We start from the raw sequence: 70,052 nt of genomic DNA on the forward strand, positions 1-70,052 counted from the left end.
TGCTAGGCTCTATCGATTGTATGCAATGGGAATGGCGCAACTGTCCTACTGCATGGCGCGGACAGTTTTGTGGGCGAAATTCGAGGCCAACAATGATACTAGAGGCAGTCGCTGGGTACGATTTGTGGATTTGGCATGCCTTCTTTGGAATGCCTGGTACCAACAATGATCTCAACGTGCTTCATCGGTCACCTGTGTTTGATCCGTTACGTAATGGGACGATGCCACCAGTGCACTTCACTATTAATGGGACAACTTACAATTTCGGATACTACTTAGCAGATGGCATATATCCAAATTGGCCTACCTTTGTAAAAGCTATTCGCCACGCATTTGAGGAGAAAAAGGTTCACTTTACAACCAAGCAAGAGAGTTGTCGAAAAGACATTGAGCGAGCATTTGGAGTTTTGCAGGCTAGGTGGGCTGTTCTACGTGGACCTGCTTATGGTTGGGATCGTAATCACCTCGCAGAGATGATGACTGCTTGCATTATTATGCACAACATGATTGTCGAGGACGAAGGAGATGGTGCAGCTAATGTCGACTTCATTGGCCCCTCTGGGCCGCCTGAACCGTGCAACAATACTGCTGAGGGCCGCAACGAGTGGCTGAACAATCATATCCGCTCGGAGTTACCCAACGATCCGGACCAGGACATCACCTGTCAGGCAACATACTTGTCTTTACAGCACAACCTCATAGAACACATGTGGGCTCGTCGAGGCTCCATGGGTTGATGCATTTTATCCAAATGATGTGCTACACCAATGTTGTTTACTTTCAATTATGATGTGTACCAGGATTAGTAGTCGTATGTGGTTTGTATGTCCGTAGTTCAGAAGTCATGGTTCCTTGTAAGTGTAATGCCTCTAGTACAAATAAGTTTGCATATGTTTCCCAACTTCAAGTAATGTATCATAATCCTTATTATCAATATCAATAATGTGAAAATAAACAATGTTCAAAAACCAAGCTGATGAACTCAAACAACTAAGGAATTGTTCAACCACTCTAAAATAGACATGTCCAAACACAGAGGAGCACGGTTCGCCGATACAAAGGTGACAAACACCTTATCAAATACAGTAGTACTCGTCACACAGGATTGTTGATGAAATACTCCATTAAACCTTTTCTCATCGCCATGTATACAGCTCTCATCTCTTCTGGTAAAGCATCCATATCCATGGCAAAAAGTTTGTTGAGCTCTTCAACCTTTTGCTTCCTATCTTCCATCATCAATTTTTTTCCTGCACTTCTATTTCCTTGGACTGAACCTCCAACTTCTTCAGTTCAACTTCCTTCATGAACTCAATGTTCTGTTGTTTCAGCTCTGATTTTTCTTCACTTTGCTTCAATCTTGCTATCTGAATGTCATGGATTCTTGACAGGTAGTCAGTAGATTGGGATGCACTGGACATTGACTTCTTCCTTGATGCTTTCGTTGAGTCACGTCCTAATGGTCTCTTGCCTTTTGAACCACCTTCATCAGTGTGTACTTCATTAACAGAACCTGTAGGTGTAAGACTACGTACTGGCTCGGTCCCCGCATTGCCTCTCCAGGGGCTGCCATGAACCATGGCATCCCATTTGGGTTCGTTTTTCAGGCGAGTCCAGCAGTGCATGAAATGGAATGGCTTTTTCTGTGATGTTGCATACAAAGTTGCAGCTTTCGAAGTCTACACAAGATGTATTACCACTTGTCAGTGCACAAATAACATTACGTTCACATCTACCATGACCATACATTTAGTTTTACAACTGAATATAAGTGTACCTTGTCGTTATCTGTAAGGCCACTTTGGTTTTCCCTGAGGACTCTTGCGTAGAATCCGGCAAATTTCCCTGTTTTAGCTCTTATTTTGTCCCACCTGCTGCTGAGAGCCCTATTAAGTCTCAATGGAAACTCACCTCTAAGTTCATTGTACCTTTTCTCTATTCTAGCCCACAAACCCTCCTTCCTCTGCCCTGTGCTAATCACTGGGTCACTACTAATCTCTAACCATGTTTTGCAAAGCAACAGGTCTTCATCAGGTTTGAAGTTCTGTTCCTTCGTCCTCCTAAATGTCCCTGGTGTATCTAAGACTGGGCATATTACCCGCTACCCGTTACCCGAACCCAAAAAACCCAGACCCAGACCCGAAATACCCGAACCCGCAGTACCCGAAGTCTAATCTGGATAGTAAATGCTATTACCCAAAATTAGTTTGGGTATTTCGGGTAGTAGCACCCGGTACCCGAAGTACCCATATTAGTTTGCACAGTGTACCCATATTAGTTTGCTCATGGACCGTGGTGGTCTGGACGTCTGTTGGAGTGGAGAAGTGGGCCTTGGACATCACGTGTAACACAAATGCCAATATGCCATGGCCCATGAGCGTGATTGCGTGAAGCGTCCAAGTCCAATGGTCCAAGCCAATTAGCCAAGGCGTGAGCGTGACTGCGTGAGTGCGTGACGCTGCAACCTGCAAGACCTAGAAGAAGCCAGCGGCCAGCCGCCACCCGCCACCGCCAGGCACCTTTCTCCAATCTCCAGTATTCCAGTCCCTCGTCCTCGGTGGCGCGTGGTGGTGCCTGAGCCAGACGTCGGCCGCTTCTTCACCAATCATCAGGCCCCTGGCCGGTACCTCCATCATCAGGTCACCTACTCACCTGTCACCAGCTGCCGGCGACTAGGAGATTGAAGGACGACAGTACTGTGTAGGTTGCTGCCAGTATTTGCATGTCGCATGTAATGTGTTCACGGTCCTGTTAAGTACTCAAGTTATTAGCACCTGTCAAGTACTCCCTCCGTTTCTTTTTATTTGTCGCTGGATAGTGTAAAATTGCACTATCCAGCGACAAATAAAAAGAAACGGAGGGAGTACTCAACTAAAGTATCTTCATTCACGTACATGTAATGTGCTTTGACGCCTTGGCGGTTTGGCCTTTGGACGTCTGGAGTCTGGACTATAAATTCTAGTAGAAAAATTCAGACAACAAGAGACACGTTGTGCTTTTATATATTTCGGGTAAATTGGGTATACCCGAACCCGAACCCGAACTTGCGGGTACCCAAACTTGCGGGTAGCGTTTTTTCTTGGCTGCTATCGGGTAACAATTTCCATTACCCGAATTTAACAAAACCCGAACTACCCGACCCGAATTAAACGGGTAACCCGAACGCCCAGTCTTAGGTGTATCTGACGGCTTGCTAGGGCTGTTAACTTCCTGGACGCTGTGTTCGGCTTCGGATTCAAATGGTATAGGGTCAGTCTGGTTGGGAACATGGGTGGGCACCAGTGGACATGGAATGGGTGGTACCAATTGAGGTTGACCGAAACATGTTTGTGTAGGAGGACCCCCAGGAGTTGTCATACCAAAATATGGGTTCCATGGTGTACGAAAGGTATATCCAGATGGGTCATTAGGTCCCTGGGACCAGGTAGGATTTGTCATATGGGAATTTGAAGGATTAGTAAATGTTGAAGCCTGTGTTGGGTCGAACCCTTGGGGCTGCCACATCTGAGGATCCCACAAGGGTGGGGGGAAAATTTGGTTACCTGTATTGGGGCTGGCAGCAGGTGGTCGATAAGGATTGTTTGAGTTGTTGTCAGCCATTCTGGAATGAAATACATAAATACATTAAGTTGGACAACACATAACAAACTTGAACTGTAAACGTCACACTTGAAAGCATTGCAAATCAGCTTCAGACAATACGAACAACAGGATGAAGCATTGGAAATAAGTTGACTACAAAAGGATAAAGCATCCCACAACAGGTTCGTAAATAAGTAAGATAAGCTGCAACCCTTCGTACATCGGTTACGCAAGCATCAAACACATACCACACAAGTTCGTACTTTATTTGGATGCATTAGTACTACTACGACCAGGTTGTACGTACAATTATTACAAGTTCCAAATGCTATACCTAGTGGACCTGTCGGAGTCGTAGGAGTCATTGTCACTGGCGTCATACAATTCTGGTGAGGATGGGGGGTGAAAGTTATTTGTCTAGGCACGGGCTTGGCATCCTGAGCAAGGTTAATTTGTTCCTCCATCCTATCCTTCTCTGGGTCAGACCTTGCTTTGCTCTCAATTGCATCTTGCTCCATCAGGTCTACCTCTTTTCGAATAGCAAGTAGAGCATTCAGAAGGTAATGCTCGTCACCCAAATGACGGAAAGCCTCTTCTAAAAAGGTCCTAATATTGACTGCACGACTTTCCACCGAGGAAGCAAGATTGAGGACCAAGTTTTGCACCACTTTGGCATCATGGCTGCTCATCTTGATTTCAATCGTCAAGCACTTCCTCCTTGGCTAGACAAGGTGCATAGATGAAAAAATTAGGGGCACTTCGGTTACTATTTGGGTAAATTCAAGTGTTAATGTCAGTTACGAAACAAAAGTTGGTATCAATGCAATAAACAAATGTGGCAAAGTTATAAACTAAAATGTTGTTGCAATTTACCAACAATTGTTGGTTGCAATGTCTATGCCCTGTAAATTAATTGATCACAGTATGCATGCCTGGGTGAATTTGTTCGTGGCTTCTAATAAAATGAACTTGCACAACAAACATGGGAGCACAGACATCAGACATGGACAGTACACTTAAGAAGTTGATTATAAACAAATAACTAAAGCGAAAAAGGATTTAGAACCTCAGTTAGTTGAAGTGGACGTCAAATAATGAAATAAATATTTCAAGCTGCATAATAAGTGAAGGTTTCGTTAGTTGCATGCAATGTTTAGTGATGTATCAAACAAAGGGGTTGTATGTTAACTAAGTGGAGTTCATAAACAGAGTAACTTATTACAATGCAAAAAAGGGATATGCATCAAACAAAGGGGTTGTCATGAGGAAATGAACGGTAATTCGTGCTTAGTTGTTGGCATTCCAATATGAACAATGAATTGTGTACCAGCATGACTGACCAATGAACATACAACTGACATGAGCACATATTATTTGAGCTGTTCGACTTAGGTGCTTAAACAAACAATAAGCACGCCACGATGACGACTATCAAAATCACACCCGACTCTTCGTGTTCTATCGTATGCTCCAAAAACTATTAGCCTTGGACATGGTCTACAAGATAACGACGGATCAGTTAAGCGTAAAAGCCTAACAATAGGCGATGGGGACAACCCGTAAACCCTAACTGGGCAAATCGCCATGAACAAATGAATCCATCTACTAAATCAAGTACAAGGACATGTAAACGCTACGGTTAAACCAACGGAGATGTTTTTGGGTCACGGATTGAATCCGACATGAAAAACTGGGAGGAGAGAAAGGGGCGTACCTTCGACGTCGTAGCTCGAAAGAAGCAGATCTGGTGAGCGTCGATCTGTCGCTGATTGGAATATTTCGCCTTGACGTGAGTCCCGCAGACGATGAACTGGCGTGCGAAGACGACCGACGGCGGCGTCTTCGCCCGGATCGACCGGGTCGCCGCTCCGCGAAGCTGCCCAGTGGATCCGCGTGGACGACGGCGTCTGCTGCTCGCCGCCCGGAGCAAGGCAAATGAATCGCGGCGGAGGGCGGATCCACGGCAAAGATCTCCGGCGGTGGTGCGGTCTCCGTGGACTCGCCTGGAGCTCGCTCCTCGGAGTTTTCCGAGCGCGCGGGCTTCTCTGGGAAGCTAGCAACCGGAGGGGACGCGAGCGCCGTAGCGTGCTCATCCATTTAGCGGGAGAGAGAAGGAATCGGGAGGGGAGAGGAGGAGGAGGAGGAAGGCGGTGAAGAGAATAGGGGCGCACTGTAGCCCCTAAAACGGCTACAGTGGTAGAGGAGGGGGAGCCAAGGGCGCACCGTTGAACATAGTCTAAAACAAGCTTTGTTTCAAACAAAACAATAATTATCGAGCTGTTGCACGAGAACCCACAACCAGAGAATATGGCAGTGGGTTGATCTTACGTCTAAAGTTTATCGATTAAAATTAAAGATTAAAGTTCAGACCACCGTACCGTATACTCATTTAAATGCTCTAGTAAACTAATGCTGTTCTTAAGACTAGTTTAAATTTGGATCACTTTAACCACCCGCTTGATTGAAGCGGATTTTTTTTTTTTGAAGTGCTCTAAAATTTATAGCTAAACTTCAGAGCATCCACAGATCCAGGAGATGCATGGTAAGCTCCACTGCTCCAGCAGGTCTGTTGCATTTTCAGGTTGTTTTCAGGAAAATAGCTAGTATCTCTGCACATGTTTTTTTCTCTCAAACAAGTGTATCGTTGAATACTTCCAGCTACGATTAAAAACAGGTGGTTTTCCAACATGTTTACGTATGAAGAATCGTTACCAGCCTGACTGACTACCTGTATATGCAGTCTGCTTTGCACTAATAAATGAAGCATCGCTTGTATTTCTGGACTGATTTGCCGGAAAAACTTTCGGAATGTTGTCTTCTTCACAATCAGAATGTGCCCACCGAAAAGACTTGCCATGCTTGTCACCTTGTCGTCAGATTGATCTTCAGGCAGAATAGAATATATGGTACAGTGTTGGGACTTGGAAGTATGTTCTGTAGCGTGCATTTAGAGGGATTTTGTGAAAGCGTGCCTGTGAATGGGCGGCCGAGCATGTGCCGCAGCCTGCAGGCCTGGCGCGTCCGGGCCGCGGAAGCTAGCTGATGGATCGGGAATGAAACGGACAGGCCTGGCGCCGTACTCCTGGGCCGGGCTCAAATCTGCGTCATCGGGTGGGTGCGGGTGCCCGTCTGGCCGTGCCGTGCTTCTGTTGCTGCGGCGCGGCCGCCGCCTCGACTGGACAGGCTGATCCGAATCCGACCCATCTAGCCTTTTTCTTTCTTTCTTTCCTTTTTAGCGATCACGGTGCATGACACGTATAATCTACCTTCGCGCGCGCTCAGCTCGTCGATCGGGCAGCCACAAGCTGTAAACCGCCCATTGCATCTTCAGAAATCAAAAGAGCACGCGCATATGGTTTAATTGAACGGCGTCTATATATCAAATGTTTACGTCGTATTATCGTCCAGGTCAAGAAAATCAAGTGGCAATAATATATATGCACCATCTAATTGACGTGTGCTAGCTATTCGTATTTGTTTTAACCTTAGGCCGTACAATTATTAACTGCATGGCACACGCTGCCTGGTTGTATATATTAAACTACCATGCATGCATGCGAGATTCAAATGCTAGAACGTTTCAAACTGAGTATAGGATGACACTGATTTCCTAGCTAGCTAGGTGCCTAGGGCAGGGGTGAGGAATCCGTCGGCTAGCAAACTCTGCCTTCTGACATCACAAGACTGTTAATTAAACATATCGCGGAGAAAACTTTGTCAAATCAAGCGTTTTCAGAGGGCCAGAAAATGGATATCCGTTTGCTTACACGTGAATGCATAAGACTATACGTGGAAAACTAGAACTGCTTAATTAGAAAAAAAATTGAAATGCTAACCTTAGTTTGGTCTACTAGACAAAAAAAAAATGGAATAGCGACATTTTTTTGCATTACTTTTTCAACGCATGGTTGTTTGCTCTTAACCCAACGTGATGGCGGCCTCCTGTCATATATTTATCTATACGTGGAATAACCTCTGTCATACTGTAGCGATACATATATTTATCTACAGCAATCTAATATAAACGGCCTTCATCAAGCACGCCAAACTTTCCCTAAACGTAGGGTACGAATATATGTCACAAAGGCCCTCGTGCATACACGCCTGTTTATATATCATCAAATATCAAAGATATTTAGCAGTCTGGCTGCTGGTGCGCACACGCCTCAGCTGTCACCCTGGATGGATTGATCAAATTCGGTTGCGGTTGCAGATATTGCCGGATACGGAAAGACGTCTCCCCCCGAGGTGTTGACAAACGGAAGCAACGAACCCAACGGCAACAGGGCCCTCTCAACACCTCCACGGCCGGCGTGTCCCGTGACACTGCCGCGATGCTGCAGACGGCAGACCTGCAGTGCACGCGCACCACACCAGGCGAAAACCCAATCGATCGAGTGCGTCGACCAAGACAGCAACGACAACTAGCGCGCGCGCGCGCGGCTGCTTTCTTTGCCTCTGCGTTGCGCCCTCGGCAGGCTCGGCTCTCGCTCGCGCTCTCGGCCTCTATATATACGTACGGCCAATCGAGCGCCGGCCACACCCAGAAATCCAGAACCCCAGTTCGGTTCCCCCATATCTAGCGGTCGACGCTCCGCCATCCTTCTCCAGGACTGCCAAGCCAACCAGCAAGTCGATCTTCTTCTTCGGCTCTTCCTCTGCTGACATCGCTCGCTCGGTTTCTTGTTGGATCGTCGAGCCCGGCCGGAGAGCAGAGGCAGCTAACTGACAGCAGCGCGCGCGCAGAGGAGAAGCGAAATGGCGGCGGCGACGATGGGCGTGGTGCGGGTGCTGTGCGGCGCGGAGAAGGAGCGGGTGGTGGGCGCGCACAAGGCGCCCGGGGCGTGCCCGCGCTGCGGCGGGGCCGTGGTGGCCGTCGACGTGGAGAGCGAGCGGCGCGTCCTCGGCCTGCCGCTGTGCCTCAAGAGCAAGCGCAAGTACTCCTGCACCCGCTGCCTCCGCCGACTCGTCACCCTCTGCGGCTGAAGGATCGGACGAGGCACACACCCTCTTGTTGCCAGCGCCAGGCCGCCAGCCGGCCGGTTGTCGCCGATGAAGCAGCTCCGATGGCTCGAGAGCTCGTCATTTGACAAGTTAATGATCCGCTTCAGTTTCTTGACTAAGGGTGCCCGTCAATGTCCTGCGCGGTATGGCCAGCGTGTTCCTCCTAATCAGTGGCGGACCTAAGTCCAGACAATCCTGGGCTCTTGCCCAGGCTCCTATTCCTGCTGCTTCAACGATGTCTCTCTGCTTCAACAAGCTAGCTAATCGGTGCTTCTAGCTAGTTCCCTGTAATAATGTAAATGATAGTACGTACTCCCTCCGTTTTTTTTTATTAGTCGCTGGATAGTGTAATTTTGTACTATCCAGCGACTAATAAAAAGAAACGGAGAGAGTAATTATCAGGGCTCGTAGTCGTATGGCGACCGGCACCGGCGGTCAGCAGAGGCGGCGAGCCGGCAACCATGCGAAAAAGAGGCCGCTCGCTGCGGCCGTCACCATCTTTGCTTGGAAATAGTGTAGTAAAACTATTCATAGTACTGTAGTAAAGAGAGTGTAACTTTCTGTTGGTGCTCTGCCGATTTGTGTGGTCACTCATCGTCGACCAGAGCCTCGTACACCTGACAACACATATGTTTCCTATTAATAGATCACATTCTTGGATTTCTGGTGGAGACAATTTTTTTTAAAAAAAATTCGTAGGGGTTAGCCTTCGGCATTATTGAAATGGTCATTCATGCAATTTTCGACAGCCTTGAATTTCTAGGGGAGACCATTTCTTGGTCAAAAATCTGTAGGTGTTAGCCTTCAGTATTATTGAAAATGTTCGTTCATGCTATTGTCGACAAAAATGGGGGTTGTGTGGCCATTGATCATCGACTAGGGGCTCGTACACCTCACCCCACATATGTTTGCTTGCCATAGATTGCGTCCTTGGATTTTTTATGGAGACCATTTCTTCATCAAAAATCCGTAGGTGTTATCCATCGGTATTATTGAAAATGGTAGTTCATGCAATTTTCGACAAAAATGTCTGTTGTGTGGCCACTAGTCATCGACACAACCCACATTTTTCTCGAAAATTGCATGGACGACCATTTTAATAATACCGAAGGATAACACCTACGGATTTTTGACCAAGAAATGGTTTCCACCAAAAATCCTAGAATGCAATATATGGCAAGCAAACATATGTGGGGTGACACAACCCCCATTTTTTTCAAAAATAGCATGTACGACCATTTTCAATAATACCGAAGGCTAACACCTACAGATTTTTGACCAAGAAATGGTCTCCCCTAGAAATCCAAGGATGTCGAAAATAGCATGAACGACCATTTTCAATAATACCGAAGGCTAACACCTACAAATTTTTGACCAAAAAATGGTCTCCAACAGATATCCAAAATTGTGATCTATGGTAAGGAAGCACATGTGGGGTCAGGTGTATGAGCCTATGGTCGATGATCAATGGCTACACAACCCCCATTTTTGTCGAAAATAGCATGAACGACCATTTTTAATAATACCGAAGTCTGTCACCTACGGATTGTTGACCAAGAAATGGTCTCCACCAGAAATCCAAGAATGTGATCTATGTCAAGGAAACATATGTGGGGTGAGGTGTACGAGCCTCTGGTAGATAACTAATGGCCACACAACCCCCATTTTTGTTGAAAATAGCATGAACGATCATTTTCAATAATACCGAAGGCTAACACATATAGATTTTTGACCAAAAATGGTCACCACCAAAAATCCAAGAATATGATCTTTGGTCCCCAAGTATCTATTGCATTTGTGGGCTTAGCCCAACAGACAAATTCAATTAAATCGTAAAAAAAAAATCAGAGACCCTTGTATGGCAAGAAGATGATGGAACCAATAGCCATATTTTTGTAGTTTCGGTAGAGTGACACTAGTTTATATGCCGAGGCACAAAGAGCACGTGCGTGACGTGAGTACTTATCGGGTCACTGTGCATGCACAAAAGGAAGCTGCGTCCGTCCCCGCAAGACGAGGGATAAAATTTTAGCGGACCATTTGATCTAATTGTGTGTTTCGATTTATCTGTTGTTATGCATGTGGTTATGCGTACTGGTTACTAGCCTGTAACAGCATGCTAGTTTCTCTACTATTACTCACGGTTTGTATTCGAAACTTAATATCGAAAATGTCTAATTACTGAACGAGTGGTCTTTGAGGAGGAGAGGATTCTTTTATGCCATATATTTCCAATTAATGGTCCGGGGACCTTGCGAGGGTCCGAAGGCTAAGGCCTGCTGGAAGGAACAATAGCAAGGCTTGACATTCAGTCGTTGCTGAATAAAATTCGATCGTTATTAAAAAAAATAAAGAAAACCTTCAGTTGATTCAGAAAAAAAAAAGAGAGAGGAGGACATGATCGTGCACGGCAGCTGCTTTGGGTGTCGTCTCGTCTACTATGCACGTGGGTTGACCTCAGAAGTTTCCATGCGCGCACCGTGCCCTGCCCGCACTATGTGACGGAGCGTAGAAAAAGTGCAAGATAGAAAACCTGGCCTCGAATTGACAGCCATGACAGGTGCAGTGAACCCGTGCGTGCGTGTGCGTGGCTGCGGCTGCAGGCAAGTCTCCACCGATGCTGGTGATAAGAGCAGTGGAGAGATGGTGATATCGGCGGGTAGACACAGCTTATCCTGCTGCCGGCGGCCGGAGCGATTGGACCTGGATGAGGACGATGTTAAGAGCAGTTGTCGCAAGCAATTGCGGCTGCTATCTATGTTTGTCCCCATCCCTGTAACTCCCTCACTCACTCCACTACAGTAAACGGAGACACGTCCGACGGCCTTCTTATCTCCGACGGCCCTGTACGAGGCCGTCGGAGATAAGCTTATGTCCGACGGCCGCAACCGGCTCTCGAAAATAGCGTTTATCTCCGACGGCCTCGTACAGGGTCGTCGGAGATAAGGTTATCTCCGACGGCCTTCCACCGAGCCGTCGGACATAAGCCTTTTTAACGCTTGGATCGGACCCGCGCGGCTTTCATTTCCGCGCGTCGGTTTCTTCAGCCGCCGCCGCCGTCCCGCTCGCCGCCACCATCGCCGCCGCTCGCTCTGTCGCCGCCACGCCCGCCGTCGCCGGAGATAAGGCGCCCGTGCTCCCGCCGCCGCCGCCCCGTGGTCCGGCCACCGCCCCGAGCTCCGCCCCGTGCTCCGGCCGCCGCCGTCGCCGCCCCGTTCGCCGGTCGCCGCCGCCCCGTGCTCCGGCCAACGGCCACGTGCGCCCGTCGCCGGCCGGCTCCCCACGCCCGCTAAGTGAGTATCCTTAATTAGCAATTTTGTTTATTAAAATTGTATGTTTGTATTAATTTATTTGATTAAAATAGTATGCTTGTATTAATGTATTTGATTATAATTGTATGTGTGAATGTATTTAATTGTTTAGTTTGTTATGTCCGACGGCTAAAATTTGATTACATAATTAAAGTAGCTTGTTTTAGTTTATTTAGTGGTACTTTAGATAATTTAATTTTTTAATTTCCGAGGGTAATTATTATGCCCTCGGAAATAAGGTCATTTTATATGATTTGTCATCTATAACAATGTTATTTCGTATGTAATATTGTATTGTGGTTTATTAGTTTAATTATTTAATAATGCACGATGATTATAGTTAATCATAGTGTATCGTAGTGTGAACAAACGAAACCTAGGCGTCACCCGTTTCGGCCCAACACACCTTACAAGCGACGCATGTGAGGTATGTTGGGCCGGAATTGTCCCTTTATTGGACAGCCTCGGGGTGACCGACAGAGTCTGTGTTTATGACAAAAGCATGTGCTCCTGCTTAGTTTCGGCAGCATAACCTCTCTGTTCTCCAATTGCACCATTTTTAGGCGTGCGATTGGAGAACAACAGGGTTATGCTGCCGAAATTTCGCACGACCACATGTCTTGTCATAAACACGGCCTCGTCGGTCACTCCTGGGTGGGTTTAGGACCTATCCTTTCCTACAGATGTAGGGGCGTGATTTCTTCGTAAAAACGGATGGCCAGTGCATTACTTATCTAATTAAGTTAACGTCTCGTAGCTAGTATGGAGGAGAATCGTCGATGGATGTATGAAGGTTGGAAGAAAAGAGGTGCTCTATCAAGTGAGTGGGTGGCCAAGACTGATGCTTTTCTCGACCATGCTTTTGCTCGGTCAGAGACTGGAACCGATGTTAGGTGCCCTTGTAGCAAGTGTCGGAACATTAATTTACTTGACAGGAGGACTATGTCGATACATATTTGCAAGAACGGTTATATGCCAGGCTATGAGGTGTGGGTGCACCACGGTGAGGACCCACCTCCTCGTATTGTATCGGAAGTTCAGTCACATGAAGAGGAGGACTACGATAGGATGGAAGAGATGCTTGACGATGTACGCCATGAGTTTCTAACCGTCGATTCGGAGAACCCCGGTCAACCCACCGAGTTTGAGGATCCAGCTACACCTGAGGTTCAGAAGTTCTTCGAGCTCCTTAAAGCTGCCGAAGAGCCGTTGCATGAGCACACAAAAGTGACCGTCCTTGTATTTGTGACTCGACTTATGGCTATTAAGTCTAAGTTTGCATTCTCAAACAACTGTTACAAGGAACTTTTGAACTTGATCAGTGATGTACTTCCGGAGAATCACAAGATGCCAAAGGACATGTATCAGTCTAAAAAGCTGTTATCTGGCCTCGGTATGGACTACGAAAAAATCGATGTCTGTGAAAATAATTGTATGCTTTTCTGGAAGGAGACCGCAGGTGAGAAGAAGTGTACTGTATGTGGTGAGCTTAGATTCGTTGAGGTTGAAAACGACGATGGTTTGACCGTGACTACGAAGATTGCACGTAAGCAGCTTCGTTACATGCCTCTCATACCTCGGTTGAAACGTTTGTTCATCTCCAAGAATACAGCCAGACACATGAGGTGGCACAAAGAAGGGGTACGTGAGAATCCAAATGTCATGGTGCACCCAGCTGATACAGATGCATGGAAGGCACTAGATGCTTTTGATTCCAGCTTTGCTGATGAAGTGCGGAATGTCCGCTTCGGTTTGGCAACAGATGGTTTCTCACCATTCAATCTAACCGCAACGTCGTACTCATGTTGGCCCGTCTTTGCTGTTCCATACAACCTTCCACCAGCTCTTTGCATGAAATATGAATTTATTTTCTTGTGTCTTATAATACCTGGTCCGGATCATCCTGGAACAAAGATCGATGTGATGATGAGACCCCTGATTGAAGAATTGAAAATTTTGTGGGAAGGAGTCGAGGCGTACGATTGTTACAAGAAACAGAAGTTCAACCTGAGAGCCGCGTTTTTATGGTCTATTCATGATTTTATGGCTTATGGTATCTTTGCTGGATGGAGTTGTCATGGGATTTTGACATGTCCTATATGCGTTGAAGACACTTTATGCTTTCGACTAAAGTTTGGTGGAAAGATATGTTACTTCGATTGCCATAGATGTTTTTTGCCAGAGGATCACCCGTTCAGGTTCGATAGGAACGCTTTTAAAAAGGACACGATTGTGACGAGGGGACCACCCAAGCGTCTAAGTGGTCCAGAGATTCTCGCGAGACTTAATGATTTGAAACTAAACGAACATGGAAATCGTTTTGAAGGTTATGGAACGGAGCATAATTGGACTCACAAATGTGGTCTATGGGAACTCCCTTATATGAAAGCCTTGATTCTAACATAACATTGATGTCATGCACCAGGAACGAAATATGGGTGAAAGCATTATCAGCACTTGCATGAATATCACTGACAAAACAAAAGACAACCCTAAGGCAAGGAAAGACTTGGCCTTAATCTGTAGAAGACCAACTATGGAGATAGGAGAGAATCAGAAGAAGCCACGTGCTCCTTTCAGTATTAAACCTAAAAGGAAGAAACAATTGATGAAATGGTTGAAAAACTTAAAGTTCCCAGATGGTTACGCCGCGGGCTTTAGAAGGTCTGTGAATTTGAAGACGGGCAAGTTTTCTGGGTTGAAGAGTCATGACTACCACATAATAATGGAAAGACTCCTTCCTGTTATGTTTCGTGGTTTTGTAAAAAATGATGTCTGGAAAGCATTAGCGGAGCTAAGCTACTTTTATAGACATCTTTGTGCCAAAGAAATAAAGAAAGAGATGATGGAGAAGCTTGAGCAAGAAATACCGATTTTGGTATGCAAACTTGAAAAAATATTTCCACCAGGTTTCTTCAATCCGATGCAACATCTACTTGTTCACCTACCATACGAAGCTAAGGTAGGAGGTCCTATGCAATATAGATGGATGTATCACATCGAAAGGACACTAAAGAAGCTACGTGCAATGGTTGGTAATAAGAGACGAGTTGAAGGGTGCATCGCTGAAGAATTCAAATACAAAGAGATAGCATCGTTCACGGGCCTGTACTTTGCAGAGGAACACAATGTCAATGCCCATACGTTGCGGTATCATGTCGACGAGCCCCCTATTAGTGATATTGAAATTTTTCAATGGAGGGGCAAAACTGTAGGACCCAGCACAACATACTGTTTCACCAACGACGAATGGAAGACTGCTTTACTCTACATGTATAACAACATGGAAGAGATGAGCCAGTTTCTCTTGTAAGTGTAAACTTTATTTTAGTCATTGGCGCTAGAATTTTTGTTGTGATACTAAAAGGTTTGTTTCCTTGTACTAACAGGGAATTTGATTCTCAAAATTGCATCTCTGGCTGTGAACGTGACCAGATTCGTCGAGAGGGAAAAGATGGGGGACTTAATTTCTTGTGTTGGTTTCGAGATTATGTAGATAAAAATGACAATATACACCCGGACCTTCGACAATTATCCCTAGGAGCAGTAACTGGCAGACGTTATGGTCGGTATGATGTCAATGGTTTTAGATTCCGTTCCACAAGGTTCGAAGATGATCATCCTCTAGCAGCCACGACAAACTCCGGAGTTGTAACTAGAGCTGTCGATGATGAAGGGAAGGTGACTAATTATTATGGAGTCATTAATGATATAATCGAGTACAAGTTTTTTGGAGATAAACAACTCAAAGTGGTGTTCTTCGATTGTGATTGGTTTTCTCCAAATACAACGCGAGAAAATCAATATGGCATGGTGGAAGTCAAACACAACGATAGATTAAAAGGCCACGACACTATAATCCTTGCCCACCAATGCGAGCAGGTGTATTATATGACATATCCATCTAAGAAAAACGGTTTGGTTGATTGGAGGGTAGTGTACAAAGTTAATCCGCGTGAACGACTATATGCTCCTGGTGATGCTGGTTATGTTGAAAGTCAAATCGAGCAGGAAGTGGGGGCTGCTGAGATTTTCCAAGACAAAGAACATACAAGCACGTTTAATGTACAAACTGAAATGTTGGAAGAATCTTTATTAGGCGATCAAAATGATGTAGAGGTTCCTCCAAAAAGAAAACGAGTGACGAGAAAGAAGAAAGCTACTTGGCGTCCATTAAATCGACGAAAGCAACTAGATCCTGATTTTGATTACGATTACGATTGACGAGTATGGATCATGATTTTATTGCATATTTTATGATTTTATTGCATATTTTATTATTTTATTGTCGATTTATGTACTAACTTGTTTTTGTTAAAATAGGATGTCAAAGAAAATGAAGTCTTTAGCTCGTAGTTTGCTTGGGTCGAGGAGTAGCTCGAGGAGCAGCTCGAGGGGTGAGGATTCAGTTTTTCAGGGCACAGGTTCTACCATGAGCAGACGGAGAGCGCTGGCAGAACATTTGCCTCCACAAGATGTAAGTTAGTTGTTAAATTACATTATTTGAGTTACTTAATATTGTATGATGTAAGTTATTTGTTTCATAGGATGCTGAGATTGAGGAACCAGTGGTAGAGGATCATGCAAGAGATGATGTTGAAGATGATGGTGGAGATAATGTGGGAGATGATGCTGGAGACGACGCTGGTGGGGATTCTGGGGCTGGGGATTCTGGGGCTGGTGGAGATTCTGCAGCTGGGTCTGGAACTTCTCGAGTTAAGAGAACGAGGAAGCTGCATTTTGTTGGACCACCTCCAGAGCTTCCACCCGAATCTCGGGTTGTGATAAAGCCTAGTGGAAAGTGAGTGACATATCTTTGCTTAAATGTTATTGAAAGTTATGTTTTAATTTCTACATTGATTTCTGTTTGCAGGACTTGGATCGACGACTCGTTCACAGGCACAGGACACTACAGGCAGGTGAACATGGTTCTTGGTAATCTTGTTCGTCTGCACTGGCCTGGTCTTGTGACTTTGCCTACTGGCGAGTCTGTCCCCGCCACCACTTGGGAGCATTATCGTTATGGTGTCTGTAGAACGTTTGGCAACACACAGGCACTAGTTTGGGATGCATTCTGGGTATGACTTGTTTATACTATTTTAGTTATTCCATATATGTTTGCTTTTATGATAACACTATGGTTTTTGCAGAAACGGTACAAGTTGCCGGACGATGGATCATATGATATGAACGCTCGTTACGTGTTTGAGTTTAACGCGAACGATGTCGTTGCATATGCAATGTACTATGCACGAATTCAGGCTATAAAGGCATGGTACAGAGCAAATGCTGATGATCGACCGATGCCAAATACAAAGGCCGAGTGGTCATCAATTTACTTGACGGAGGAGCAATACCTAGAGGTAAACAGGTTGTTGCCTCTCATATCGCACAAAGCCATGTATTTGCTTGCTTTATTTAAAAAATTTCATGTAGGTGTCGGTGCCGTGGATGGCCACCCGACCAGACGGTTATCGGGCATTGTGCAGATGGTGGGCTTCCCCTGACTTTCGTGCCATTTCCGAAAGGAACAGGGGAAACCGTGGGACTGAGTCGTTCCACAACTACGGCGGTGATGGTCATGTGCGCTTGGCTAAGCGAATGGTAAGTCACAGTTTGTCGTAACTTTGAATCACATAGCAAATGTGTCATTATAACTTTTATGTACAGGAAGTCAAATCCGGCCGTACGCCCACGGATGTGGAGGTGTATATGCAAGGGCATAGGGGTTTTGATCCTCAGAATCCTGATGTGTTATGCACTCAGACGGCCACCGACCGTCTAGTGAGTTTTTGATACTCTATTATGTGTGTTGATATTGTTTGCAAGGGCATAGGGGTTATGCACTTATATTTGATATTGTTTGCCTCCAGGCTTCGTATGGGCAGGAGATGGTTCAACGCCATGGGGAGGAGTACGATTGGAGGAGCCAGCCAATCGACCCTCAGGCAGCATATGCTAGCGCAGGAGGACAAGCTCATGGACGGTGAGATTATTTGATTTGGTTTTCAAAATTGTCATCATATGCTTGCGATTCAACTGAGCCATGAGTTACTATACTAAGTGCATGGTTCACTCTTGTAGGTTGGGTATTTTTGATTCTACGATTGATTCCAGAGAGCTGAGACGCCGTGGACGACAATCCACATCGTCGTCTTCACAGTCGTCCCGTTCACGATCAGCAGCCCATGAGATAGAGCTTGCAGTGTTGCGTCAACAGGCAGAGTACCATCAATCAGTCTTGAGGGAACAATTGGAGTACCAGAGGCAACAATCTGAATACCAGAGACAACAAGCCGAGTACCAGAAGAAGAGGGACGAGTATTATGCAAGCCTCCAGGCCCAAAATCAAGCTCTTCTCTCGGTAAGTTGAAGTAACATTTTGTAGCTTATTTTGCAAAACACTTGATGTGTATCTTGTTTGTTCAACAATGACTTGTATATAATTTGTAGCAACTAGCCCAACAAGCGGGCGTCCCGATGCCGACATATGGGATGCCGCCTCCGGACTTTGCACTGCCAATGCCAATGTTGGCGCCTCCACCTCCGCCTCCGCCTACGTCACAATTCCCTATGGTATGTACACATATGCGTGTGTGACATGTTCATAGATGTCTTATGTGTTTAAATGAACAACTGAGTGATTACTATTTCATGTGCTTGTGTTATAGGGATTTCAGACACCACCCGCTTCAGTTGCCGCACCTGGAGATGGGTCTGGGCAAGACGACACAGCACATTCGTGGGTCAACAACCTATTCAACACGCAGAGTCCAGCCGGAGGAGGTGGCTACTCGAACCATCCAGACGATGGATATGATTGATGTGTCGTGATGTTTATTTATGAAACACTTTGCAACACTTGTTTGTGAGACACAATTTCAGTTTGCAACAACCGTCGAACCTATATGTTGATGTTAAATTTGTGAATGTTATTATTTATGTGAGAATATTTGTGATTGTGAATACTTATTAGAATGTGTATATTTGTGATTGTGAATGTGAATGTGTATATGTGCATGAATCTGTTTTTGTTTTGTAAATGTCAGATTTTTTAAAAAACAGAATTTTGTGTAAATTCTGTAATTTGTTATGTCCGACGGCCTAGTGGTAGCCGTCGGACATAACACATGGTTATGTCCGACGGCATTAACTACCGTCGGACATAAGGGATGCTTATGTCCGACGGCATTAACTACCGTCGGACATAAGGGATGCTTATGTCCGACGGCCTAGTGGTAGCCGTCGGACTTAATCTTGTGGGGCCCACATTCCGACCGGTAAAACGGTTGGGATTTGTCCGACGGGCACACGCAGCCGTCGGAGATAGCTTATGTCCGGCCGTCGGACATTGCACTATTTCCGACGAGTTATCTCCGACGGCTTAAAGCCGTCGGAGATAAGGCTTTTATTTCCGACGGTTTATTCCTTATGTCCGATGGTTTTGACCGTCGGACGTTTCTCCGTTTACTGTAGTGCTCGCTCTATCTCTCTTACGAGAAAGAGAGAAAGCAACCAAGAGATTATCACTACCACGCACGCAAGTACGCAACGCAAAGCATGGTGCAGTCACGCGCGAGGACGAGCCCACAGAATTTCTCCCACCGCACCAGGCCACCAACGGCATTGGCCCGTGTCCCGTATAACCCACGGCGCCGCCGAATACTTTCTGCCACCGGCCACCGCCGCCAGCCCGCCATGCACACGCGAAGCCAAGAAACGACAGGATCCATCCTTGCGCGTGTTTTTTTTTTCTCCAAAATGCCATCAGTTATCCGTTCCTCACACAGCCACACGTACGTACAGGAGGAGATGGTCAACAAGACCACGTAGTATTTTTAGTGTCATCACGGTGGGTGAATCTACCGTGCTGGAGTCTGTTACATTTGGTTGCTTGCTTGACGTTTGGCACGTGCCGCCACAGCCACGTACGCTACGCACATCAACAGCGGAAAAGTTCACTGGCGTCTCTCTCCGTCAGTACACGTCGGTATCATCAGTAGGCAAATACAGTCATACAGGCAACGGAAAAATAAGACCGGCGAAAACGGCGTGTGCCGCAGCCATAGGGATAAGTATAAAAAGTATATATTTTTTTTCCCTCGCGAGCAGTCGTTACCGAGTCACCGTCACCACTCCAAACTCTCCAAGCGCGCGGTGCACTTTTTTTTACATGGCCTGGCTGGCGCTGGTGTCGCCGGTCGGTCAGAGGCGTAGCAGGGCAGCCCGAGACGCCATGCCTGACCGCCGGCGGTACATGTACGATTCGCCGTGTCAGTGTCACGTACGTACGTACGTGCTGCTTCATTTGTACCGTGCCACATGGAACAGGAACCACACATACACACACCCACGCTAACCGTCTGGCGTAGTATTGGTACAGCCTTGAACGTACGATCGGCCGACGGTCCCCGGGTACGGTCGCCGTTATTACTCGCACAAGGACATCACAGCTGTGGAGGACGTCGTCACTGCATTGGTTCGTTCGTTCGTTCGGAGAAGATAGTCACCATAGGCATGCACGTGCCCATACTTTACTCGTCACATCTGATAAAGTCCAAAAAACGCTCGCAAAAAAAATGTTTTTTTTATTAGAAAGTCTCTCCACGGCAAGAGTGAGCACGCTGCTGATTGTTCAAGGATTTTGGTTGCTGGAGCGCCAATATAAAAATGGCGGCTGCTTCCACTCGCGCGCTTGATTTGCACATAGAATTATTAGGTTCGAAACATAGAATAGTAAGGCAGTTGAATATAAATAAAATATGGTCATATATATGGATAAAGTGGGCACATTTTTTTGATCGCCTCGTATCCGAGCGATGACCGGAAGTTATCGCAAGCTGCGAGGCAAAAAAACTATACATAAATAAACGATCTCATTTTTTTAAAAAAAAGAAAAATAAGTGAAGAGAAATGAAACGTGTCGGCGTTTCGGGACAGGGGGTCCCTAAGCCGACGAGTGAGTGTGCTGCGTGCCCCAGCCCAGATGGGTCGAGCGCGTGGGCGAGCGCGAAGGGGGGAGAGGCGAGGTGGCCGGAGTCGAGCGTGAGAGAGGTGTAAGTCCCGCGGCCTTCGTGTTCGTCCCGCGCCCAGGTCAGGTGCGCTTGCAGTAGGGGGGTTACAAGCGTCCACGCGGGTGAGGGAAGCGAGCGGCCCCAAGAGAGCGCCTGTCCCGTCCTCGGTCCCGCGCGGCCAACCTTTTCTGAGAAGGCTCTGGTCCTTCCTTTTATAGTCGTAAGGAGAGGATCCAGGTGTACAATGGGGATGTAGCAGAGTGCTACGTGTCTAGCGGAGGGAGAGCTAGCGCCCTAGGTACATGCCAATGTGGCAGCCGGAGAGATCTGGGCACCCTGCTGGCGTGATGTCGTGGCTGTCGGAGGTGCGGCGGAGCCTGATGGAGGGACAGCTGTTGGAGCGGTCGAGTCCCTGCTGACGTTGTCCTGCTTCCGTAAGAGAGCCGGGGGCCGCCGTCGTCACAGAGCTCGCGGAGCGCCATCATTGCCCCTCCGGCGGAGCTGGCCGGATGAGACGCCGGTCTTGTTCTCTGTGACCCGAGTCGATTCGGGGTAGGATGATGATGGCGCCTCCTGTTGACGTGGCGGTCTATGCCCTAGGCAGGGCGACGTGGGGGTTCCTCCGAAGCCGAGGTTGAGTTTGCCTTTTGTTGCCGTGGCCGAGCCCGAGCCAAGGGGTCGGGCGAGGCGGAAGTCGTTCGGCCGAGGCCAGGGCGGAGTCCGAGCCCTGGGGTCGGGCGAAGCGGAGTTTCGTCGTCTTCCGGGTGCTAGCCCGAGTCCGAGCCCTGGGGTCGGGCGGAGCGGAGTTCGCCGTCTTCCGGGTCTTAGCCCGAGTCCGAGCCCTGGGGTCGGGCGGAGCGGAGTTCGCCGTCTTCCGGGTCTTAGCCCGAGTCCGAGCCCTGGGGTCGGGCGGAGCGGAGTTCGCCGTCTTCCGGGTCTTAGCCCGAGTCCGAGCCCTGGGGTCGGGCGGAGCGGAGTTCGCCGTCTTCCGGGTCTTAGCCCGAGTCCGAGCCCTGGGGTCGGGCGGAGCGGAGTTCGCCGTCTTCCGGGTCTCAGCCCGAGTCCGAGCCCTGGGGTCGGGCGGAGCGGAGTTCGCCGTGGCGCCTTTGGCAAGGCCTGACTGCCTGTCAGACTCACTCTGTCGAGCGACACTGCAGTCGGAGTGGCGCAGGCGGCGCTGTCCTTCTGTCAGACTGGCCAGTGGAGCAGTGGAGTGACGGCGGTCACTTCGGCTCTGCCGGGGGCGCGTGTCAGGATAGAGGTGTCAGGCCACCTTTGCGTTAAATGCCCCTGCAATTTGGTCAGTCGGTGCGGCGATTTAGTCAAGGTTGCTTCTGAGCGAAGCCAAGGCCTCGGGCAAGCCGGTGATGTGTCCGCCATAAAAAGGGGGCCTCGGGCGAGACGGAAGTCTCTCGAGGTCGGCTGCCTTTGGCCGAGGCTAGGCTCGGGTGAAGCGTGATCGAGTCACTCGTGTGGACTGATCCCTGACTTAATCGTACCCATCAGGCCTTTGCAGCTTTATGCTGATGGGGGTTACCAGCTGAGAATTAGGCGTCTTGAGGGTACCCCTAATTATGGTCCCCGACAGTAGCCCCCGAGCCTCGAAGGGAGTGTTAGCACTCGCTTGGAGGCTTTTGTCGCACTTTTTTGCAAGGGGACCAGCCTTTCTCGGTTGCATTTCGTTCCGGTGGGTGCGCGCGAGCGCACCCGCCGGGTGTAGCCCCCGAGGCCTCGGAGGAGTGGTTACACTCCTTCGAGGTCTTAATACTTTGCTTAACGCTTCGGCTGGTCTGGTCGTTCCCTCATGCGAACTGGCCGTAGCCCGGGTGCACGGTCGGGGCCCAAACTCTCGGGCTGGTATGTTGACGCTGTCAACGATTCGGCCGGAGCCGGTTTTTGCGAGAGCAGCCCCCGAGCCTCTGCACAGGGCGAGAGGACGATCAGGGACAGACTCGACTTTTTACATACGCCCCTACGTCGCCTTTCCGCAAGGAGGGGGGGGAGTGCGCCATGTTACCCTCGATGGGCACCGAACATGGTGTCTCCGGTGAGCTGCAAGCGGGTAATCCGAGTGGACGTCCATGCCCCGTTCGTTGGGGGTCGGCTAGGGGCCCAGAGGCACGCCCAAAAGTACCTGCGGGTGATTTGCCGGACCCGGTCCCCTGGCGACGGGGTCCGAGGGCTCGATGCCTCCCTCCGATGGGATTCCGTTACAAGATCGTTCCCGCTGGTCTCAGAAATGTCCTAGGGTACCTCGGGAGCGCAGCCCGAGCCTTGGTTATGTATCGAACGTACCCCTGGTCATCCCTCGCTCGGTGTCTGAGGCGACTGTGAACCCTTCGGGGGCCAGCCTTCGAACCCCTAATCAGTAATGGGCGCGGAGCCCGAGTAGCCTGAGGCGGCCATGGAGCCCTTCGGGGGGCTGGCCTTTGAACCCCTGACCAGTAGTGGGTGTCGGGCCCACGCGATCTGAGGCGACTGTTGAACCCTTCGGAGGGCCAGCCTTTGAACCCCTGATCAGTAATGGGGGGCTCGGAGCCCGGTTCCTTCGCGGAGAAGGATCCCTTTCGGGGTATCCCCTTTTCCCGGTCCCTGTTGCAAGAGATAGAGAAAGAGGAAAACGGAAAAAGATACGAAATTGGACAACGTGGCGTACCTTTTCTGACGCGGTTATTACGGCGAAGGTGAAGCGTCGCGCGCTCCTCCTGCCAGAGGCGCCGCGTGTCCCGCCGCGGAGTTAATGCGACGGGGCGAGTGGTTGGCGAGGCGTCCGTTGCGCGCGTGCGATCCGTTCGAGGAACGGGTCACGGGTGCACCGTCTCCACGCCGTGAGAGGAGGCTCTCTTGCTGTCTCAGGATGGGACGTGAGCCTGGCTGACGACGTGACCGCTGCGCCCGCCCACCTGCCACCGCTATTACTGCCGGCCCACTTTCGGTCGCTTTGACCGACGCGCCAGGCTGGCGTTGTTGGGTCGCCTCGAGTCGCGGCATAGGCTCCGCAACCGAAGAGGCGTGATGGTGGCACAAGTGGCGGTGCGGTTGCTTGCATGCAGCAACTGACGCACCGGTTGCTCGACGCGTGGGCCTGGGTTCCCAAGCTGGCGTGTCAGAAGTCGGAGAAGCGCGTCCATCTGGCGCGTTTGCATGCCGCTTGCATGGCTGCCCGCCCCTTCTGCCCGTTGGTCTAGGCGAAAATGGGGGGTCGCCTGTAACCGCCGGACGGTCGTGCGCACCACGCGCGGTGGTTTGGCCTCTTCTACCCTGAGCCGGCTTGCATGACATGCGGGACCCAGCCCCCGAGTCGCAGGGGGAGGGCCTTGGAGCGTGTTGGAGAAGACTCAGCCCGCGGCGTCTGGGGGCGCACGTAGGGAGAGTTGCCTTTAAAAGGAGGGAGACTCCTTTCGTAAGGCAACCATGTCTTCTTTCTCCCTTAAGCGTCGTGTCTTCCCATCTTCCAAGCCCCCGGATGGGGGGTATCCGCCGCCTTTCCGCCTCCTCGTGGGAGGAACGCAATTCCATGGGAGTTGGTACCTCTCAGCCATCGTTCGGCTTCAAGGATTTTCATCAGGCAGCCTGGTTGCTCCCTTTCGCCGGTGGCCACCCAAGACGGTGACCTCCAGCTCCTGGATGGGGAGAGGCAAACCAGGCTGTGATCCCGCCCTCAGCATCGGGTGTGTTCGTCATCCTCGCTGGGGCGGGGGTCGAGGCGAGCCGGGGCTCTACCTCGCGTGTGGGTCGGCGAACCACCTCCTCTTCCAGCTTCTGGTGGTGGCAATCGTCCTCCCGCGCTACGACGGAGTCGTCCTCCAGTCATGCCGGGGAAGGCGAACTGTTGCTGTCCAGCTAGGATGCAACATTCCGTCTTCCCCCTCGCATTCGGGGCGAGGACGGCAGCGAGGATCTACCGGAGCGCTTGGGAGCGGCCCGCTCTTTGGCTTTGATGGCTTGTTCGCATCCCTTGAGTGGGACCACGAACAAGAGCCTTTCGGTGAATGCGTTCACCTGGGGCCATGGCTGCCGCTGCAGAGGTTGCTGGCGAGCCTCCCGGCGTTCGTCGCCCCGCAGACCCGAGGTCGCTCGTACCCTCGGGGAGGGAACCGGAGTCCCGTTTGTGATGGCACCTTGGGTGCCGGTGTGTTTGTTCATTGCGGCTGTCGGGGCCTGAACGTGTATGTAATTTTGGCACGGAGCCGTGTTTTTTCTTCATTTTCGAGCATTAAGTCTCGCCTGTTGATTATCTGAACCGCTTTACCAAGCATGAGTTGCCCCATGCCAAGGTGACGGGTGAGGTATCCGTATCCCGGAGGCGTAGGAATCCCTCGGCCCGTTCGGCCTTGTTGTCTGGGGCTCCTCTAGCTTAGTTGAAGAGACCCCTCGGCCGCCCTTCGGTGGACCGAGGCCAGGGGTAGCGATATCAGTATGAACAGAGGCGGAGTTGGCTCGAAAATGGGAACCTGGTCGGCCGGAGCCTAGCCGTGTTGTCCGTCGGCGGAGCCGATGCCGAAGTCGATCAGTCGAGGCCTCGGGTCGGGCTGGCGCCCTTGGAAGCCGGTTGACCGGGGCCCCAGGGGTAACCGATTGAGCCGCCTGCTCGGGCCGGATTCCCGGAGGAGTCCCTGGACCGCAGCGCCGCCCGAGGCTGGGTCGGGCTTTGCTGAAGACGTCGTCGATGCCGAGGGTGCTACGGCTCCCTTCAGCGTGAAGACCCGAGCCTGCAGGATCAGATCATCTTGTAGCGTGTGCTTTCTGCGGCCGCCGAGGCCAGAAGAACACACCCTCGCCGCGCTTGCGAAGCTGCGTCTTTTTTCCTCTTGTTTCGAGCATCTGGACTCTGTCGGTAACAGGGACGTTTGTGTGAGCGAGAGCTGCTTTTCGCGGAAGGGACGAGTGAGGTATCCGTATCCCAGAGGCGTGGGAATCCCTCGGCTCGGTCGGCTTTGCGGCTTACGCGTACTTTCACCCGTCCATGAGGCCCTGTCGCCGACTTAGTCGAGAAAGCTTGAAGGACTGCTTCGGCAGGAGAGCTTCCGAGCGTGATGACTCGTTCGGTCCACGGAGTCGCTTTATCCGAGCGCAAGTTACTTATCGCAGAAGGTGATGAGTGAGGTATCCGTATCCCGGAGGCGTAGGAGTCCCTCGGCTCGGTCAGCCTTGGCTGCTTACGTGTACCTCGTCGTTTCCAGGACCCGCTTTTCCGAAGTAGTCAGGAAGCACGAAAGAAATCCTGCTAAAAAGAGATCCTTTTTCGAGGAAAAATTCGACGGAGGAAAAATTCGACGCAGAGGGGGTCTCCCCCCTTTTAGCCCCCGAGGGAGGGTCGGGCTTTGCCGAGGCTAGGCCGACCCTTCCTTGACGACTAAACTTTGCGTAGGTGCGAGGTATATAAACAACTTGAAAACATCTTAAGGGTAGAAGCGACGTAGCTGTTTGATGTTCCAAGCGTTGCCGTAGATCTCGCCTTGATTGTTGGCCAGCTTGTATGTTCCGGGCTTCAGAACTTTGGCGATGACGAATGGCCCTTCCCAGGGGGGCGTGAGCTTGTGCCTCCCTCGGGCGTCTTGCCGCAGCCGAAGCACCAGGTCGCCCACCTGGAGTTCTCGGGACCGGACCCCTCGGGCATGGTAGCGTCACAGGGACTATTGGTACCGCGCCGAGTGTAGTAAGGCCCTGTCCCGAGCTTCCTCCAGCTGGTCCAGCGATTCCTCTCGGCTAGCTTGGTTGCTTTGTTCGGTGTAGGCCCTCACCCTCGGGGAGCCGTACTCCAGGTCAGTGGGCAAGATAGCTTCAGCCCCGTAGACCAGGAAACACGGCGTGAAGCCCGTGGCACGACTCGGCGTCGTCCTCAGGCTCCAGACCACCGAGGGGAGTTCCTTCATCCATCGCTTGCCGAACTTGTTGAGGTCGTTGTAGATCCGAGGCTTGAGCCCTTGTAGAATCATGCCATTGGCACGCTCTACTTGCCCATTCGACATGGGATGAGCCACGGCGGCCCAGTCCACCCGGATATGGTGATCCTCGCAAAAATCCAAGAATTTTTTGCCGGTGAACTGGGTGCCGTTGTCGGTGATGATGGAGTTCGGGACCCCGAAGCGATGGATGATGTTGGTGAAGAATGCCACCGCCTGCTCGGACCTGATGCTGCTCAGAGGTCGGACCTCGATCCACTTGGAGAATTTGTCGTTGGCGACCAGCAGGTGCGTGTAGCCCCCGGGCGCCTTCTGCAAGGGACCGACGAGGTCCAGGCCCCATACAGCGAAGGGCCAGGTGATGGGTATTGTCTGCAGAGCCTGAGCGGGCAGGTGTGTCCGCTTCGCATAGAATTGGCACCCTTCGCAGGTGCGGACAATTCTAGTGGCGTCAGCTACCGCCGTTGGCCAGTAGAAGCCTTGCCGGAAAGCATTTCCGACAAGGGCTCGGGGCGCTGCGTGGTGGCCGCAAGCCCCCGAGTGTACTTCTTGCAGCAGTTCCCGACCTTCGGCGATGGAGATGCACCGCTGGAGGATGCCCGAGGGGCTGCGATGGTAGAGCTCCTCTTCGTCGCCCAGCAAGACGAATGACTTGGCGCGTCGCGCTACCCGCCGAGCCTCGACTTGGTCGAGGGCTAGCTCTCCTCGACGGAGATATTGCAGGTACGGGGCCTGCCAATCTTGATCTGGTGTGGCCCCGCTCTGTCCTTCCTCGACGTTCAGTGCCCTGCCCTCGGGGGCCGAGGGTACCTCGGACTGGGCCGAGGGTGCCTCGGGCTGAGCCGAGGGTACCTCGGGCTGAGCCGAGGGTACCTCGGGCTCGGGCGTGTCGTCGAGCTTGACGGAGGGTTGATGCAGATCCCGGGAGAAGACGTCCGGGGGGACTGTCGTTCGCCCCGAGGCTATCTTAGCCAGCTCGTCTGCGGTTTCGTTGTAGCGTCGAGCGATGTGGTTGAGCTCGAGCCCGAAGAACTTGTCTTCCAGGCGCCGAACCTCGTCGCAGTAGGCCTCCATCTTCGGGTCGCGGCAGTGGGAGTTCTTCATGACTTGGTCGATGACGAGCTGCGAATCACCGCGAGCGTCGAGGCGTCTGACCCCTAGCTCGATGGCGATCCGCAATCCGTTGACTAGAGCTTCGTACTCGGCCACATTGTTGGACGCCGGGAAGTGGAGGCGCTGCACGTAGCGCAAGTGCTTTCCGAGGGGCGAGATGAAGAGCAGGCCCGCGCCGGCCCCCGTCTTCATCAGCGACCCGTCGAAAAACATGGTCCAGAGCTCCGGTTGGATCGGGGTCGTTGGCGGTTGGGTGTCGACCCATTCGGCCACGAAATCCGCCAACGCTTGGGACTTGATGGCCTTCCGAGGGGCGAACGAGATCGTTTCGCCCATGATTTCCACCGCCCACTTCGCGATCCTGCCGGAGGCCTCTCGGCACTGGATGATCTCCCCCAGGGGGAAGGATGACACCACAGTCACCGGATGGGACTCGAAGTAGTGTCGCAGCTTCCGCCTTGTCAGGATCACAGCATACAGCAGCTTTTGAACTTGTGGGTAGCGGATCTTAGTTTCGGTCAGCACTTCGCTGATGAAGTAGACCGGCCTCTGAACGGGCAATGTATGCCCTTCCTCCTGCCTTTCGACCACAATCGCGGCGCTAACCACCTGAGTGGTTGCGGCGACGTAGACCAAGAGGGCTTCTCCGTCCGCCGGCGGCACCAAGACAGGCGCTTTTGTAAGGAGCGCCTTCAGGTTGCCGAGGGCTTCCTCGGCCTCAGGGGTCCAAGCGAAACATTCGGCCTTCCTTAAGAGGCGGTACAGAGGCAGACCTCTTTCGTCGAGGCGTGAGATGAAGCGGCTCAGGGCCGCGAGGCATCCCATGACCCTCTGTACCCCTTTTAAGTCCTTGATGGGTCCCATGCTGGTGATGGCCGCAATCTTCTCCGGGTTGGCTTCGATGCCTCGCTCGGAGACGATGAACCCTAGGAGCATGCCTCGGGGGACCCCGAAGACACACTTCTCAGGATTAAGCTTGACTCCTTTCGCCTTGAGACACCGGAATGTCACTTCAAGGTCGGAGAGGAGGTCGGAAGCCTTCCGCGTCTTGACTACGATGTCATCGACGTAGGCCTCGACTGTGCGACCGATGTGTTCGCCGAACACATGGTTCATGCACCGCTGGTACGTCGCGCCCGCATTCCTCAAACCGAACGGCATGGTGACATAGCAGTACATGCCGAACGGCGTGATGAAAGAAGTCGCGAGCTGGTCGGACTCTTTCATCCGGATCTGGTGATACCCTGAGTAGGCATCGAGGAAGGACAGGGTTTCGCACCCAGCAGTGGAATCCACGATTTGGTCGATGCGAGGCAGAGGGTAGGGAACCTTCGGACATGCTTTGTTGAGACCAGTGTAGTCTACACACATCCGCCATTTCCCCCCTTTCTTCCTCACAAGCACAGGGTTGGCAAGCCATTCGGGATGGAATACCTCTTTGATGAACCCTGCTGCCATTAGCTTGTGGATCTCTTCGCCAATCACTCTGCGCTTCTACTCGTCGAATCGGCGCAGGGGTTGCCTGACGGGTCGGACCCCGGCCCGAATATCCAGCGAGTGCTCGGCGACCTCCCTCGGTATGCCGGGCATGTCCGAGGGACTCCACGCAAAAACGTCGGCGTTTGCGCGGAGAAAGTCGACGAGCACTGCTTCCTATTTGGGGTCGAGCCCGGAACCGATCCGGATCTGCTTGGTGGTGTCGCCACTGGGGTCGAGGGGGACGGCCTTGACCGTCTCCGCTGGCTCGAAGTTGCCGGCATGGCGCTTCACGTCTGGCACCTCCTTGGAGAGGTTCTCCAGGTCGGCGATGAGGGCCTCGGACTCGGCGAGGGCCTCGGCGTACTCCACGCACTCCACGTCGCATTCGAACGCGTGTTTGTACGTGGGGCCGACGGTGATGACCCCGTTGGGGCCCGGCATCTTGAGCTTCAGGTAGGTGTAGTTGGGGACGGCCATGAACTTCGCGTAGCATGGCCTCCCTAGCACGGCGTGGTAGGTTCCTCGGAACCCGACCACTTCGAACGTCAGGGTCTCCCTTCGGAAGTTGGAGGGTGTCCCGAAGCAGACTGGGAGGTCAAGTCGCCCGAGGGGCTGGACGCGCTTCCCAGGGATGATCCCGTGGAAGGGCGCAGCGCCTGCTCGGACGGAGGACGGATCGACGCGCAGGAGCTTGAGGGTCTCGGCGTAGATGATGTTGAGGCAGCTGCCCCCGTCCATCAGGACCTTGGTGAGCCTGACATCGCCGACAACGGGGTCGACGACGAGCGGGTATTTCCCGGGGCTCGGCACATGGTCGGGGTGGTCGGCCCGGTCGAAAGTGATGGGCTTGTCGGACCAGTCTAGGTAGACTGGCGCCGCCACCTTCACCGAGCAGACCTCCCGGCGCTCCTGCTTGCGGTGCCGAGCCGAGGTATTCGCCGCATGCCCTCCATAGATCATGAAGCAGCCGCGGACCTCGGGGAACTCTCCTGCTGGGCGATCTTCGTTCTTGTCGTCGTCGTGGGCCCTGCCACCCTCGGCGGGTGGCCCGGCCCTGTGGAAATGACGCCGAAGCATAACGCACTCCTCGAGGGTGTGCTTGACGGGCCCCTGATGGTAGGGGCACGGCTCCTTGAGCATCTTGTCGAAGAGGTTTGCACCTCCGGGGGGCTTCCGAGGGTTCTTATACTCGACGACGGCGACAAGGTCCGCGTCGGCGGCGTCGCGTTTCGATTGCGACTTCTTCTTGCCTTTCTTCTTGGCGCCGCGCGGAGCAGACGCCTCGGGAGCTTCTTCCGATGGGCGGCCCTGGGGCTGCTTGTCCTTTCGGAAGATAGCTTCGACCGCCTCCTGGCCAGAGGCGAACTTGGTGGCGATGTCCATCAGCTCGCTCGCCCTGGTGGGGGTTTTGCGACCCAGCTTGCTCACCAGGTCGCGGCAAGTGGTGCCGGCGAGGAACGCGCTGATGACATCCGAGTCGGTGATGTTGGGCAGCTCGGTGCGCTGCTTCGAGAATCACCAGATGTAGTCCCGGAGCGACTCCCCCGGCTGTTGCCGGCAGCTTCGAAGGTCCCAGGAATTCCCGGGGCGCACGTATGTGCCCTGGAAATTGCCAGCGAAGGCTTGGACCAAGTCGTCCGAGTTGGAAATCTGCCCCGGAGGCAGGTGCTCCAACCAGGCGCGAGCAGTGTCGGAGAGGAACAGGGGGAGGTTACGGATGATGAGGTTGTCGTCGTCCGTTCCACCCAGTTGGCAGGCAAGGCGGTAGTCCGCGAGCCACAGTTCCGGTCTCGTTTCCCCCGAGTACTTCGTGATAGTAGTCGGGGGTCGGAACCGGGTCGGGAATGGCGCCCGTCGGATGGCCCGACTGAAGGCCTGCGGACCGGGTGGCTCGGGCGAGGGACTCCGATCCTCCCCGCTGTCGTAGCGCCCCCCACGCCTGGGGTGGTAGCCTCGGCACACCCTTTCGTCGAGGTGAGCCCGACGGTCGCGTCGATGGTGCTCGTTGCCGAGGTGGCCCGGGGCCGCAGGCGCGGTGTTGCGCGTGCGCCCGGTGTAGACCGAGGCTTCCCGCATGAATCGGGAAGTCGCGGCATGAGGTTCCGAGGGATATCCTTGCCTTCGGGATGCAGTGCTCTCGGCCCGCCGGGCCGCAGCGCCTTCCAGGAGATTCTTGAGTTCTCCCTGGATTCGCCGACCCTCGGTGGTTGACGGCTCCGGCATCGCGCGGATGAGCATTGCTGCGGTTGCCAGGTTCTGACCGACCCCGCTGGATGCGGGCGGCGGCCTGATCCTGACATCGTTGGCGACGCGGTGCTGGAGACCTTGGGGCAGCTGACGTATTTCTCCGGCCAGGGGTTGGCCCACCCATGCCTGTCCGACGTCCCGACGGATCGGCTCAAGCGCTCCTGTTCCCTCGTTGAGCCTGGCCTGCACCTCGCGGACTTGCTCGAGTTGTGGGTCGTAACCCCCCGCCGGAGCGGGGACCACAGCTAGCTCCCGTGGGATGTCGGCGCGAGGCACCGGCCTAGGGAGATCACCATCCTCCGGCATGCCAAGATGGTTGCCTTCGGTGGGATCCCCTAGCTCGATGTGGAAACATTCGCGGCTTGGGCCACAGCTCTCGTCGCCAAGGCTGCGGCTTCCATCGGAACAGTCGGATAGGCAGTAGTCACATGCGGTCATGAAGTCCCGCACGGCACTGGGGTTGCCAAGTCCGGAGAAATCCCAACCGATGTCGGGACCGTCATCTTCCTCGGACCCAGAGGGCCCGTAGGTCGAGACGTCCGTCAGTCGGTCCCAAGGCGACCGCATACGGAACCTCAGTGGGGTTGCACTCGCCTCAATGAGAGCGCCCGCCAAAACGAGGTCGTTTGGCGGGTTGAGGCCGAGTCGAAATGACGCAAGATGGGAGTTAGTCGTTACCTTTTGGTCGACGAGGAGCGATGTAGTCGCATCGGGGACTGATTGCGCCATCATCTCCGGTTCGAGGGCGACGTCCTGCAGGCTTTCCGCGAGCGCGCCGGCGTCGTCTTCTTGCTCGGGGTCAGCGTGGCGCGGGGGGACGGCGCTTGCCTCCGTCTTGAACGCGAGGTCGACGTCCGGCGTGCCTTCCGTCGGGGCGTCGGGGGCGTCGATTCGCTCGACGGCCGACGAAGCGCGGCCTCCTGTCTGGCCTTGACGGCCCCGCCTCCTCCTCCGTTGGCGAGGGAGGGAACGGAGCGAGCCCGAATGTTGCTCTTCCACCACGCGGGGAAGACGTCGTCGATTCCGCCGCCGGCGGGCGGGTTGTCGGCCGCCATTGTCGTAGTCGCGCGGCGGTGGAAGAAGTATCATGTCGTAGCTGCCGTCGAAGGACATGAACTCAAGAGTCCCGAAACGAAGCACCGTCCCGGGCCGGAGAGGTTGCTGTAGACTGCCCATCTGGAGCTTGACGGGGAGCTGTTCGTCAGCACGCAGCAGGCCCCTACCTGGCACGCCAACTGTCGGCGTTTCGGGACAGGGGGGTCCCTAAGCCGACGAGTGAGTGTGCTGCGTGCCCCAGCCCAGATGGGTTGAGCGCGTGGGCGAGCGCGAAGGGGGGAGAGGCGAGGTGGCCGGAGTCGAGCGTGAGAGAGGTGTAAGTCCCGCGGCCTTCGTGTTCGTCCCGCGCCCAGGTCAGGTGCGCTTGCAGTAGGGGGGTTACAAGCGTCCACGTGGGTGAGGGAAGCGAGCGGCCCCAAGAGAGCGCCTGTCCCGTCCTCGGTCCCGCGCGGCCAACCTTTTCTGAGAAGGCCCTGGTCCTTCCTTTTATAGTCGTAAGGAGAGGATCCAGGTGTACAATGGGGATGTAGCAGAGTGCTACGTGTCTAGCGGAGGGAGAGCTAGCGCCCTAGGTACATGCCAATGTGGCAGCCGGAGAGATCTGGGCACCCTGCTGGCGTGATGTCGTGGCTGTCGGAGGTGCGGCGGAGCCTGATGGAGGGACAGATGTTGGAGCGGTCAAGTCCCTGCTGACGTTGTCCTGCTTCCGTAAGAGAGCCGGGGGCCGCCGTCGTCACAGAGCTCGCGGAGCGCCATCATTGCCCCTCCGGCGGAGCTGGCCGGATGAGACGCCGGTCTTGTTCTCTGTGACCCGAGTCGATTCGGGGTAGGATGATGATGGCGCCTCCTGTTGACGTGGCGGTCTATGCCCTAGGCAGGGCGACGTGGGGGTTCCTCCGAAGCCGAGGTTGAGTTTGCCTTTTGTTGCCGTGGCCGAGCCCGAGCCAAGGGGTCGGGCGAGGCGGAAGTCGTTCGGCCGAGGCCAGGGCGGAGTCCGAGCCCTGGGGTCGGGCGAAGCGGAGTTTCGTCGTCTTCCGGGTGCTAGCCCGAGTCCGAGCCCTGGGGTCGGGCGGAGCGGAGTTCGCCGTCTTCCGGGTCTTAGCCCGAGTCCGAGCCCTGGGGTCGGGCGGAGCGGAGTTCGCCGTCTTCCGGGTCTTAGCCCGAGTCCGAGCCCTGGGGTCGGGCGGAGCGGAGTTCGCCGTCTTCCGGGTCTTAGCCCGAGTCCGAGCCCTGGGTCGGGCGGAGCGGAGTTCGCCGTCTTCCGGGTCTCAGCCCGAGTCCGAGCCCTGGGGTCGGGCGGAGCGGAGTTTGCCGTGGCGCCTTTGGCAAGGCCTGACTGCCTGTCAGACTCACTCTGTCGAGCGGCACTGCAGTCGGAGTGGCGCAGGCGGCGCTGTCCTTCTGTCAGACTGGCCAGTGGAGCAGTGGAGTGACGGCGGTCACTTCGGCTCTGCCGGGGGCGCGTGTCAGTATAGAGGTGTCAGGCCACCTTTGCGTTAAATGCCCCTGCAATTTGGTCAGTCGGTGCGACGATTTAGTCAAGGTTGCTTCTGAGCGAAGCCAAGGCCTCGGGCAAGCCGGTGATGTGTCCGCCATAAAAAGGGGGCCTCGGGCGAGACGAAAGTCTCTCGAGGTCGGCTGCCTTTGGCCGAGGCTAGGCTCGGGTGAAGCGTGATCGAGTCACTCGTGTGGACTGATCCCTGACTTAATCGTACCCATCAGGCCTTTGCAGCTTTATGCTGATGGGGGTTACCAGCTGAGAATTAGGCGTCTTGAGGGTACCCCTAATTATGGTCCCCGACAAAACGGGAGTTGGTGTAGTTGTTTTTTGTGAGGGCAATGTGTCCTGTACCCTAATAGCAAATTGAAGTAGTGCATTACATGTGTTTTTTTTATAAAAAAGTACACGTGAGTGAAATGCACGTGTGAATCATAAGTACATCAATAAGGCTAACACGCCCATAATCCGTACACGACCTTAATTACGGTACGGAACATAGCGGAACGAATCAATCTATTTTAGATTAGATGGTGCATCATAAATCCATTACATAAATTTGGTGTAATGAATCCATTTATCATATTAATATTTAATTATTAGGCTATATAAGGAATGAAATGGTGATGATCAACTCATTATATACCATAAACCAAACAAAAATGTGACGAGCGAGAAAATGACAGACTACCTAATTTCTCAATGCATGACACGCTATTTATTAGTGTGTGAACCAAAGACAAATTTTGGAATATACGCACACGTTTGTATGTTAGAGTAAATTAAACTTAGAAATTACTAAACACATAAATAGGAGTACTATATACTTTTACTATACTAGAATGTTGCCCATGTCAAGTACAATTTCGTACTCGCATGCATGTGACCGCGACCGAACTATAAACAGCCCTGTCCTCCAAAAGCATGTGCGCGCGCTGTGTTAAATGTGTACTATATATAGATTGGGACCTTGTATTAATTAAGGCGCCATTAATTAAAGCGAATGCGCATCCCGTTATTACTAATTTTTATTCTAACGGCACGGCTGCTTCCTCCGTGTTTCGTGAACCGGCTCAAAACACCCAGAGCAGCAGCAAGGGGCGGCGTATGGGCCTACCACCGCCTACTACAGCTCTAGCCGCCCGCGGACTGTGTCTGTGTCTGTGTCGACGCTCCTCTCGTCCACGCCGCACGCCATGCCATCCAGCGCCAAGTACAAGACCCAACCCAGCACCTCCACCCGTGCAGCAGAACCAGGCAGCAGCAGCAGACAGGAGCGAGCACGCGCTCGCTTTCGCACTGCGCCGCCGCCTTGGTCCGCTCCGCTATATATGCAGAAGAGGCTGAGCCGTGAGCCCACCACCACCACCACGACCACCACCGGATAAACCCGTCGTCGTCTTCCTTCCCCAGAACAGAACCCCGTTCTGTGTGTGGTCTTGGGTGGGACGAGGCCGGAGCAGATCGAGCCAAGAGACGAAAAGAAAATGGCGGCGTTGCGCGCGGTGAAGGCGCTGTGCGGCGCGGAGAAGGAGTGGGTGGTGGGCACGCACAAGGCGCCCGGGGCGTGCCCGCGCTGCGGCGGCGCCGTGGTGGCCGTGGACGTGGAGAGCGAGCGGCGCGTCCTGGGCCTGCCGCTGTGCCTCAAGAGCAAGCGCAAGTACTCCTGCACCAAGTGCCTCCGCCGCCTCGTCACCCTCTACGGCTAGGCTCCGAAGGCGCACACACACCAAGTGCCGGCGGCGGGCCACGCTGAGGCTCCGTCCGGCGGTAGCTGGATCTGGTCCGCGCGTCGATCGACCTGCTAGTGCTAGGTGGTGTTGCTTCGGTCTTGGTTGAGGCGAAGACTAATGTAATGTGTTCTTATAGCCGGTAGTAGGAAGCTAATCAGTGATTGTAGCTGCTTGTAAATGTGAATTGTAGCGGTAAGAATAATAGTTACTGCTAGCAGACATGATCTGTGCCTGTGGGTTGAGCGGCGGTCAGCAGACGATCGAGGACATCAGTCCGTAGGCACGTGGAGCTCACGCGATGCTGTGGCAGTGGCACTCTTTTCTCAGCCTCCCTGCTTGCTGGTTGCTGGGATATGTAGATCGCGAATCTGTAAGCTTTGGTAACTTTTTCAAAAGCTAGAGTTGCGGAGGGACCTTTGAATACAAACCCCATTCTGAATCAACAAAACCGGGAAGGGGATTGAACTTGGATGCTGCCGCTGCCGCATGCGTGCTCCTGCTGCAGTGCATTATTATCTTGCGTACTGGAATGGAATCCAGCGGCAGCTAGCTCGCCTACAGCGTGTATTGTAGTGTCATGTAACGACAGACCAGCCGAGAGTCCGAGAGCGGAAATCGACCAGCTGTGGTTTGGTTTGGGGTACTAGTTGCCTAGAGTGCCAAGCAAGAACAGCAACTAGAGTGCCAAGCAAGAACAGCAACTAGACTGCAGGGGCGCTAAGGCAGGCAAGCAGGCGGCTGCGGGCGGAGCAGTCGATGCCACGCGTGGCCTCTATTTCCGCGCATCGGATTCAGATGTTTTTCCCCGGGACATGGACACTGCTGGGTTGTGTTTGTGTCCGGCCGCTGCACCAAATGGCATCCTGGGACAGTCGTCGTTCCAGCGCACTCGGTCGGTCGGTCCATCGATTTGGAGGCCAGGGCTACGGAGTACCACGTCGCGAAATCCGCCCGCTTTTCGGAGGACGAGGTCTGGGCGGCCGTGTTTGCGACATGCCGCCGGCCGGACAAGGCTCCGGGGGCCCGGATGGTTTTACATGTTAATCCTATAGGACTGTTACAGGTTACAGCGATCCCTTTAGACATTGTTCGGTTATTCCTATCCCATATGGATTGAATTAGATTGGAAAAAATTATGAAAGATTTTAGCTTGTTTAGGATTGAAATCCACTCAATCTCACCCAATCCACATTGATTGAAAGTAAAACGAACAAGATTTTGGTCAGAACACAGACACGAATAACCATCGACTCATCCTCCTCCTCTTCTTCTTCTTGTCTCTCTGCACCGTTGTTTTTCTGTCCTTTTGTCTACCGTATAACTGATTAAGAGAGAGCGGTATCTTGGGATCAATGTCGATGTTTTGATGACCTACACGGGTGCCACCGAATCAGGTTTTCTGGGAAGTAGTTCGCGTATGTCAGCTCGGATTCCTCACCAATACTCGTGGAAATTAATGTAAGTAATCTGCATTTTCAATTTATTGCGATGACGGTCTTATGGTTAGATGCGTTAATTTTGTTAAGTTAGTTTAGATCCGTTCTGTTCTAATGTCATGGATACTATGTGCTAATAGATTTAGGTTTTACTTTTTATGCTGCATTATTAAATTATTCTTCGACACTGTTAATTTTCCAACATAAAATTCCTTTAGTATGCAACTCTGACTAGAAGGGGATTTTAGCCCCCTCTAATTTCATTGCTCCCAAACAACACCTGAGTGCTGTTTGGTTCAAGAAATGTAACGTAAATGGTAAGGGTAATGGTTTACGCTCGATTACTCGTGGTAACAAATTTGAATAGGCTAGTATTAATTTTTAGTGTGGTATCTAATTACGGTTAGACTAAAACAAACATGATTTAACGTTATCAGCTACCCATTGCGTTACAAATATATGAACCAAACGGCACCCTGCTTCATTTCATGCGACATCAGCGGGATTGCAATGACACCCGGGCGCGCTATCCGATACAAGGCAATTGTTACCTGGCTTTTGTTTGTTTACAGCGCGAAGGAGATCCAAGCGAGGCAGCCAGTCCGAAAACGCCGGTGGTGCAATCATTTGTTTGTTTTCAGCTAACATGCTGATCAAACTACAGCCTAGCCTGCCAGAGGAGCGTATTAATTGCATGCCCAGCTAGTTGCTGCTCACTTTGGACGTACAAGTCTGACCAATTCGTGTGGATGCTTGTGCGCGTGCATGGTAATTAAGATATGTAATTAGCTTTAGCTAGCTTGCATGCGCGAGCAGGAATATATTGGATGTATGCCTCAGCTGGCAAGTCGAACGACTATACTATACTGCTGCCATTTCCAAATACATTGGATGTATGCGCTGACGACGAACGTGTGGGTGGATGTGTGGATTCGGATCGTTTGTCCTCAGCTGCCATGGTGGCTAAGACAAGGTCCTCTCGCTGTTTCGCAGCCAGGATGCATGAAGCAGCCGAGGTTACGTTTCTGATCCACCAAAATTTGAATCGATCTTGCACCCGCACCACGCACGTGCGTGAGAGAGATATTTGTATGCTCGCAGCCGCCGACCACGACGGGACGTACGTGCATGAACCACATCGTCCCCGGCCTGGCTCAAGATGGATCATACATGCGTCCAGATATATAGATGAATAAACTGCAGTCCGAACTCACGTACGTACTTGAGAAAGTGACACGCGACAGGTCAAGTGAACCAGCGACGTATGACCCCGCACATCCCCTGGCTCAAGGCACGCCCCCTCGATCCGCCTCTTCTGATGCACGCACACACTGCAGACAAAACTACTACTCTTATTAGTAGTATTATTAGTACGACGACTCATAACTACCTAAAAAAACTAACACCGGCTACTGGAATCTTCGTAAGGTGAGCAAATAAAACGTGCGTGTGTACCGCCTCTTTCTTATGTTAGTAGCGTCCTATCTAGCATAATTATATATACGTACACTATTTTCTTTATTTGCAAGGCACGATGCAACTTGAATAGGGAACGAGCAACTTGAATCGTGCACGCACGTGAGAGTTGACCTGAGATATATATTTTCAGGAACCTAACGGCTAACGCTTAAGATCAGTTTTTATCACAGAAATTCCTATCACGAAGTTACCAAAATTGTCACGTTAATTAGGGCCTGTTTGTTTACCCCTCAGATTATATAATCTGGATTAAATAATCCTAAGAGGCAAACAAACAGTCCAGCTTATTTGCCGAGATTATATAATCTAACCCTTGGATTATGATAATCCATAAGCAAGTGAGGAGGTGCTTATTTCAGATTATTTTTTTCCCAATTCCCCACTATCCTTTCAAGTTTCCTAGAAATTACCCACCATTGCAATTATAGCCCACCATTATTGTCTCCCTCATACAAAAGAATCCTATTAACAACTCAAATAATCTGGATAAATAAACGGGACTACTCAGATTATATAATTCAGATTATATAATCCAGATTATATAATCCTCCAAAAATAATCTAGATTATATAATCCATGGGGTTAAACAAACAGGCCCTTAATTTGTGTGTTGGTAATTACAACCGTGAGTTTCATTGAGATAAAAAACCTCTCTCTCTCTTCATAAATAAACAGCTCAATAATTGTATTATATTCAGGAAAAACTAAAAAAAAGTTAGACTAGCTCCAACAAGGATCTATAAAGGATCTTGTATCCTAAATTTAGAGGATCAGATCGTCATCTACTCACTCCAGCAGCGTACTCTAAACGATCCTCTAAATTTGGAGAACGCTGCCGGATCCTCTATATATAAAGAGTTTCTCTAAACGGTCATCTATTAATTGAATACTTTAAACAACCGATTTAGCAAAACTAAAATATGTATATATAACACATTTGAGAGTATGATAAATACGTATGTACAAAAATTAAAAATTAAAATGTCTCTAATATAGATATTTAAGTATAGAGGACGTGATTTAAATGACATTGTTGGAGAGGAAGGATATATAGATCGAGGATGTAAAGGACGGATATAGAAGACGTTGCTACTGCCTCCCCGCCCCCGCGTGGTTTGGTTTGAGGTTAAATTATGATGAGACAGAGACGATATCATATTCTTGATTTTTAGGAGTACATCGTCACTAAAAGTTTTATTCTAATATTTATCTTGTATCCACGTGACTCTTATAAACACTATTACCTTCTTGTACATCTAACCAGCAGCGACCGCAGGCCGCCGGCGGACAATTTCTGTTTCCATCTTTCCTTTTGCAGACAACTACAGGTAGGTTTCCACCGACTGCCTGATGCAGGCAAGCAACTCATCCAGATGATGACGGTCCATCGGCGGCGTGCCGTGTATATATCCGGATCGGAAAAAATGGCATCCACGATCGACCACGACCTGCATGTTGAGAGATCGATGTCAGGACCCCACAAGTTGCTGCGGCTGCTGCTTGGTACGAACACGAAGCGTTAGGATATCCACACTAAAAAAAAAAATCTACCCTAAAAAAAATATTATGTTCTTGTCAGCAAAATTCTTTACCGTATATCATAATACTGCACAGTCATATTTACTCTATATTTTAACACTATACTAACTACTATATATTATATTTTAATTTTTAATTCTCTATCATGTACATGTGGCCACAGTTGATTTAGCAAGCCTACCACACAGTGGACAACGTCACCTTCCATACGAACGCTTCATGTACCGTTTCTTTTGCTCCTACGATAGAATAGCGTAGGTTGTACAGTCCTCCACTGCTGCAGCAGATTACGTACCCTATATTGGCCAGCGCACTGCATCCGGTCTCCGACTGCGGCCAGCCTTAATATCGGAAGTTTCCATCCGAGCTGTGGCCGACTTAACATTTATGCAGATGTTCGTTCTCATAATTTATATTATGTTATATATGTTACCTCTAACTTGAGCTTAATCAATGGAAATTCAGAGATGTATGCTGACGGTAATACTCATAATTCGGCTTAACATGTTGCTCCTAACTTAATATAAATCAATGAAAGAGTACTAGAGGAGGGCATAGGCCTAAGACCGTCGGATCAGGCGTCAAACATGGTTGTAAGCACACACATGATATAGGGAGGTTCAGGATGGTTGCCCGTAACACACTATGTCCTTTGTATGGTTGATATTTAGATGTAAGTATGAGCAACTGAGGGTCTTAACTTCCCATTACGATGTCTACTGCTATATCAATCAAGAGATATCAGACTCAAGCGAGAGCTCTTTTTAGATATATACTAGCTCTTACCTGCTGGATTCTGAGCTCAGATCCACTGAACTTCTGAACTCGAACAAAAGACAAAAAAGTTAGGAGAGTAAAAAGCCTAAGAGAAAGCCTCGTGAGACCAAAGCCCTTTCTACGTTCCTATACATGGACGCTGGATTTTGTCTAGTAGAGGTACAATTGCTCCTCCTTTATCATAGTCGTTTTACTGTATACGGAGCATATCTTCGATCTGCCATAACGATGAGTGTTCATTACCAGTTCGCTCCATGTGTATGCTTATCCTTCAAAGCATATAAATGACTATTTGTAATCAGTGAGTGTGGGTCCGCCGTTGCGCACAGTTAACAGATCCTAAGTAAAGTATTTTTATAGTTTGTAGGGGCAATACCATGGTTTAAAGGATTGCTAAGGGCTAGTTTGGAAACTCAAATTCCCTTCGGGCGTTTAAAGTGAATTGGAAAGTAAATTAGTTCATTTTCAACTCAATCTCTTTCAATCTCGAAGGTAATTTAAGGTTACCAAAGTAGTCCTAAAGTATTTTATGTCACAAGGTATTTGGTTGCTTTACAAAAAAATATGTTTTTGAAACCTTGGTATTCTACATACCATGGTATTTTCAGAGTATCGAAAACTTCACTCTAATCTAAAGTTTTTATGGCATTGTTATCTTTTGTCTAAATACCATGGTTTATAATCTTGTATCAAAGCAATGTTTCTCAAAATAATGGTATTTTTAGAGCTGAACAGTATTGTGATATTCTCACGACAATACGAAGTAGTATTGTAAAAACATTGTTGCACAGTCGAAGGTACACGTACAGGGGTAGCTGCCTTTCCAAAGTGGGAAGATTTTGACCTTTTTTTTGTCGCGCTGCGAGTCTGCGACAATTCAATTTCCATGTGTTGGACGCAAGACGGAGATCATCCATTCCAACTCTCATGATCCATTAGATAGGCTGCTTGCAATAATACTTGATGCATCATCTCAAAAGCTATAAAATTTATTATATTTTCATGTCATGATATTGTAATAATCTATAATTTAACATAGCAAGCCTTAATCCACTTTTAATAAATTGAAAATCATTTAATAGATAATAACTACATGCTAATATATCATTAGAAAAGACTAATGATTTTATTAGCAGTCTGGCTCTAAATAAACGTCTAGCAAGCCTTAATCCACTTTTAATAAATTGAAATTCATTTAATAGATAATAACTACATGCTAATATATCATTAGAAAAGACTAATGATTTTATTAGCAGTCTGGCTCTAAATAAACGTCTAGCAAGCCTTAATCCACTTTTAATAAATCGAAAATCATTTAATAGATAATAACTACATGCTAATATATCACTAGAAAAGACTAATGATTTTATTAGCAGTCTGGCTCTAAATAAACGTCTAGCAAGCCTTAATCCACTTTTAATAAATTGAAATTCATTTAATAGATAATAACTACATGCTAATATATCATTAGAAAAGACTAATGATTTTATTAGCAGTCTGGCTCTAAATAAACGTCTGGCAAGCCTTAATCTACTTTTAATAAATTAAAAATCATTTAATAGATAATAACTACATGCTAATATATCATTAGAAAAGACTAATGATTTTATTAGCAGTCTGGCTCTAAATAAACGTCTATTTCTAGTGGCTCAGAGAATCTTCGCATATACAGCCCGTAAGACCAACTCCAGCAGACTCTCTCTCCGTATCTCTAAAACGCACGGCCAACAGTTTCTCTCTCCTCTCCGTATCCGTTTCCAGCAGACTCCGTATTTGCACTCCGCATGCAGTCTATGACACCTGGGGCCCGCGAGCAGCCGCGCGCGCATGCAGTGAGCTGCGGAGAGGAGAGAGAAAGCGTGGAAATGGGGAGTGCAGGTACAGGCCGTGCGTTTTATGGAGACGGATGCGGAGACTGCTGGACTGATGAATAGTGTGCTTCGCTGCGCAAAATAGGGATACGGAGCCGCATGCGGAGTGCTGCTGGAGTTGGTCTAAGTGTAGCCAAACGCATAACCGATGCCCATGGCCAATCCATACCCCATACCAGAAAGCATGCTGCAAGGTTTATAACTTTATACACTCCCTCCGATCGCCCTGTAATACAGTGAATTCTGTAACACGGCGAATTCTAAAAAAATAACTCAAATCTCACATGAAGCTATAAATTAAGTTTCCCCTCAAATTATAACTTTTAAAACGAACTTCGCCATAAATCCAGGGCCGAAAGTGTTTTCGAAAGCGGCTGATTGTTGGGTTTGTAAGCCAGAAGTGCTTCAAGCCAGTTTACAATATATCAAGATCCATCATGGATTTAAATACAGATCGTACTTCAGAAAGAGCGTCTTGGACAGAGAAAAAGGCCCGATACTCAGGACGGGAAATGCATCATGGGCTGGTTTGGGAAACCAGTTCATTTTTCCTAGGGAAAATAGAAATCCCTTGGAAAAATGAAGTTTTCAAACTAACCCTAAATATATAATTTTAAACCTCCGAGAAAAAAGATCATGTTTCTTCCATACACATCTAGTTCCAAACAACAAAACTGCATGCATATTCATCCGCTTCCTAATAATGTAAAATTGGGAGAGCACAGAAAGTTTCTTAGAACACAATAGAGCTTGATCGTGAACCTAATTCATCCTTTTGATGAGCTCGTTGATGTAATTCTCACGGTTACCGGCATCACCACCCTCCACATAGTGGTTCCTCTTCTTCTTCAGACCTCCCAGCGGTGCCTTCAGCTTAAATGGCCAAAGGAAGTTGTTCGCCTCCTTGAAGTGTGGGCCGACAGTCATGATCTCATGAACAAGATCCTCAATGCAAATGATGTTGTGCTTGCCCAAGCCCTGATAGAACACCAAATGGTGGAGATCATCATGTAAATTGTCAAATACAAGCAGATCACAAAGGATCCAGGTGCAGAGCTCAAGATTGCAAACCTCCTCGATGACTTGGTTGTTAGACAGAGGGATCCTCTGCTTGTTCAGTTTTCCGTAGCCCCTCTTGTAGATCAACTCCCTGACACTCTTCAAGTTCGGGTACCTAAACAAGATATATCAGTTTAGCAAGGTCATGAGAAGCTGGAGTCACCAAGCAAAGATGCAGTAACTACCTCCAGACTCTCCTATTGTAGCAATGTTTTAACAGAAACTAATTGAATATACATGCATCAACGTGCATCTTCTACTCATCAAAAGCAAATACTATCACCATAATCAATACTGGATGACTGGATGTGGATGTAGAACTACATATCCTTGATTAAGCTTACAAATTTAAACTCCAGATTTAACACAATACTCTATTGTAAATTCACTCAAGCAACAGGTCACAGTATGATCTCTTTTCAACTACGTACTTCGAGTGAAAAATACACCAAAATAAGAAGCAAGACAATAATTAAATCAGCAAAGAGAAATTACCCATATGCAACATAAGGCTCAACCCTGCGAAGCATGTTAATGGTAGCCTTGTTGACTTTCAGGAACACGCCATTGAATATCTGAAAAATTAAATTAAATGTCCAGTTTCACAAACAATCGGCCATAATTCAATAGCAAGAACGTAATTGGCAAACCCACCTGCCTCAAACGCAGAAGCTGCAATATCTTCCTGGTCTTAGGATGCATGGCATTGATACTGTAGTTTCAACGGAATTAAAAACAAGCATAATCATACAAATTCCTCTACATAATACTGGCATAAGCACTTGCGACTCACCCACGGATGCGGATCACAAATAGCAGCTTTGCCTCAGGACTGACATAGAAACCACCCTTCAAACGGGCCTCACGCTTAAGCTGTACCAGTTCCTTCTCCTGCTCTCAGCATCCACATAAGCATGCAAATAAATAACACATTTCAGTTCACTATTTCATCTTGAAAGCATCCTAATAATAGCAATGATCCTATATGCCCAACGCAATCAGAACCATATACTGATAAAGTAATGGGATAACTTTTATACTTAGACGGCGTTTGAATGCACTAGAACTAATAATTAGTTGGCTAAGGGGGTGTTTAAATGCACTAAAACTAATAGTTAGCCATTAAAATTAGTTGAGACGTCCAAACCCCCTAGCTAATAGTTCAAGTATTAGCTATTTTTAGTAAATTGGTTAATAGTTAGTTAGTTATTTGTTAGCTAGCTAATTTCACTAAAAAAATTTAGTCAACTAACTATTAGTTTTAGTGCATTCAAACACCCCCTAAAAATTGTTAGTGAAATTAGCTAGCTAACAAATAGCTACCTAACTATTAACTAATTTACCAAAAATAGCTAATAGCTGAACTATTAGCTAGACTGTTTGGATGTCTCAACTAACTTTGGCCACTAACTATTAGCTCTAGTGCATTCAAACACGCCTTTACTGTGGCACACAATGCACAACAATATTCTATATTTCATGAAGTTGGGACTATACTACTGGTCCTTAGAAAGAATTCTAAATACTTGGGCTAGAACATCTCTTAACAAAAGCACTAATCAGCATGCGTTCCAAATGCACTAGGCAATAGTTCAGTTTGCTGTACAGTAAGCAGAGAAGACAACCGGTCCTACAACTGCTTTGAGATGAAAATAACACGCCGCACGCGAAGCCCTACGACCCACCCCGCACGAATAGTCTACAAGGAGGTTAGATCGAGCAGGATCAGGAGATCTGACCTGGGCATCGTACTCCTCGGCGTACTGCTTGGCGCGGGTGAAGATGAGCTTCCGGTTCTCGATGGACTTCTTCCTCTCGGCCAGGGACTTCTCCTTCTTCTCGGCGGCCCACTGCTCCTCGCGCTTCCGCTTGCGGAGTACCGACTCCGGCACCGCCACCTTCACCGCCTCGGACGACATCTACACGACCCACGAGCACGGCCAAACCAAACCGCAACTTCTTAGCCAAAGATCGAAATGCGCAGCGAACAGAGAAAGCAGCAATGGAGTGCGGCGCGGTCGCTTACCTTACCTGGACGATCTGCGTAGGAGAGGGGGGACGCGGGGAGGGCGGGGGGCGGAGGTGGACGCAGGCGGCGAGGGGAGTGGGAATGGCGGGTTATGTAGTAGGGTTTGGTGATAGGGTTTGTTAAGGTGATCCGACGGCGGGGAATGATTTGGGACCCGCGGCGTGTAATGATGGGTGGGCTGGTGAGGACATGTGAGCTTGAGTCGAGTTTACCATGGGCCAATATTGTTGGGCCCTATCCCTTCGGATCGTCAATTACATGTAGTGCCAGAGTGGGCCGTCAACACGACGCTTGGGTCAACCTACACGGTCATCAACCGCGCAGGTGTTGAGCAGACTGACTAGTCATAACTCATAAGTCATAACCACTATCATGTCCCGTTGTATTTCTGCGCCTTCGTCTTCGGAAAACTTGGGCTATGGTGAGCCGCCATGGACTATGTTGTATCAGTTTTTAACCTTTTTGGTATGCAAAGACAAATCTACCCGTACTCTATTTTAATGGTAATTGATTCAGTCGGTTTTTTTATCAAATTTAAATATAGCTTGAACTCATATCTTTAATTTGGATATTTTAAATAATAAAGAAACATTTAAATCCGACTGAGGAGAGGTAGGGGTGTGCGTTCGGGTTATCCAAAATGTTTGGATCGAGTAATTTAAATCTCGGGTTCCGAGAATCAGTGCCCGAAATTACTGAAAATTTGATTACCCAGATTTTCGGGCTCGGATATTTCCGAACTACCCGGACTATTGTGTGAGCTTCGTCAACACCCTATTAAATTAGTACAAAAATACAGTTTTAATAATGATATACATGCACTTAAAAAGCACATTCAATCTACAATGACAAGTTCGTATGTCATATAGTTACACATAATTATAGATACACAAATTGTTAATTAAGAACAATGACGTAACTACATGTCACATAAAAAGTTCTAGTGTTCTAGGTAATTTGGATTCGGGTTTTGCATGTTACCACCCGAAATTCTAAAATGAATTTCGGGTTTCGAGTATTTTGAGTTTAGGGTATTCCGGATTGAGGTTACAAGTTTTGTTGCCTAATCGTAGCCAGCGGGCACCAAGCCATCGCATGCATAGGACTCGAACGGTGGCAATCACCGTGATTTTCTCCAAACTAACTAAGGGCGGTGCATAATTTGCTAACTAAAATTGGTTTTAGTTAGAAACTGGCAGCTTTTAAAATTATAAAACTAAGGGTCATACTGGCATGTTTGGAAATAATCTAGTTTATCTGAACCAGTTTTTTTCCCGCAAAAGTAGGTGCTTTCAAATAAAGTCTTAAAAATTCCTAAATTTTATGGCACGTTACAAACTCACAATCTTCTCCGAACGAACCGCAAGTCACTAAATGGTGGCTAGTACAGCTCTACAGCAACTACACTGTCGTGTATGTCATCACTTATGTTTGGAGCATGTACGTGTTGGAGAATCCTTTTGTGACATGTGGGGAGTTTGGGGGCTTCAACCCATAATAAGGCCATAATCTCTTCTTCTGCTCATACACCATTCCGTGAAAGTGATCGTGGGCCACTTGGCAAGTGGGCTGGGGCATTTGGTTCTGCAATCAACTTCCCACAGCTTAATGCGTGGGACGAAATTTGTCGTGTGCCACGCCACGCCACGCACGAGTGACACGAGCGGACGTCGACTTGGCAGTTGGCACTGCAGGCCGCACGGAGCAGGCGGGCAAGCAGGAGACCACACAGCACCTCCGACTCCGAGAAGATTGGATGGAGTCTGGACAAAGGGAGGGGAGAGCCGGAGACCACACCAAACAGGTCCACGTCCATCAGTCAAGGTCCAGGACGGATGAGGCCGATGAGCCTGGCAAATGGCATGCAGAACCCCCACTCTCCGTCTCTCCCAGCCTCCCATTCCCAGTCCCAGCGCCTCCCAGGTCGAGAGGCAATCCAAATGAACACCGACCGAACACAGACAGCATGATCCTCCAGCGAAGCTGACCCTTTTTTTTCCTTTTCTATACAGAACCAACCAGCGAAGCTGACTTGCCAAAGTGCAGCAGGCGGAAAGTGCTTAAAAGTCGGTTAACCGTCAATATCCCGTTTATCACCACTGGGGAAAAAATGTCGATATCTCAAGGCAGGTTTGGAGATTTGTGTATTAGCCTCTGAAAGGTTTGTTTTTTTAGTTAGGATGGTGTTTCTTTACTGTTCTCTCAGACAGTCAGACATAGGAGCTGTGATTGTTGTTCGGTACTTCGGCTTCGGCTTGTCGTCGAAATGCAGGTGTGTGTGTGCGCGCTTGTTTTAAAACGGACTGTTAGAAGCTCAACAGTCAGACTCAGGACCATGAACCAGCAGCTTTTTACCCACAGTCCCTGAAGAAAAGACGTTTCAGCGGGGAGTGGAAAGAGAAGCCACTAGACACTAGTACTACTTTGAGATCAGAGTGGATAAGACCAGACGTTTGACTGCACAACACAATTGACGAAAGCTCACTTGTCTAATATTGTGCTAATTGCATAGCTATAGTATAGCCAACATAGTATTTTGTATTTAGGCTATTTAATCCAAAATACGGTAGTTGCCCTAGCTAGTACTACTTGCGAGTTGCGACTGCGAATTTGATGCGCAAAAGTCAAAGAGATGGCAGAGAAGCAGCGTCAGGTATCTTGACCGTGGTCAAGACGTCGGCAACGCGGCGAGCACGGAGCACCTAGTGAACCTTTTGGACCGGCGTGCAGGGCACGGTGCCAGAGGCGGTGCGCCCCGCCCCCAAGTTCGTCGTCCGTCTCCGTTCGCGCCAGTCGCCACTCGGCAGAGCAGCGGACAATACAGCGAGAACCGCGCCGGTCTTCCGCACCGCAGTCGGCAGCTCCGTGTTCCCACGCCGAGACCACGTGCCTCCGCGCTTCCTTCCAGCAAGCGGCAGGGCGGTCCGTGCGTCGACACGCGGCGCCTGCGCCGGCAAGCCAAAAGAAAAAATAAAGCTGGGCGGTGTGCACCCATCTGCACGCCACGTGATCTCTCGCTCTCTCGGTCTCGTGCCAGACTTCCATCTCCATCTTGACGCGACAAGCCTCCCGCGGTCCTCCTCCCGCCCCGCTCGCCGTTCCGCCGCTCCCAACACCGGACTCCTGTCCTGCCGATCTTTTTTCGCTGGTTCCGAGTGGACCAGGGTCCAGGGCCATGGCCGTGCAGGTGCTCAGTACGGCCGTCAGACTGACGCGTTCACTCGTTTATTCAACCAGCGCCACTTCAAATTCAGAGCATCGCAATATCGGAGTTTTTCTTCGGATTCACGCCACCACGTATGATCGAACCTTTTTTTTAAGGAAACTGGTCTAGGCTTTTAGCTCAGGGTAAGAAACATTTGTTTCTCTTTTTTGAGAAACATTTATTAGATTCGGCCAGTGACCTTTAGTTAGGGATGTCGTTAGGTAAGGTATCCAATAGACAAACAAAGCCATTCTTATATCCACTTGAAAAAAAAGATGTTTCATACTCATACCCATTATCCATCATAGATACAAAATAACGTCGTATCCATATTTGTCATGGGTAGCGGGTACTCATTGGGTACTTATACTCAATAATATTACAGTAGACGTAATCATGTTCAATCGTAAAAGTAAGTATCAAATACTCCCTCCGTTTTTTAGTTGTCGCTGGATAGTTCAATTTTGCACTATCCAGCGACAACTAAAACGAAACGGAGGGAGTACAAACTATTGAAATCTCATACCTTATCAATACCTTATCAATATTGAACGATGCTAAAATAATATATTATCTTTATGCTAGCATAACAAATTTATCGAATCCAACATAATTTTATCACATAGGCAACAACATTCAACACTACATTATTGGAAACATCATACAAGCCCATACATAAGAGAGAATAAGTTCTTTAATCCGAACACAAGTGTCATGTATTAACAGGTTTTCTATTGGATAGCGCGTATGCCCATGCATACCCGATAGGTATAACAAATGATCCAATAAAATACTCATGTGTAACAAATTTGCCATACTTATATCCTAATATGTTTTTTATCCATTGGATATCAGGTTTCGAGTACCCATTGCCATCTCTACCTTTATTGCTATGAAATAGCTATTAATTGGTGAGATGTTGTTATTAATGCATGGTTCCTGTTTTGAAGAGATTGCTAGGCTTCCGCTATAGTTTTGGAGTATCTAAAAGTTGGACAACGTGGGCTCTAGACTACCCTCTGATTTTGATCCTGCTAAAATATATAGATAATTTTAATTTATTTATTTTTATTCTCATATATTATATGACTTGAAGTTTATTTATTTTGATTGTTATAAGATTGGACCACCGTAACTATAAACCCTACATTCGCCAATGTTGTATAAGCTTAAGCCCATGTAAGTCTAACGCTCACCAAGCATGTCCTAATATGTAATAAAAAGATAATTATACTAATTAAGAAGTAATTGATACTAGTTGTAAACTATTAGTCAGCCAACTATTAGGGTTTCACTATCGGAATCGAGGGAAGCACTCGACAAAGCCTTAATAACACTCGGCAAGGGTTTTTTCGAGTGTCGCACTCGGCAAAGAGAGCTCGACACACAGTGCATCGACAAAGCCTTCTTTGCCGAGTACTTTTTTTCGGGCACTCGGCAAAGACTTTGCCGAGTGCCAGGAAGTACTCAGCAAAGAAAAGCATCCTTTGCCGAGTGCTAGGAAGCACTCAACAAAGAAAAGCAGTCGTCAGTCGTCACGGCGCCGGGTGACGGAGACGTCGTCTTTGTCGAGTGTCCTAGGTGGTGACACTCGGCAAAGGAGTTACCTTTACCGAGTGTCTGTCGGCCAGCACTCGACAAAGAATCCGTCAGCGGGGTCCCCATGTCAAGTTCTTTGCCGAGTGCTTTGTATAACACTCGGCAAAGTGTGCTTCTTTGCCGAGTGCCAGAGCCACTACACTCGACAAAGAACCTATACCGCTGCTCAGGTCTTGGCTCTTTGCCGAGTGCTATGGTCCTAACACTCGGCAAAGTACCTCTTTGCCGAGTGTCACACTCGGCAAAGTGACCAGTACACACCTTTTTTATTTGTTTTTCCTATTCCATCCAAACAAACAAAATATATTTCACAGATATCACATATATACATCACAGATCATCACATACATATATATCCAACACAAACACTAATATACAAACATAAGTTCAGAAGTTCTCAATACAAAAAGTATCAACACAAGTTCAGAAGTATCAACACAAGTTCAGAAGTATGAACACATAAGTCTAAAGCTCTGACATAAGTATTCAACATAAGTTTTGTAGTCTAAACACTAAACTCATTGAGGTGGGCGCACAGCAGGAATCCTAATGATTCCCGTCGGCCAGGGTAATTCCCGTCGGCCAGGGACAAAGCCGACGGGGATAATGTAACTCCCGTCGGCTAAACCTCAGCTGACGGAAATAATTTAACGCCCGTCAGCCAGAGAGTAGGCCGACGGGAGTTAAGTTAACTCCCTTCGGCCAGAGCGTAGGCCGACGTGGATTACTTAACTCCCATTGGCCAGAGCGCATGTCGACGGAGATTAGCCTTTTATGAGGACGGGTGAACCCGCGTGGGCTCATTCTTTGTGTCTTCCTGGTCGCGCCGCCGCCTCCTACCCCAACCGCCACCGCCACCGCGCCTCCCCTGCCGGCCCCGTGCCTCCCCAAGTCCCGCCGCCTGCCCCTGCCGGCCCAGCCGCCGCCGTGCCTCCCCTACCGGCCCCGCGCCGCCCCAACCGGCCGGCCAGCCACCGCGCCGCCCCTGCCTGTCACACCCGGGTTTTAGGGGCACCAAGACCCGGGCGCGAACATAAACACCAGATATGCTGGGACCAAGTCTCACACATATGATGTATAGTGGCACAGGATCGAATGTCACATCTTTATATATAACAGGAGTTCTATACAAAATAAATAATTACATTATAAGGAGACAACGGTCCAGCAACCCAAAGTTGACTGGGAGACGACGGCCTAGACCTCTCACGAACACATCGCAGCATTCCCAAGCGCCTCATCCTGCGGTACCTGTTCTTGACCTGTGGGGGTGTGAGACAGCAAGAGTGAGCTCACATACGTTCATCGCTCAACAAGTTGTGGGGAATAATGTGTATGAACTCGCCAAAGGTGGGAGCTCATGTGAAGTGTAAGGCTTACCAAAGAGGATGGCTGAAGCTGAGCATTGCTTTTAAAGTTGGTCAAAATTTTATTAGCCATTACTAAGTATAAGTAAATACCAACCCAATTAAATAGTAGAACAGAAGTAACAACATCACCTGCGATGCAATGCATATGACAAATTGAATTTAAGTTCCATAGATTAATCATGTGAGTGTCCGAGCTGCTCATGACCGTGAGCACGGCTAGTATACCAGTTTTACACTCTGCAGAGGTTGCGCATCTTTACCCACAAGTCATGTTACCCATCTGCCAAGGAATCCCTTGCAGGACCGCCATCGCAGCAAAATCCTCCCGAGGGCCTCCCTACACTGACCACTCCCCTACTGCCCTTGCCCCTTTCGGGTAAGGTAGTCTTCCACTAGCTTTCCTAATTAATCGGCCAAGGGCGTCCCATTAAACCCTTGTGGTAGCACTGTTTTCCCGGGTGGTTCTCCATGTTCCAATTAACATAATGATCTTATCATGAATAGTAAATAGCAACTGATAACAAAAGTATGAATAATATGTATCTCAATGCCCAAATCCACATATAGCACTAGCAAGTACTACCCAGAAAGTTTAGTGGTAAACAAGGCATAAAGATAGACAAACTAGGGTAACCTATTAGGTCCCATCAAATTATCCTATGCAGATCATTATGATTAATTAGAACATGAGTGGGTAAAAGAAGTGATCAAGGGCACAACTTGCCTGGGACTTGAGATTCCAGGTACCAACTTGCTCATCAGGTGACACGTGTCCTCACGCTAGTCGAAGCAATACAAACAAATATGGTATATGCAAAATTAACATCACACCAAACATAAGAACAAACTGCATAATGATAATTTACTCGTCGTAACGATACCGTGGGTTCGAGAACCACTAAATTCGGAGCTACGGTTATTAAGTTATGAATTTCCGAAGTTATTAAGTACTTGGCACAGGATAAATTAAGTAACCAATTTTAAATCTATGTTTCCTGTCTAAACAGAGTTACTAGGTGATAAAGAATATTAAAACAAAATTAATGTAACTGGAATGGATTTAAAAGGAGCTAAAATGAATTTTCTATACATTAAATGAGTTTCAAGATTTATTTTTATACTAACAATCAATTTATAATATTAATTATCTAGTTTTCTCTGTTATCTGGACTGTGCGTCATTTACTAAGAAGCTTGAGGTTTAATTCGCAAAAGCTACCAGACTCAGACTACTCCCGCGGGGACGGCGGGTTGATTTGTGAAAAATGCAGGGTCTCTTTAGCAAATCGTCCAAGACGAAGGGGTACGGGTAGAATTCAACCGTTGGATCGGCATTTGAGGGCTCGGATCATCCCAACCGAAGGGGTATCTCGGTGTTTTAATCACAGCCGCCCAGGCCAGATCAACGGTCGTCGTTCGTCTCCCACGCCCGCGCTCGCCAGAACGCTACGACACCATCGCAGAGCGGCGGCAGGTTCGCCGGAGACAAACCCATCGACGACCAGACGCGCGATTTCCTAAGTAGCCTAATCCTATACAAGAATGGAGATCAACCAACGGCCTTAGGAGTAACTTACCAAAATTTAAGGCAGTAATGAAATCCGTCCGTGTGAGTGGCGGCACGGTGGTGGAATTAGACCTCCGTTGAGAAATTCCGGCGAGGAGTCCGTCACGTTCTACGTGGTACTGCGCCTTGATGTCGTCTCCGACATCCACCGGCCCACCCCAGTGAACCACGACACCGCCCATCGGGTCCCGACGAACGGCGGAAGCACGGGCCGGCCATGGCGGGTGTTTGGCCAGTCCCTCTGCACGAGTCGGTGCCCACTTTCTGCAGGGCGACGGTGGTGATTTTACTTGTGATGGATTCGGCTCAGGGCGCTATAAATAGGGGCAGAGGGTACCTAGATCGGTGTGCCCACCCCCACAAATTTCGCCAGCTTCAACAGATTTCTGTTGGAGACCGTAGGTAGAGGATGAGTCTGACATGGTGGCCCCACGAGTCAGACAGTGTACGGACGCCCACCTACCAGCCGTTGCACTAGAACGCGTGCGGGGCTGATTGTGTGGCGCAGAAATAGGCTTCAGTTGCGCGGATGGCGGCATGCTTCTTTTCGGTTTCATGGAGGAAGAAACGCTGGCAGGCTAACCGGCCAAATCGTGCGTGCGTGAGAAATGAATAGATTGCTGGCCGCATGGGTCCCATGCGTAAGTGTCACAAGGGACCATGCATGTGTGAAGTAATGGTGATGTCATCTGCGGCTATATGAATAATTAAATCGAAGGAAAGAGGGTGGGTTACGTCCACATTTTGGCGTTACTGGGCAAGCAGCCATGGAATCACGTAGATGTGAGGCTTCATTTATTTTTTTGTTTTCTTTCTTGTTTTTCTTATTTCTGTTTTAAATCCTTACTTCAGTTCCAAAGCTGGATTATTGAAAGGGAAATGTGCCTTTGGGCCATTTCTAAGTATTCTGGTGATTAAGTGCCAACACAAGTGCTTAAATGGGAATCTATGCCCATGGATGAACAAAGTGCAAATCACAAGTAAAGGTATGTTTCTAAGCCTTAGTACATTGGTTTTGTGTACTAATATATTTGTCTAAGTGTTAGAAACAGAGAGAAGAAGAAAAGGAGAATGTTGGCTGTGTACAGCCAACAGGCTGTTTCGTCTGGGGCACCGGACTGTCCGGTGGGGCACCGGACAGTGTCCGTTGCGCCAGGCTGCCTCGACCTGAAGACGCCGCTCTCGGGTATTCACCAACGGCGAACGGCTAAAATTCACCGGACTGTCCGGTGAGCCAACGGTCGGCCGAGCCAACGGTCGGCCGCGGAATCTGCGCGCGACACGTAGCCCGGCCAACGGTCGGGAGAGGGCACCGGACTGTCCGGTGTGCACCGGACATGTCCGGTGCGCCAGATCTGCAACGGTCGGCAACGGTCGACTGGGCTGTTTAAGGAAAGAAATCGGGCACCGGACAGTGTCCGGTGTGCACCGGACTGTCCGGTGCGCCCGACGACAGAAGGTAAGGATGGCCTTCCAGATTTGTTCTCAACGGCTCCTAGCTGCCTTGGGGCTATAAAAGGGACCCCTAGGCGCATGGAGGAAAACACGAAGTAACCTTAGAGCAATCTTGATCATCCACACTCAGTCTTTGCGCACTCGTTTGTCATTCTAAGTGATTCGAGCTTCGTTCTAGTGAGAACTTTGAGATAGTCTTTTGAGCTCGATTCTTGGCCGTGTGTGTGCGCATTTTGCTGTGGATTTGTGTGTGTTGCTTCCCTCCCTTACTCCGTGCTTCTTTGTGAAACTCAATTGTAAGGGCGAGAGACTCCAAGTTGTGGAGATTCCTCGCAAACGGGAAAAGAGCAAAGAAAAGAAGAACACCGTGGTATTCAAGTTGATCATTGGATCACTTGAGAGGAGTTGAATGCAACTCTCGTCCGTTGGGACGCCACAACGTGGAGTAGGCAAGTTTTGTACTTGGCCGAACCACGGGATAACCACCGTGTCATCTCTGTGATTGCTTTCTTGTGGTTATTGTGTTTTGGCTCCTCTCTAGCCACTTGGCAATAACTGTGCTAACACTTAACAAGTTTTTGTGGCTATAAGTTTAAGTTTTACAGGATCACCTATTCACCCCCCCCCCTCTAGGTGCTCTCAATTATATGAATGCAACGATACAAAAAAAACCTTGCATGATGCAAAGTATATTTTATTTTGCTTCTATTATTATTCTATTCTTCAAAAATGAGCATTATATATAAAAAAAACTACATAAAATAGAATTATTAACTCTCCCAATTCAAATAGAATTTGGGTATTACAAATCCTACCCCCTTAAAAGGAATCTCGTCCTCGAGATTTGTAAGAAAAGGGATACAGAAGGATTGGTAATTTTAGCTCTTAGTCTATAATTGATTCAAAAATCGAGAGTCTCATTTTTTGTAGTCATTAGTGGGTGATTAGGAGACCATAGGTATCCACAACTACTTATTATGTAGGATATAAGCTGGACAGGAGGAGGTAAGAAAGATTATGGCAAGGAAAAGACTTTATCCAATATGTTTAAGTCTTAGTTCATCTCGAGATTCGCTTTGACTGTTATATCCTTCCTTGTTAATGTTGATCTTTCCTTCTCCGGTCTTGGTCTCATTGAGTCAAGGTCAGTGTACATCATCGAAGTTGGGAAAATATGGTTAAGATAGATATAGGTGAGATAGACTACATGATGTTGGTCAAAAACTTGTTTGGTGTTGGGTGGGGTTAGATAGATTATGCAGTCTATCATGACTCTATTGGTTGGGTTAGTTCTTCTACTCATGGTTGAGGTGGTCTGTCGTTCTTAATTTAGTGCGGACTGAACTAAGATAAAACATGTTCTATAAGAGTAGAGTCTCATTTATTTTACCACAATTAACTGGTTAAGTGGCTATCCCTAGGTTAATTCAACTTAAGGTTAGACTTTGTTAGGTTAGGTTAACCTATTAGATTGGATCAGATCTAGAATAAATTGATATAACTATTCTAGACTAGATAGGATCTAAATAAATTTTAGATTAGCTCATGGTTGTTATTCTAGAGTGGGATAAATATGCTAATTAGGGCAAGATGACTCCATAAGGATAAGGTAGAATCTTTCGAGGTCAGTTAGATCTATATGGGTGACATAAGATCTTTTCAGGATAAGATGAGTATTTTTTTAAGATAAGATGGATCTATGAGTGTAGGATAAAATCTTTCAAGATGAGATGGATATTGTTTGGCTAGATACTTTAATGAGGGATAATCTAGTTTATCTAGTTATTTTTATAAGCATTTTTTTCTATATGTATATGTAGATGTAATTGTGGACATTACTCCACAACCCATCACACTCAATCAAAGATCCAAATCAGACAAGTATCACAAGAACAAACATTCAGACATATAGATAAAAAAATAGATTTGTTTTTGTTCCTAAGAATAGGTCTCCTAGTCCTAAGAGTCACTTTAGGTACGGAATTTCAAAGTGTGAAATCCACATTTGTCTTTTAGAAATAAAAGGTAAGAATAATCAGAGTGAAGCGGAAATAGATGAGAAAAGATTAAGAAAAGTTTAGAAAAGAATCAGAGTAGCAAGGGTAAGTAAGTATTGGTTGTCCAGTTCTATCTAGGTTACGTCCTACAGTCAACATTCCTCTGATACCACTTCTGTCACACCCGGGTTTTAGGGGCACCAAGACCCGGGCGCGAACATAAACACCAGATATACTGGGACCAAGTCTCACACATATGATGTATAGTGGCACAGGATCGAATGTCACATCTTTATATATAACAGGAGTTCTATACAAAATAAATAATTACATTATAAGGAGACAACGGTCCAGCAACCCAAAGTTGACTGGGAGACGACGGCCTAGACCTCTCACGAACACATCGCAGCATCCCCAAGCGCCTCATCCTGCGGTACCTGTTCTTGACCTGTGGGGGTGTGAGACAGCAAGAGTGAGCTCACATACGTTCATCGCTCAACAAGTTGTGGGGAATAATGTGTATGAACTCGCCAAAGGTGGGAGCTCATGTGAAGTGTAAGGCTTACCAAAGAGGATGGCTGAAGCTGAGCATTGCTTTTAAAGTTGGTCAAAATTTTATTAGCCATTACTAAGTATAAGTAAATACCAACCCAATTAAATAGTAGAACAGAAGTAACAACATCACCTGCGATGCAATGCATATGACAAATTGAATTTAAGTTCCATAGATTAATCATGTGAGTGTCCGAGCTGCTCATGACCGTGAGCACGGCTAGTATACCAGTTTTACACTCTGCACAGGTTGCGCATCTTTACCCACAAGTCATGTTACCCATCTGCCAAGGGATCGCGACTTCCCATACACCTCTACCGAGGAGGCGAGGCAGGGTAACACTACGAGGCCTTTACAAAGTTCCACTAGCTTCAGAAAACCCGCTACAGTTTATAGGAAGCTCCAATGCAGGAATCCCTTGCAGGACCGCCATCGCAGCAAAATCCTCCCGAGGGCCTCCCTACACTGACCACTCCCCTACTGCCCTTGCCCCTTTCGGGTAAGGTAGTCTTCCACTAACTTTCCTAATTAATCGGCCAAGGGCGTCCCATTAAACCCTTGTGGTAGCACTGTTTTCCCGGGTGGTTCTCCATGTTCCAATTAACACAATGATCTTATCATGAACAGTAAATAGCAACTGATAACAAAAGTATGAATAATATGTATCTCAATGCCCAAATCCACATATAGCACTAGCAAGTACTACCCAGAAAGTTTAGTGGTAAACAAGGCATAAAGATAGACAAACTAGGGTAACCTATTAGGTCCCATCAAATTATCCTATGCAGATCATTATGATTAATTAGAACATGAGTGGGTAAAAGAAGTGATCAAGGGCACAACTTGCCTGGGACTTGAGATTCCAGGTACCAACTTGCTCATCAGGTGACACGTGTCCTCACGCTAGTCGAAGCAATACAAACAAATATGGTATATGCAAAATTAACATCACACCAAACATAAGAACAAACTGCATAATGATAATTTACTCGTCGTAACGATACCATGGGTTCGAGAACCACTAAATTCGGAGCTACGGTTATTAAGTTATGAATTTCCGAAGTTATTAAGTACTTGGCACAGGATAAATTAAGTAACCAATTTTAAATCTATGTTTCCTGTCTAAACAGAGTTACTAGGTGATAAAGAATATTAAAACAAAATTAATGTAACTGGAATGGATTTAAAAGGAGCTAAAATGAATTTTCTATACATTAAATGAGTTTCAAGATTTATTTTTATACTAACAATCAATTTATAATATTAATTATCTAGTTTTCTCTGTTATCTGGACTGTGCGTCATTTACTAAGAAGCTTGAGGTTTAATTCGCAAAAGCTACCAGACTCAGACTACTCCCGCGGGGACGGCGGGTTGATTTGTGAAAAATGCAGGGTCTCTTTAGCAAATCGTCCAAGACGAAGGGGTACGGGTAGAATTCAACCGTTGGATCGGCATTTGAGGGCTCGGATCATCCCAACCGAAGGGGTATCTCGGTGTTTTAATCACAGCCGCCCAGGCCAGATCAACGATCGTCGTTCGTCTCCCACGCCCGCGCTCGCCAGAACGCTACGGCACCATCACAGAGCGGCGGCAGGTTCGCCGGAGACAAACCCATCGACGACCAGACGCACGATTTCCTAAGTAGCCTAATCCTATACAAGAATGGAGATCAACCAACGGCCTTAGGAGTAACTTACCAAAATTTAAGGCAGTAATGAAATCCGTCCGTGTGAGTGGCGGCACGGTGGTGGAATTAGACCTCCGTTGAGAAATTCCGGCGAGGAGTCCGTCACGTTCTACGTGGTACTGCGCCTTGATGTCGTCTCCGACATCCACCGGCCCACCCCAGTGAACCACGACACCGCCCATCGGGTCCCGACGAACGGCGGAAGCACGGGCCGGCCATGGCGGGTGTTTGGCCAGTCCCTCTGCACGAGTCGGTGCCCACTTTCTGCAGGGCGACGATGGTGATTTTACTTGTGATGGATTCGGCTCAGGGCGCTATAAATAGGGGCAGAGGGTACCCAGATCGGTGTGCCCACCCCCACAAATTTCGCCAGCTTCAACAGATTTCTGTTGGAGACCGTAGGTAGAGGATGAGTCTGACATGGTGGCCCCACGAGTCAGACAGTGTACGGACGCCCACCTACCAGCCGTTGCACTAGAACGCGTGCGGGGCTGATTGTGTGGCGCAGAAATAGGCTTCAGTTGCGCGGATGGCGGCATGCTTCTTTTCGGTTTCATGGAGGAAGAAACGCTGGCAGGCTAACCGGCCAAATCGTGCGTGCGTGAGAAATGAATAGATTGTTGGCCGCATGGGTCCCATGCGTAAGTGTCACAAGGGACCATGCATGTGTGAAGTAATGGTGATGTCATCTTCGGCTATATGAATAATTAAATCGAAGGAAAGAGGGTGGGTTACGTCCACATTTTGGCGTTACTGGGCAAGCAGCCATGGAATCACGTAGATGTGAGGCTTCATTTATTTTTTTGTTTTCTTTCTTGTTTTTCTTATTTCTGTTTTAAATCCTTACTTCAGTTCCAAAGCTGGATTATATGAATGCAACAATACAAAAAAAACCTTGCATGATGCAAAGTATATTTTATTTTGCTTCTATTATTATTCTATTCTTCAAAAATGAGCATTATATATAAAAAAACTACATAAAATAGAATTATTAACTCTCCCAATTCAAATAGAATTTGGGTATTACACTGCCGGACCCCACCGCCGCCGCAATAGCCTCCCGGCCGACACCTCCCCCATCGGCCTCCTCCACTGCCGCCTGTCGCCCCGACCGGCTCTCCGAGCACCGCCGCAGCCCCAAGTCTGTCGTTGCCTCCGATCGCCTCCCCGAGTGCCGCCGCCGGTCCTGACCGCCTCCCCGAGCACCGTTGCTGCCTTGTCGTTGAGGTATACATCCTTAACTGTGAATGCGAGTGTGATTATAATAGTTAAATATGTGTGTAGATTTTTATTTTTGTCGGTTTTTTATGGCCGCCAGGAGTTAACTTTCATGTGATTAGAGTTAGTTTAAAATTGTTAATTGTTTATTGATTAGATTTAACTTATAATATTAGGATGTACGAAGGTTTCAATATTGATAAATTTGATGTTATTGTTAATAAATTTGATGTTCTAAAAATATTATTTAATTTAATGGATTTAATGTTGCAAATATTGTTTATTTTCGTCGGTGTTTATGGCCGACGAGAGTTAACTGTAACGCGATTACAATTTATTTAATATTGTTATTTGTTAGTATGATTTGACTTAAATTTGGATGTTGCATTATTGTTAATTAATGATTATGATGTTAATGTGATGAAGGTGATGTTATGTATATATATAGTTTTACTACTTACCTATAGATGTATGTGTGACGTGTAGAAACATGAATGTCTCGCACGCACTCCTTACTCGTACACATAGCCGCAATAATGGGTGATAGACGTGATTGGATGTATGAAGGTTTCAAGAAGGGTGGGTGTCACATAAGTGAATGGTTTGCCAAGACGCAGATGTTTCTGGACCATGCAGCTGCTTTGTCATAAATAGATAATATTAGGTGTCCATGCAATAAATGTAGAAATATGATAAGCCACACCAAGAGGCAGGTCACACTACACCTGTGCTCGCATGGTTTTGTGCCAGGCTATAAGGTCTGGTATCTCCACGGGAAGTCATGCCTTGAACGAGCAGCTGAAGTAGAAGTTGATGACGGTGAAGATGTGGATAGGATGAACCAGATGCTTGAGGATCTGCAGCCTGAACTGGCCCGTGATCATCATGATTCACCTACACCGGAGGTTCAGAAGTTCTTCGACCTTCTCAAAGCGTCAGAAGAGCCTCTTCACGGGTGAAAGGGAAATAGGGTCAAACCTTTTCCTCTCTCGACACGTTGTCTCAACACATCCTCTCTCGTACGGTGCGCTTCTCCATGAAAGATCCACCGAGTATAGCCCGGCATAAATCCATTCTTCCAAATATGTTCTACCATGGCTTTCTTTGGTTTTCTTTTCCGGTTGGCACATTTGTTGCACGGACATGGGACTAGACTCGCTCCTTTAGCAGCTTCGCCATATGCCTGTTCCACGAAATCATCGGTCTTTCTAATCCATTCAGTGGTGACATCGTTCCTTCCTCTATGGCCCGTGTACATCCACTCACGGTCCTCCATCCTCTAACAGAAACCTAGCAATAGAAAATTTCGGCAGCACCTAACCTGCACGGGGAGGTTTCGAAATCCTGCAAAAACTATCAGCACGATGGCTGACATACACGCATAATTCAACGACACGATGGCCGACAATCACATCTATATAGAGTGCCCTCACCATAGCTCCTATCACGGAGTCAGTTGCAAGAGTGGCCTTCAAAACCTCACTCTGCAGTAGGCAGTAGTCAATGAGAGGCCCTTTTGTTCACATATTAAAGAAGATTAGGTGAAGGCTGCCAATTGAAATAAAGCAACCACAGAGATCAATGTGATCAGAAGCGTTTAAGATGGGACTAATGCTGACCTCAAACCAGGTGTTCAAGATTTTTGATGCCGGAGAAAGGAGTAGGTCAAAGAATTCCCTGCACAGCAATTTGATTTTTGGAAAGGGTTGCATAAACGGTGCCTATCAAAACATTGACAAGGGGCTAGTACTTGATACTCACACCATGTTCTTCTGCCCCTGCTGCATTCACATACAGATCCTACCAAGACCATTGACAACAACAGCAATGTCATCAGCACCAGATACAAATCAAAACAACGGTATACAGTTCAGAGTTGTGTACAGAGGAGAATGACCGACATTGAGTTGTGAACATCTCATAATATACATACCATATAGGCCTACTACACTTACTTGCCAGTGCTGTGGTCGTCGGCGGCGGCCGGTGTCCTCCGAGCGCCCAGCGACACGAACCGCCCGAGTCTGTTAATACTCAACTTGGGCAGGTCTCCGAGACCCAGCGGCTCCTCGAGGCTTGACATCCTTCCTGAGAAGTGAAAGGGAATTAGGCTTACACCTTTTTCCTAATTGATTTTGGTGGTTGAATTGTCCAACACAAATAATTGGACTAACTAGTTTGCTCTAGTATATAAGTTTTATAGGTGCCAAAGGTTCACAATAAGCAAATAAAAGACCAAGAAAGGGTTCAAACAAAGAGAGCAAAAGACAACCCAAAGGCACCCTGGTGTGGCGCACCGGACTGTCCGGTGCACCAGGGAACTCGAAGCTGAACTTGCCACCTTCGGGAAAATGGGAGGCCGCTCCGCTATAATTCACCGGACTGTCCGGTGATGCACCAGACAGTGTCCGATGTCACACCGGACTATCCGGTGTGCCAGCGGAGCAATGGCTACTTCGCGCGCAACGGTCGACTGCAAACGCATTCAATGCGCGCCAGAGTCAGAGCAGCGCCAGACGGCGCACCGGACAGTCTACAGGACCTGTCCGGTGCACCACCGGACAACCCAGTGGCCCCACCAGTCAGAGCTCCAACGGTCAGAACCCAACGATCGACTGACGTGGCTGGCGCACCGGACAGTGTCCGGTGCGCCATGCGACAGCAGCCTTCCAACGACCACTTTTGGTGGTTGGGGCTATAAATACCTCAACCACCCCACATTCAATGGCATCCAGGTTTTCCACCTTCAGCACATTACAAGAGCTATAGCATTCAATTCTAGACACAACCAAATAGATCAAATCCTCTCCCAAGTCCGAAATCACTCCAAATCAAATAGGGACTACAGAGAGTGACATTTGTGTTCATTTGAGCTCTTGCGCCTGGATTGCTTCTTTTCTTTCTCATTCTTCTTGTGATCAACTCAATTGTAACCGAGGCAAGAGACACCAATTGTGTGGTGGTCCTTGCGGGGACTTTGTGTCCCGTTTGATTGAGAAGAGAAGCTCACTCGGTCTAAGTGACCGTTTGAGAGAGGGAAAGGGTTGAAAGAGACCCGGTCTTTGTGACCACCTCAACGGGGAGTAGATTTGCAATAACCGAACCTCGGTAAAGCATATCCTTGTGTCTCACTCGTTATTTGCTCATGATTTGTTTTTGCCCTCTCTCTTGGACTCGTTCATATTTTTAACGCTAACCCGGCTTGTAGTTGTGCTTAAGTTTATAAATTTCAGATTCGCCCTATTCACCCCCCTCTAGGCGACTTTCAATCGGTATCAGAGCCCAGTGCTTCATTAGAGTCTAACCGCTCGAAGTGATGTCGGGAGCATCCACCAAAAGGGATCTCGGGACCGGCGACAAGTCCGCAAGCTCGGGAAGAACACACTCAAAGGAGTCCGCCCACAAGCACAAGGAGGAATCCTATTCCTCCATCAAGTCCCATCGGATGGGTGACAAGAAGAAGAAGATGAAGAAGGTGGTCTACTACGAGACCGACTCTTCGTCACCCTCCACCTCCGGCTCGGAATTGGCCTCCACTACTTCAAAGCGCCATGAGCGCAAGAAGTATAGTAAGATGCCCCTTCGCTATCCTCGCATTTCTAGACGCACTCCATTACTTTCCGTTCCATTAGGCAAACCACCTATGTTTGAGGGTGAAGATTATTCTATGTGGAGTGATAAAATGAGGCATCACCTAACCTCACTCCACAAAAGCATATGGGATATTGTTGAGTATGGAGTGCAGGTACCAAAGAAGGGAGATAAGGATTACGACTCGGAGGAGGTCGAACAAATCCATCACTTCAACTCCCAAGCCACAACTATACTCCTCGCCTCTCTAAGTCGAGAGGAGTATAATAAGGTGCAAGGGTTGAAGAGTGCAAAGGAAATTTGGGACGTGCTCAAGACTACGCACGAAGGAGACGAGGTGACCAAGATCACCAAGCGGGAGACGATCGAGGGGGAGCTCGGTCGCTTCCGGCTTCACCAAGGGGAGGAGCCACAAGAAATGTACAACCGGCTCAAGACCTTGGTAAACCAAGTGCGCAACCTCGGGAGCAAAAAATGGGATGACCATGAAATGGTTAAGGTTATTCTTAGATCACTCGTTTTTCTTAACCAAGAAGAAGGCGGCGATGCCCATGTGTGCCGCAAGTGGAACTCCGATGAGAGCTCCTCTGACTCCTCCTCCGACGAGGACGCCGCTAACATCGCCGTCACCAAAGGGCTACTCTTCCCCAACGTCGGCCACAAGTGCCTCATGGCAAAAGACGGCAAAAGGAAGAAGGTAAAATCAAAATCCTCCACTAAATATGCTTCCTCTAGTGATGAGGGTAATTCTAGTGATGAGGAGGATAATTTGTGCATCCTTTTTGCCAACCTAAACATGCGACAAAAAGAAAAGTTGAATGAATTAGTTAGTGCTATTTATTAGAAGGATGAACTCTTGGACACCTAAGAGAACTTCCTAATTAAGGAGAACAAGAAGCATGTTAAGGTTAAAAATGCTTATGCTCTAGAAGTAGAAAAATGTGAAAAACTATCTAGTGAACTAAGCACTTGCCATAATGACATTGCCAACCTTAGAAATGAAAATGCTAGATTAATTGCTAAGGTTGATTCAAATGTTTGTAATGATTCAATTCCCAATCTTAGAGATGATAATGCTATTTTGCTTGCTAATATTGAAGAGTTGAATAATTCTCTTGCTAGCCTTAGGATTGAAAATGAAAAATTAATTGCTAAGGCTAAAGACTTAGATGTTTGCAATATTATCATTTCGGATCTTAGAAGTAAAAATGACATATTACATGCTAAGATAGTTGAATTAAATTCTTGCAAACCCTCTACATCTACCGTTGAGCATGTTTCTATTTGCACTAGATGTAGAGACATTAATGTTGATGCTATTCATGATCACCTAGCTTTAATTAAGAAACAAAATGATCACATAGCTCAACTTAATGCCAAAATTAATGAGCATGACTTAGAAAATAAAAAATTTAAATTTGCTAGAAGCATGCTCTATAGTGGGAGACACCCTGGCATCAAGGATGGCATTGGCTTCCAAAAGGGGGACAATGTCAAACTTAATGCCCCTCCTAAAAGATTGTCAAACTTTGTTAAGGGCAAGGCTCCCATGCCTCAGGATAACGAGGGCTATATTTTGTACCCTGTCGGTTATCCCGAGCACAAGATTAGGAGAATTCACTCTAGGAAGTCTCACTCTGGCCCTAATCAGGCTTATATGTATAAGGGTGAGACATCTAGCTCTAGGCAATCAACCCGTGCTAAATTGCCTAAGAAGAAAACTTCTATTGCATCAAATGATTATAACATTTCATTTAAAACTTTTGATGCATCTTATGTTTTGACTAACAAATCCGGCAAGGTAGTTGCCAAGTATGTTGGGGGTAAACACAAGGGATCAAAGACTTGTGTTTGGGTACCCAAAGTTCTTGTATCTAATGTCAAAGGACCCAAAACCGTTTGGGTACCTAAAAATAAGAACTAAATTTGTTTTGTAGGTTTATGCATCCGGTGGCTCAAGTTGGATCATTGACAGCGGGTGCACAAACCACATGACAGGGGAGAAGAAGATGTTCTCCTCCTATGAGAAAAATCAAGATCCCCAACGAGCTATCACATTCGTGGATGGAAATCAAGGTTTGGTCAAAGGATTGGGTAAAATTGCTATATCTCCTGACCATTCCATTTCAAATGTTTTTCTTGTAGACTCTTTAGATTATAGCTTGCTTTCAGTTTCACAATTGTGTAAAATGGGTTACAACTGTCTTTTTACGGATATAGGTGTTATTGTCTTTAGAAGAAGTGATGATTGAGTAGCATTTAAGGGAGTGTTAGAGGGTCAGCTATACTTAGTAGACTTTGATAGAGCTGAACTCGACACTTGCTTAATTGCTAAGACTAACATGGGCTGGCTCTGGCATCGCCGACTAGCACATGTTGGAATGAAGAATCTTCACAAGTTTCTAAAGGGAGAACACATTTTGGGACTAACAAATGTTCATTTTGAGAAAGACAGGATTTGTAGCGCATGTCAGGCAGGGAAGCAAGTTGGTGTTCATCATCCACACAAGAACATCATGACGACCGACAGGCCACTCGAGCTCCTACACATGGATCTATTCGGCCCGATAGCTTACATAAGCATCGGCGGGAGTAAGTACTATCTAGTTATTGTGGATGACTATTCTCGCTTCACTTGGGTGTTCTTTTTGCAGGAAAAATCTCTTACCCAAGAGACCTTAAAGGGATTCTTGAGACGGGCTCAAAACGAGTTCGGCTTAAGAATCAAGAAAATAAGAAGCGACAACGGAACGGAGTTCAAGAACTCTCAAATATAAGGCTTCCTTGAGGAGGAGGGCATCAAGCATGAGTTCTCTTCTCCCTACACCCCACAACAAAATGGTGTAGTGGAGAGGAAGAATATAACTCTATTGGACATGGCAAGAACCATGCTTGATGAGTACAAGACTTCAGATCGGTTTTGGGCCGAGGCGGTCAACACCGCATGCTACGCCATCAACCGGTTGTATCTACACCGAATCCTCAAGAAGACATCATACGAACTTCTAACCGGTAAAAAGCCCAATGTTTCATATTTTAGAGTCTTTGGTAGCAAATGCTTTATTCTTGTTAAAAGAGGTAGAAAATCCAAATTTGCTCCTAAGACTGCAGAAGGTTTTTTACTAGGATATGATTCAAACACAAGGGCATATAGAGTCTTTAACAAGTCTTCTGGACAAGTTGAAGTTTCTTGTGACATTGTGTTTGATGAGACTAACGACTCTCAAGTAGAGCAAGTTGATCTTGATGAGATAGGTGATGAAGAGGCTCTGTGCGTTGCGCTAAGGAACATGTCCATTGGGGATGCGTGTCCTAAGGAATCCGAAGAGCCACCACATGCACAAGATCAACCATCTTCCTCAATGCAAGCATCTCCACCAACTCAAGATGAGGATGAGGCTCAAGATGATGAAGGAGAAGATCAAGAAGTTGAGCCACCTCAAGAGGAGAGCAATGATCAAGGGGGAGATGCCCGTGATCAAGATGAGGAAGACGAACAAGTTCAAAGACCGCCACACCCAAGAGTCCACCAAGCAATCCAACGAGATCACCCTGTGAACACCATCCTCGGCGACATTCAAAAGGGGGTAACTACTCGATCTTGTGTTGCTCATTTTTGTGAACATTACTCTTCTGTTTCCTCTATTGAGCCACACATGGTAGAGGAAGCACTTCAAGATTCGGATTGGGTGGTGGCGATGCAAAAGGAGCTCAACAACTTCACTAGGAACGAGGTATGGCATTTAGTTCCACGTCCTAACCAAAATGTTGTAGGAACCAAGTGGGTCTTCCGCAACAAGCAAGATGAGCATGGTGTGGTGACAAGGAACAAAGCCCGACTTGTGGCCAAGGGATATTCACAAGTCGAAGGTTTGGATTTCGGTGAAACCTATGCACCCGTAGCTAGGCTTGAGTCAATTCGCATATTACTTGCCTATGCTACTTACCATGGCTTTAAGCTTTACCAAATGGACGTGAAAAGTGCCTTCCTCAATGGACCAATCAAGGAGGAGGTCTATGTTGAGCAACCTCCCGGCTTTGAGGATAGTGAGTACCCTAACTATGTTTACAAACTCTCTAAGGCGCTTTATGGGCTCAAGCAAGCCCCAAGAGCATGGTATGAATGCCTAAGAGATTTCTTATCACTAATGGATTCAAAGTCGGAAAGGCCGATCCTACTTTATTTACTAAAACTCTTGACAATGATTTGTTTGTATGCCAAATTTATGTTGATGATATTATATTTGGGTCTACTAACGAATCTACATGTGAGGAATTTAGTAGGATCATGACATAGAAATTTGAGATGTCAATGATGGGGGAGTTGAAGTACTTCTTGGGATTTCAAGTGAAGCAACTCCAAGAGAGCACCTTCATTATCCAAACGAAGTATATTCAAGACATTCTAAACAAGTTTGGGATGAAGGATGCCAAGCCCATCAAGACACCCATGGGAACCAATGGGCATCTTGACCTCGACACGGGAGGTAAATCCGTAGATCAAAAGGTATACCGGTCGATGATATGTTCTTTACTTATGCGCATCTCGACCGGATATTACGCTTTCTGTATGCATGTGTGCAAGATTCCAAGCCAACCCTAAGGAAGCTCACCTTACGGTCGTAAAACGAATCTTGAGATATTTAGTTTATACTCCTAAGTTCGGGCTTTGGTACCCTCGAGGATCCACATTTGATTTAATTGGTTATTCGGATGCCGATTGGGCGAGGTGTAAAATTAATAGAAAGAGCACATCGGGGACTTGCCAGTTCTTGGGAAGGTCTCTGGTGTCTTGGGCTTCAAAGAAATAAAATTTCGTAGCTCTTTCTACCGCCGAAGCCGAGTATATTGATGCAGGCCATTGTTGCGCGCAATTGCTTTGGATGAGGCAAACCCTTAGGGACTATGGTTACAAATTAACCAAAGTTCCTCTTCTATGTGATAATGAGAGTGCGATCTGCATGGCGGATAATCCCGTTGAGCATAGCCGCACTAAACACATAGCCATTCAGTATCATTTCTTAAGGGATCACCAACAAAAGGGAGATATCGAGATTGCATATATTAACACTAAGGAACAATTAGCCGATATCTTTACCAAGGCACTAGATGAACAAACTTTTAACAAACTTAGGCATGAGCTAAATATTCTTGATTCTAGGAATTTCTTTTGATGTTTTGCACACATAGCTCATAAATATACCTTTGATCATATCTCTTTTATATGCTATGACTAATGCGTTTTCAAGTGAATTTCAAACCAAGTCATAGATTGAAAGGGATTTGGAGTCTTCGGCGAAGACAAAGGCTTCCACTCCATCAAATTACTCATCCTTCGTCGTTGCTCCAAGCAACTCTCCAACTTTGGTATAATCTTCACTCATATTTTGTTCGCCAAAGGGGGAGAAATTAGTTAAAAGGGCTTATATTTCACTCAAGTATCCGTTTTTGGCGATTCATGCCAAAGGGGGAGAAAGTAGCCCAAAGCAAAAGGACCGCACCACCACCTAATTTTATTTTAAAATAAAGATTCTCAAATTGATATCTTATTGTGTTCAAAAGGGGGAGAAAGTAGTATCTTCGAAAATTGCAAAACCCTCTTGAACACTAAGAGGAGGATTTCACTAAGGGGGAGTTTTGTTTAGTTAAAGGAAAAGCATTTGAAACAGGGGGAGG

General features: G+C 48.2%; 4 protein-coding genes across 5 annotated transcripts in view; 3 read left to right on the plus strand and 1 right to left on the minus strand.

The window, feature by feature from the left end:
- LOC100381847 (uncharacterized) overlaps nt 1-776 on the plus strand; it is a 1,473-nt gene extending 697 nt beyond the window's left edge. The window contains exon 2 of the mRNA NM_001174638.1: nt 1-776. This exon is cut by the window's left edge and continues 329 nt beyond it. Coding sequence (NP_001168109.1) covers nt 1-737 — 737 coding nt within the window. The 3' untranslated portion in view covers nt 738-776.
- Nucleotides 777-8,133: 7,357 nt separating this feature from the next.
- LOC100384454 (Methionyl-tRNA synthetase) lies at nt 8,134-9,158 on the plus strand. Its single transcript, NM_001328133.1, has one exon. It carries the CDS (start codon nt 8,341-8,343, stop codon nt 8,566-8,568), a length of 228 nt encoding a protein of 75 aa, NP_001315062.1. The 5' UTR covers nt 8,134-8,340; the 3' UTR covers nt 8,569-9,158.
- A 26,118-nt stretch (nt 9,159-35,276) lies between these two features.
- Nucleotides 35,277-36,164, plus strand: LOC100191810 (uncharacterized). Its single transcript, XM_020549258.3, has one exon. The coding sequence runs from the start codon at nt 35,698-35,700 to the stop codon at nt 35,917-35,919; it is 222 nt and encodes a 73-aa protein (XP_020404847.1). The 5' UTR covers nt 35,277-35,697; the 3' UTR covers nt 35,920-36,164.
- Nucleotides 36,165-43,370: 7,206 nt separating this feature from the next.
- On the minus strand, nt 43,371-46,361 carry LOC100191368 (60S ribosomal protein L7-2). Of its 2 annotated transcripts, none has more exons than NM_001136802.1 (7): nt 46,136-46,169; nt 45,844-46,023; nt 44,898-44,995; nt 44,759-44,816; nt 44,600-44,679; nt 44,117-44,219; nt 43,371-44,023 (listed from the first exon to the last, which is right to left on the minus strand). In NM_001136802.1, the coding sequence occupies exons 2-7, from the start codon at nt 46,021-46,023 to the stop codon at nt 43,808-43,810; spliced, it is 735 nt and encodes a 244-aa protein (NP_001130274.1). In that variant the 5' UTR covers nt 46,136-46,169; the 3' UTR covers nt 43,371-43,807. The 2 variants fall into 2 exon arrangements, with proteins under 2 accessions (NP_001130274.1, XP_008667023.1); XM_008668801.4 differs by having other exon boundaries at nt 43,486-44,023; nt 46,131-46,361.
- Between the last annotated feature and the right edge of the window lie 23,691 nt (nt 46,362-70,052).

This window comes from Zea mays, chromosome 2 (genome assembly GCF_902167145.1).
Source record: "Zea mays cultivar B73 chromosome 2, Zm-B73-REFERENCE-NAM-5.0, whole genome shotgun sequence".
NCBI classification, from domain to species: Eukaryota; Viridiplantae; Streptophyta; class Magnoliopsida; order Poales; family Poaceae; genus Zea; species Zea mays.

Coding starts and splice junctions, on each gene's coding strand:
- LOC100191368 (NM_001136802.1), bottom strand. CDS start 46,023: ATGTCGTCCGAGGCGGTGAAGGTGGCGGTGCCGGAGTCGGTACTCCGC. Junction 44,680..44,758: donor AGCTTCTGCGTTTGAGGCAG/GTGGGTTTGCCA, acceptor TTAATTTTTCAG/ATATTCAATGGCGTGTTCCT. Junction 44,220..44,599: donor GAGCCTTATGTTGCATATGG/GTAATTTCTCTT, acceptor TATCTTGTTTAG/GTACCCGAACTTGAAGAGTG.
- LOC100384454 (NM_001328133.1), top strand. CDS start 8,341: ATGGCGGCGGCGACGATGGGCGTGGTGCGGGTGCTGTGCGGCGCGGAG.
- LOC100191810 (XM_020549258.3), top strand. CDS start 35,698: ATGGCGGCGTTGCGCGCGGTGAAGGCGCTGTGCGGCGCGGAGAAGGAG.